At 38.1% G+C, this 72,089-nt stretch overlaps 1 protein-coding gene across 1 annotated transcript; it reads left to right on the plus strand.

Annotated features, from left to right (window-relative positions):
• The first annotated feature begins 1,212 nt into the window (after positions 1-1,212).
• COL3A1 (collagen type III alpha 1 chain) lies at positions 1,213-51,408 on the plus strand. The gene is made up of 51 exons (XM_015867839.1): positions 1,213-1,428; positions 16,707-16,915; positions 18,764-18,796; positions 19,365-19,481; positions 21,558-21,632; positions 24,798-24,863; positions 25,392-25,445; positions 25,660-25,713; positions 26,429-26,482; positions 26,641-26,694; positions 28,243-28,296; positions 28,813-28,857; positions 29,043-29,096; positions 29,534-29,578; positions 30,240-30,293; positions 30,750-30,848; positions 30,975-31,019; positions 31,141-31,239; positions 31,915-31,968; positions 32,256-32,363; positions 33,301-33,354; positions 33,527-33,625; positions 35,162-35,215; positions 35,552-35,650; positions 35,804-35,857; positions 35,978-36,031; positions 36,555-36,608; positions 36,955-37,008; positions 37,237-37,281; positions 37,373-37,471; positions 37,570-37,677; positions 38,252-38,305; positions 39,284-39,337; positions 39,442-39,495; positions 40,135-40,188; positions 40,503-40,610; positions 40,784-40,837; positions 41,244-41,297; positions 42,222-42,383; positions 42,491-42,598; positions 43,297-43,404; positions 43,842-43,895; positions 44,045-44,152; positions 44,777-44,830; positions 44,942-45,049; positions 46,254-46,307; positions 46,523-46,630; positions 46,878-47,160; positions 47,699-47,886; positions 48,061-48,303; positions 50,256-51,408. Exons 1-51 carry the CDS (start codon positions 1,350-1,352, stop codon positions 50,400-50,402), a joined length of 4,383 nt encoding a protein of 1,460 aa, XP_015723325.1. The 5' UTR covers positions 1,213-1,349; the 3' UTR covers positions 50,403-51,408.
• The last annotated feature ends 20,681 nt before the right edge of the window (positions 51,409-72,089 follow it).

Here is a 72,089-nt window from a genome sequence, read left to right on the forward strand (position 1 = left end):
CAGATTAAAAGATAACCTCAAGATTTTTTATTTAATTCTATTTATTTATTTTTTGCATGCAGAAACACGGATCCATTTTTGGAATTAGGTTTTTTGGGATCTCAGGGTGTAATGCAAAAATGCATTATTGACAAGAGACAGTTCCCTGGCTTATTGTAATCTTAGTGATACTCAAGAGTAAATGAGTGAGCGCTCTTGCAGTTAACGAGCTGGAGTAAATTAACTGAGAGCAGTAATTCATTTGATTCCTGGTTTATCAGAGCTGTGCTTTGATATAGCTTTCTGCCTTTACTGTGGAGTCCCCCAAACTTTTATTTAATTAAAGCTACATAGTGAACAAAACTGCATTAGTAATGGAGTCTGTTTAAAGCATGTGATTTGGAAAATAGCTTTCTACATGCCGATCTTTCTTGTTCTCAATGATGTGTTAAATGGAACAATAAAAGAAATGAGGCTAATGAAAAATAGAAGTCTCAAGATGGATTTTTAGCTGTGCCCTCCTGTTTGAGGAGCAGACAGTTAGGAGAAAGCTGGTATTTGTTCTGCATTCCTTCCAAATACAATAATCATATCATCATGCTGAATTATTTGAAAAGTATTAGTTTGTGAAATCAGTGCCTCTGAATAAGATCTATTGAGATTATTTATTATATTATGACATGTCTCCCTAGGTCACACTAAATTCTGATGTGAGAAAAGCGCTGTCACAGAAGGGTTGCAATTTGTTGCCACTGCCCTCCCTCCCCCCAGCCCCCCCTTCACTAACTGAGGTGGCTCCTCAGCAAAACTACCTAGGTATGCATAGCTGAGATTTCTCCCTTTGTGGGGTTACGTAAGACTCTCACCTTGTGTTTCAAATGGGAAACACTAAGAATTAAAACTTGTGTTTGGCTGTACCCAGAGGCTGCTGATTTGCGTGAAAAATACTTTGCCCCAGGGAGGTTATGGCTGGATTCCTTTTCTCACTTCCATACATCTCGCACACAGTGTGCACTAACTGCGCTTATGTAGGCTCAGCATGCACTTCAGGCACGCACAAAAGCTCCAGATGTGCTGTGTATCTTGTTTAGTTGACTTTATTCTTCTGTAAAGCCAAAAGAAATATTAATCATTCATTTAGTGTTAGGGGATGGGTCGTCTTCTCAAATTACAGTAAAGGGGGTGGAAAAGTAAAGTAAGCCAATTTTTTTCCTATTTAAGGCCAAAGCTGGGGAATGCTTGTGGCTGAGTTCTGTACATGGCCCGATGCTGGAAGGGCAGGGAACAACCAATGTCGCTAATTTGAATAGATTTTTCTTTCCCCCCCATTTTTCTTTTTGCACAGAGAGTCTCATGTCTAATATTTAGACATGATGAGCTTTGTGCAAAAGTTAAGTTTTCTCATTCTTGCCGTGTTTCAACCCTCAGTTATTTTGGCACAACAAGACGGTGAGTAATTCAAGCTTTTTATGATTTAATATTTTTATTTTTTATTTTCACCAATCCTTTTAATAGCTGGTAAGAAATGCGTACTCACAGATTTCACCAGAACATTTTTCCTTTGCTAACCCAGCAGTCAGGCAGGGAAGGCTGAAGCTGGAAGCTCCAGGAGGTGCTTTACTCTCCTAAGTTTGCTCTTTGCTTTGCTGTTTTTCTGTGGCTAAAGGAACTGCATGGCGCTCTCTGCCTGTGCTGCATTTCTTCTTGTTCTTACTTGTTTTCCTGTTACGGACATGGAAAAGTTTTGCGACTGTTTCCTTTAGCTCTTGGAATAGCATTTGAACTGCTGGCTGGGTGCTGTCTGTAAGCTATTTGTCAGAAAAAAGTCTTTGCTTCCAGTTTTGTATCTGCAGCTCTTCTTTGTACTTGCCTGTTTCTCCCACTGCAGCATGAGGCTTTGTTTAAGCTATTTTTTGCACAGAAAACAGCCTAAAAGCTCTCCTCGTTTGTGGTGAATTACTTTTTGTGGTGGTTTTTTGTTTTGTTTTTTTTTTTTTTTAGAGTGATACATGAAAAATATGTCAGGGCACAGGATTTTTTCTTGAACATAAAGCAGGGGAGTGAGAGAATTCCCCAGCTGCAATGGTTTCTGTTGCACATCTGCAGACTGCTTTGGTTCCTTTTGGGAGTGAACAGCGGCTGAGGGGGTTTAGGAGTGCGAGCGGGTGTGTGTGTGCCCACTGAGCAGCAATGAGCATGGAATTTGGAGGGAGGAAAGAAATACTTCATACTGGATTATTGAGCTTACTGCGGAGATAAGCGTGATATCGTTATTTAAGTTAAACAACTGACATTCCACAAGTGTATCTGACCTTTTTTGGATGTGTTCCGTTCCTACTTGCCAAGCAGTTTAGACCAGACCTTCCTTAAGATAAAACATTGATCTTTCTTGTAAATTTAAAATATGTGACTTATTTATTCCTGTATTAAGGCAATGAAAAACTACAAATCACTTGTTTAGTGGCAGCCAGATAAGCTATAGCAAAAGAAAGACAAATGCCTTTAAAACCACACCCTCCCCTGGTCTATGTGCTACAAATCATGGCAACTACTCAACCGTTCTATGGCAAACCTACCTGCCTTGTCCAGCCTAGAAATGGGGAGGATTCCAGAGACCAGCGGCCACCTGTGGCAGCCAGGTTGTATTGCCCACAGCAGCAGCAGCCCTCCTCACTGTGCTGTGAGGCAGCTGTGAAGAAAGCTGTCTTGTGGGCAAGAAATGGAGTGTACTGTACACTGATGCTTTTCCTGTTTCTCTAGTATATACTCTGCTTTCCATTAATCCTCAGTGATGACAATACTGTAAAATTTGGGCAATTGTTTGCATTGAATTATTTGTCTGCTTACACCAAAAGGTAGTATACATATATAATTTGTATTAAATATGTGTTATGTATTATCTTTCACTTCAGAAGGATAAGGAGTATCTAACACAAAAAGAACAAACATCAGTTTTATTTATTCTGATTAAGTGAGTCCACCTGAGTGTCAGGTCTCTTATTCTCACTCTGGTTGCATCCCTGGACAATTCTGAAGTGAAACACTTATTTGGTTTCAGAGACGATCTATCTGGGGTTCAAGAACAATATACAAATGAAGTGTGAGGGACTACTCTCATTTCCCTGCCACATTCCTATTTCATGGTGTAGTAACTGGGCTCATTTCCATACTACTTAGATGCAGTTACAGAGAGACCGATAAAATATGAGTTAGCCTTTAGTATGTCCAGTGCCGTCCCCTCTTTGGAATGCGCCTTTCCATGCTTCTCAGTTTGCTTGTCTTAGAAGGAAAGAGGTTGTAATTGTTGGTTATTGGCATTGTGAATCCACGTGCAAGGCAGTGATGGACTGAGAAACCAATTTTTCCACAGTTCAAAATAGACTTTCCAGACATGCGAAAATGCTCTCTCTTGTCAAGAAAAATGTTTATATGGTTAGTATCAAATGTAAGTCAATATGAAATTTTCCTTGGGAAAGCCTGCCAGCAGGCAAGACTTGGAAAGATATTAAGGAAACTGCTCAGTATACACTTAAGTTTAGGATTGTCAGATGTACCGCTGGGCTATATGTCTCTTTGTATTATTGTAAGAGATGGAATGGCAGTTTGAGTACAGCCTCAGACTGAACTTCTTCAAAAGCTTGGGATCTGGATATTGTGGAATATGAAATTATTTGCAGCTTTGAGGAAGAAAATTTATGTATCCTAGTAATCCATTTGAGCTTGTAAATGAAGTCAGTTTGAAAAGGTTCATGTTTTCTGATGTGTATTGTGTCTTGCAAAACTGAGTGTTTAGGCTGATATGTCTGCTGGTGTCATCATTTGGTGGCACCTTTACCTGCTGCACCTAAGACTATCAAATAGCATAAGAAGTCTAAAGCCTTCTTCAGGGAAGAAATCCAGCCCCTATCTAGCCCACGTGATTTGTGTAACATGTGCTAGTTTTAAGGCCTACATTTATTGTGTTTGACTTAGGCTTGCACTGTTAACACAGACAGTGACTTATAGAAGATGGTGTTAATTTTGGGGAACTGGCTGGATGAATTGGCAGATTACACTTGCTACAAATGAAGCACGTGTACACCCCCTCTCATGGTCCCAGAAGGGAGCTGAGGTGGATGTGGGCCTATCTTAGTTGTATCCAGGATGTGTAAATGCTGCCTGACTAACCTGTCACAAGACCCTTCCAAGCACACCTAGCAGTCTGTGAGGAACTCTGTTGAGGTCATTAAGAAAGCACATCTGTTCTAAAAGCAGGAGGAGACCAGAGCCAGAAACCCTTCATTGTTATTCCATCTAGTTTTTTTGCTGTAATGTAGTATAGTGTTTCATTGTGATGTATTATCTTGAACATCCGGTCAGGAAGTTCATTTCTGAGATAATGACTAAATTTTTAAATATCAGTGGGAAGACATATTCAAATTCCTTATTAGGTTGAGTTACAGCTTTAAAATAAAGTTTAACTGTTATATATATGCTTTAGGAGACAGCGTGCTAAGAACTCTTATTGCTAAGTCCCTATTTGAGATTAAAATACCCAGAAAGGAAGGGTGATATATTAGAAACACTTAAAAACAGGTTCTTGATGAATTATTTTGTGTGCTTTTACGAGAAAAGAATTAGATGAGTAGGTGGGTATGGCTTGGGTGCAGTATGAGTTCCAGTGTTTTTAACACTTACATATATGCAACCTTGCAATATTCATTCTTGGTTGATAAATTTACTACTAATAATGACAATTGAGACTGTCTTTTCTTAAAGACTGTGGTAGCATGTAGAAGTCCTCTTCTGGGTTGTTAAATAAATATGTAATTATCTGTTTGATGGATACATGCTCTTAAATTGTCTTGAAGACTGAAGGCACAAAAGGTCGTGGGGTTACTGCTCTTCTTCCATTTTTCCTGTCTGGTTATAGGAGCACGCTGCAGGCAAGGTTATGCTTAGGGAAGGTTCATACATCCCTTTGTATCTTGGATAAGTCCAGGTCAATGAAAGCCTGGGGAACACATCCCCTCCAAACATTATATATATATATATATTCTTGGAAATGTGTCAGATTTCATAAACACACTGTAGATCACACATCCCTGGAATATATTAAACTTAGCAAAATGAGACTATTAAATATCCCTTTCATTATTTTCCATATTTGTTTTTTATTTGAGGCCAAGTCTGTGCAGGCTGAGTTTTTAAAGGAGGATCTAGAATTGGAAATGTCTCTTGCTTTATTAAAGGGAGAGAAGGCAGAGGTGTTTGTCTTTGGCACCGATGTTACTAATGATGCCTCAGAGCCATTACATTTGCTCCCTTACTTATATCGCAGATTACACAGCGCTCATATTTCTTCACCCAGCTTAAGCCAGAGTTTTGAGATTTGTATTAGGCAATTGTCATTTGCAAAATCTTAGCTGATACCAGTCTTACACAACTGCTGGATGTTAGATGCTCTTCAGGACCAAGAAAGAAAGGAGTTATTATGACTTCTTTTGTTTCACAGACTAGCTGATCAATCAGGCTGTGGTGTACTAGTTCTTTTCACAGTTATGTGCTAATGATCATACCTTGTTTAAATCAGAATTGTATGTATCTGGCTTGATAATCAAGAAAGCATGCTGAAGATCAGTAACCACAGTGATGCAGTCACCTAGCACTGTGGATTAGAAATAGTCTCTTTAGGGTTGAAGCATTCAGCCTACCAGTACAGGAAGTAACAAAGAACGTTCCCCCAGGCTGGTGGTCAACCTGAGAGCTGCCTTGCTCCTGGTACTCTTACAGAGGGTTAGTTGTCTGGAGAAGAGCTCAAGCAACAGCTGCTCTTGCAGTTGCATGTTTTAGTTTGTTGATTTGAAGCAATAATTCCTCAGAGCCACCAGAAATGGAAATTAGTGAGATAGTATTGTCCTTTAAAAGTCCAAGTTGTTATGTTTTAGCTAAGCTTAAGAAACAAAACAGATGTCAGCTTAGAAAAGCAAAACTACTGGCAAAGGCAAATATATGTTGTTAGGAAGGTTTTTTTGTTGGACTTGAAGTAACTGAATTAATTTCAAATTAATGGCCTCATTCTCCTTGAGCTTGCTTGGTAAACTGTCATTACACAACCTTAAAGTGGTTTCAAGAGTAGCCTAATTGTATATCTACAGTTCTGCGACTTTGTGGTTTTGAGTTTTGTCAGCTAAGTAAATAACCTTCAACCCAAAGTGGATCTAAAATGGAAATATTTTAACAGCAATGTTTTACCTTTGAGTAGCTGCTACAGTGCTTTACCAAGTTGTCCATACATCAGTACATCCACAGTATATGTACTGTGCATAGGGAGCACTGGGCATGGATGTGATTCTGACTCCAGGAAGGATATGAGAAAAAGAGTTTTTTGCTTCTGTTCTGTCATGAGGGGCTGTTGAAAGAAGTGTAGATTGCTGCAGAAGGGCATGTGTGCCATAGCCCCAGCCCTCAGTCTGCAGCCCATTTCCAGCATGAGGCCCAGGGAAAAAAAGATATTTGAGGTCATGCTGCTTACAGTGCTGTTCTCTCTGTTGTAGGGCTGCCACAAGAAAACTCAATGCAGTTGTTTTCCCAAAAACTCATAGATGGGGTAGCTAGATATGGCTTAGTTACTGCTGCTGGACAGCCTGTACTTCAAGTAGTCTATTTCTTTCATTGAATCTTCTGATGCACAGAATTTTTGAAGCTTTGCTTTCTGTCTTGTTCTTGGCTTTTGTGGCAAAAGATGGTTTGTCCCTCTATAATTTAGAAGGGATTCCCACAGAATTTTCTGATTCTTCTCCATTCAGCCCAGTCAGACACGTCTGGGAAATAAAAGTTCTGGGAAAGTGTGCCCTTAATATTTCTCATGCTGCTTTGAAGTTGCATAGCAGCTTCAAAGATGATCCCATACTTTTCTCCTGATTATGGCTGCCAGAGTGATCACTGCCACAGCCATTTAAAAATTACCATATTTGTAACACATTACGGGAGTTAGAAAACTTCTTCTGTAAGTACAGTAGAGTTGTGCTTATTCTGTCTTCAATGCTAGAAGGATACAAGGAGCAATGAATTCCATCACTGACATAAGCAATATATCTTCAACACAGAGACACAGAAAATTGTACACTGCATTTATGTTTTCAAACAACTTTTACTTTTTCTCATTTTATACGGCATAGGAAAGGTTCTTCTCTTTTTGCTTGGGTAGGGGTACCTTAGTTCCAACCAACACATCTATTTATTTTCCCTTATTAACAATCTCCTTGTCTCTGAACGTGCAAAGTTGAAATCTCTGCCTGCTTCATGTCAAAATGACATTGGAAAACATGATATAACCCCCTCTAACAGCAATCGTTTGTTGGCTTTTGTTTGGATAAACTTCAATTCTGGGACTTCTGGCTTTGTTTAGTGAAAGGACAGCAGAAGAGATTCCTTTCAGATTAGCTGAGTGCTTCCATTTTTCCCTCATTTAAGTCCACCCCTTCACTTAAGCACAGGCGATCAGAAGGAGAACAGAGGCAGTACCTCCTTTAAACTTTAACTCCTCCGGTGTTGTCTTGCTTTACATCACACAAATAGTCCTTTAAGAGGTGGCTGCCAGGGGAGGTAACATATGCAGAGGACATCAAGTAGGAAGAATGTAAAGATAATGAGCACTTATATGTTTTTAACACTGAAAGCGTTGTGGTATTTTGACAGCTAATGGTGGAGTGAAGTTTGTTAATTTAAGAACATATCTGACTTAGTACCAGAATAGCCTGCAACATAATGCAGAACACAAGGCTGTCCAAACTCTTGTCTGCTACCACTTTTCTCCCAGTTATTCTTCATCTCACCCTGCAGGGTGGTGCAGGCACTTCTGCTTTCCTACAAGAATAGCCAAAAGTATGGTTCCATGTGAAAAACTTGTGTGGGCCACTGTGGCAGCTTCAGGCTGTGTTATTCCTAACCCCCGCACTACAAAGGACAGCAGAAGCCAGAAACAGACCATGCATGTTTACAGCAGTAGATATCAAAGGATGATGATCCATGTCTGAAATTTACATCCCACAGCAACCAAGCACTGGCAGCTCTTGGAAAATTTCTGGACGTAATTAGTTCCCACTGAAATTCACGCCCACTGACTGGATTTTGCAAACCATATGCAGTGAATATCTATTTTCCCCCTATTCTTTCTCATCTACTTTATGCCACTTCTTTTGCCCTCTCTTTTCTTTGTTTTCTTTTAGGGAAAAAAGTAAGAACAAAGTCGGAGCTGCTTTTTTTAAATGGACATACAAGAAACAATTGCTTGCTTGCTCACATAACAGCTAATGGAAAATATGGGTGGCATCACTGTATTTTTCTTTGATGTCAAGGGTAATAGCTACACTGAGGATCAAAGGAGAATGAACTTCATCTTCTGCATTCTCCTTCAGCTATAAGGACTGAAACAAAAGCCTTCATATTCTCTTGGAAAACACTTCTGTGTTCGCGAGAGGCTCTTTTGAAAATCTGTGGTTTTTTCTGGGCTTGTCTTTAAGTCTGCTGTATGGTGCTTGCTCTCTTCCCTGCAGAGCAGCAGTCATTCTGTGCCAGTTGTTTAAGAGAGGAATGTTCTAGTGAAAGCAAACAATAGGCTGTGCAGTGGGAATTGCAAGTCTTTGAAAAGAGCAATTGAAATATGCTCAGATGTTAGCAAGAGTCTTTGTGCAATGTTCTGAGCCTTTTGGTAGCTTCAGTGTTGCAGTGTGGTCCTCTTGTTAGAGCTTCTTATTTTGCATGGTCAGAATAGCGTGAATATGGAGAAGAAAAATAAGGAAAGCAGAGTACAGACCCAATTGATTCTTTTCTTGCTAGAGCAGCTGCACAGAGAAATAGTGTTGTAAACTTCTTTCAGTGAAAAAGAAAAAAGGGTAAAAAGATTGAGCCTGTTCATCTATCCGGTTTCCTCTTGCTCAAGCACTTTCTCTCATACCTGTTAAGAACTCCAGAAAATAAACGGTTTCATCTGGCTGCGCCTGCTCAAGATGCTGCAACCCTCCCCTTTTCTGAGGAGGTGCTTATCTTCGCTGAGCACAAAGCATGCAAGATGCTGGGCAAGCAGCAGAACCTTTGATAGGGACAAAAATGATCATTTAGATGATTCATTTTGGAAACTTTTAGGGCTTCATTTGGAAAATAGAGAAGCAGTCTTTTGTACCCTGAGAAAACCCTTGTAGTACTGACTTCAGTAGGCTCATCATGTTGCTACTAAGAATGTTGTGCCCAGTGTACAATAAGCCAATAAGTATCTGCTATAAGAATGAAATACTGCCATGTGTACTCAACAAACTGTCCAAACTGAATGTGAGGTGAATTAGTACAGACTGGAATAAAGAGTAAATGAATACAGATCATTTAGCAGATGAAACTAAGCTAATGATGCTCTAGGCATTCAGAGTTGCCTGATGGGTTTTCTTTTTCCCCTGACCTTGTGAATTACAAATACCCTTTAATTTATTGGCAGTCAAAGACATGATTGTTTTCTGTGGAATATATGCCAGAGTACTTTAATCCATCACTGGAATATTAAATACAAGAACCAAATCCTTCATTTACTTCCAACTTCTGAAATTACAGGGAAATCAATAAAACTGTGCAGGGAATAATGTGAGTTTAAAACTTGACCCCCTGCTGTTTTACTCATCTCTGATGGAAATCCTCCACAGCCATGGAGTTACGAGGGGGCTGACTTTGCCCAATATATCTGAAAATATAAATGCTGTTTCCATATGTAATACTCTGCACTGTAACATTTCCCATCTGTTGTAATCTCAAGAGAGGAGTATTGAACTAAGCCAATATCTTCCAAGACAAAGAACAGAAACTGCATTGCACAAAGTTGTTAGCTCTCTTACTGAGACACAGGGGAGGAGAAGGTCATGTCCCACTCAAAACTTGAATCTCTTTTTAAAAAAGAACTTTAATGCAGTATTTGGGAAATTTCCTTGTACAGAATGAATATCCAGGTTTAATTTAGGCCTAAAGCAAGAGTAGGACAACAAATTAGCCATGTAGAAGACAGTCTTGTGGTACACATTAAGATCATTTGGGGTTTTTCTTGTTGTTGTTGCTGTTTTTATTTTTGAAATTTCTGACAAAATGTTGTGCTGGATTTTTTTTCCACTTAATTAATCCCTGTATGTAGTTGTTGCTCCTTATTCAAAAATACGCTAGGCCAGTCTTTGAAGGGATAAAATTAACATTACCATTACACTTGAACTCTGACCATACACCCTTTCATCGACTGTCCAAGGAGTGGACAGGGTGTATGTTTAAGGAAACTAATACATCCATAAAATCATCAGTAATCAAATCCAACCGTAGATTTATGTCATTTTCCATCTGGTTGAGGATTTACACACAGGCCTTTGTGCCATTTGGCATTGTCTACTCTAAAAATGAGGAACACATTAAAATCAGATCAGCAGTAAGAATTTATACCAGCACTACTGATTGTGGCTTATTTCTTATTTTTAGAGTGGCACCAAATGGTACTAAAGGTGATATGTCAAAATATGTTGTAAGAACAGATGGAATGGAAAAGTCTCATAGGCACTTTACCAGTAATTGGAAGAGTGGTTGACAAATTATACAATGGGCCCTCTAAAAGTGTGCGCTGAATTGAGATGAAATATTTCTTCCTATGTGTCCTACTAAAGTTGTGAACAGTTGCCTTTATTAAAGTGTTGGATTTTGTAGGAGATTGAAGACCTTCAGTTCCCACCAGAATAATTAGATTAGAAACAAGGGAGTTTCTGAGTTTCTAATCAGCTGGTATTTACAGAATCACAAAATCATAGAATAGGAGGAAACAGTAGGGACCTCTAGAGATCATGAAGTTCAGCCCCCTCTTGCAAAGCAGAACCCCCACTATAGGCTACATAGGTAGGCATCCAGGCAGGTCTTGAGTATCTCTGGGGAAGGAGAATCCGCAGCCTCCCCTCACAGCCTGGTCCAGTGCTCTGTTGCACTTACTGTAAAGTTCCCCCTTAAGCTGAGAATGAATGATTGTAAGTAACTTTATATTTTATTTATTTTATTTTATTTTATTTTATTCCATTCTGTTAAAAATACTGTTTCTTAATTTAACCTTTTTTCAGATGACTTTGAAGAGCATATCCAAGGATAGCATTGCATTATATACAGTTGTTCAGGATTTATACTTTACAAACAAACAAAAATAAGCATTTAGGCTGTGATGGTTTTGAGAAATAGTTAATGATGAAAGGTGAATAAGCATCTCTTGCATCCATCAGGTGCCTTTCCCAGCATGACTTCTACAATTCCAAAAACAGGGAAAAAAAATCTTTGAGCAACCATCAGTAGGCAGCATTGTGCTGTACCCTGCCCCTCCTATGGCTACATCTTAAATGACAGTTCTGAAAAATATAAAGAAAAAATACCCACCCAACAACACAAACTAGACCAAAAAAGTTCTTCCCTTAGTTTTCTTATTAGCAGCTTTGAATAAAGAACTGTCTTTTGCCATTTTTCTCTACACCATCCAGTAACTGAAGGCAGTGAGGCTGTCGTGCAACAACATCCCTGATAGTTTGGCACTAGTCCCTGATTCAGAGCAATGCTTTTGTGGCAGGGTGACCTTTAGGAGTTGAATAAAGAATGCCATTCAAGGATGTCACTAGACTGAAAAGAGCGGTTTGTGAAACATGACTGTTGAAACAGAGCTGTGGCAACCCATATCACTTCAAACTTCAGAACAAACAAGGTGAGCAGCAGCCTTCTTAAGATACAAGAGAAAAATTGGAATCCTGAACATAAAAGAGGAATGTGCCTGGCACTGAAGCAGTGGACAATACTTAGAAGTTGGAAGGCTTCGCTTTCAGTCTAAAAGTCTTTTTGCTGTGAGACTTGGGAAATCTGGGAACCATTTAGTCACACTCCTTTCCATTGCACCTAGTTACATCACATCTTTCTGCAGATGGTGGAGAAAGAGAAACTTTTAAGATGATATGTCCGATATTTCTTGATGCTACTTGGTGTTTTACCAAGGAAGTTTTCACCCTGGATGCATCTGTTTGTCCATACACACAGTACAAGATTTGCAGCTGTTATAGAGCATTTCCAGCTGAGAACATGTCTGGGAGGCTCAGTTTAAAAAAGTCTTGTTAAACAACTTCTTTTCTTATATTTCCACTTTTTTTTTTTTTTTTTTTTTTTTTTTTTCTTAACTGCTGTAAAATGCAACCTACCTCAGGCTTTTTGAGTGCTCAGCACTTACCTCACTGGAGACTGCGTGAACTAAGCGGGACCAGCCAGCCAATTAGTTGGTGAGGAGAGTCCATTTGTTTCCATTACACATCACAGGATGGAATGAACATGTTTGATTTTCTTATAAACAGTGTTATAATGCCAGACAGTAAGTCCAAACTGCTTGCTTTGAGGTAGGCTCTGTAGCATTATTTTTCTGCCCTGCGGATGGAAAGCAGACGTCATTCAGGATTCCAGTGTCAGGGAAAATGGGGCTATTTCCACTGAAAGGGAACTTCATCGTCTATCTTTAGTCTTTTAATTAACCGGTATATACAGAACATTGCTGGATGCACGATAGTGGATAGCAGTTACTCTAGAAGAAATGTGTAACTAATTTCTGAAGTCATACAGGAAAACAAACAATTAGATCAGAGTAAGGAATTAGAAGCTTTCTATTGTTTCCTGACTCCAGCAAACTTTGGATGCAGTTAAAGGTAGGGGTAAGGCCTCCTTTGTTTCAGTCCCTGAGACTTGACATTAAATAATTGCAAAACTCTTGATTGGCTGGTGGTGGTGACCAGAATCTGGCAGATTAAACCTCCTCAGTTCTGTTGACCGCTGGGATGTGTGAGTTTGCATCTAATGTAATAGCTGGAAGTTTGCTTTGTCTGAAGTGGGAAAATCCTGTGGTTTTTGAGGATGCTATTAGAATATTTTTTCCTTGTGCCACATGAATGTGGTTAAATTGTGATCACAGTGCTTGCACAGGTACAAAGCCAAAAGCTACAAAGCCAGACTATAAAGAAGGCCAGCTTCTCAGGTCATGGTACTTACTAACATATTCTCATTCACCTTGATGGTATTGGAATTATGTCATCAATTTCCAGGCTTAAATTACCATATTTATTTCATCACGTACCTAGCTGAGCTCCTTTATTTTCCGCTCTTATAGGTCCTTCAAGACTGGATGGTGATTTTCCTTTTAGCTCTGCATGATTCATCTGCTTGTGCATGGCTGCTAGTCTGGTTGGTTAGAAAATAGGAAAACCAGTGAATGTCAAATATATATTGCGTTGCTTTTTTTTTTTTTTTTTTTTAGTTTGACCCAGAGAAATGTTACAGCAAAACACAGAAATACTTTAAAATGTGAATACTTAGCAAAAGGCATAAAAGCCAAGTTATTCAGAGTTAATGTTTAGTAAAACAATTCGGAGATTGGCACGACTACCAGCAGGCCAGTGCAATAACTGCCAAAGAAACAAAATTCTCCTTGGCCACTATATTCAGGTTTTGAGGGGCAGAATAAGATTCTGTGCTGCCTTAAGACAATGCTGATCAGTTCTAACATTTTTCTGAAACCTGAGGCTAGTGTATATGTTTAGGAATCCATCAGAAAATCTGGTTAAGGCAAATACACGGGTGTTTCACCACAAATCCAGAAGCAGGAAAGTCAGCTTTTTTTACAGCCTTATTTCCTATATATTGCTTGCCAGTGCTTTAGCACAAATCAGCTTTCCAAAGCATTTTGGAACTAATGTTTAATCTTTATGAGCGATGCAAAATGCATTATGTCATAATATGCTGACACACAGATCTACATCCGAGCTCAGAGGGGGTGTCTTGAACAGACTAAGTCTTCCCAGATGTAAGTTTCCTTTGGAAACCTATTTAATACTTTCATTGTGCCAAAGGCCACAAAGATTCTCATTGCAACTTTTCTAGCTTATTTCTTAATTCATTTAACAACGTCCAGAAAGTTAGAGGCAAATGTGAATGTCATTATATCCAGATTTTAACTTTTTTCCTCTGTCCTGTTGAATGATGCCGCCTACTGCAAAATAATTGAATGGCAGCCTCGCGACAATGGTAAAATTTGCTTTATTTCCATTCTCCTGTACAGTTAGGTTAGTGATTTAATTTGAGTGTTAAATGTACATGCTATAATGACTTTGTTTTTAGGTCTATCTAATGGCATTTTTATTTAACAGTGCTGTCCAAAACTTTATTTTACCCTAAACTAAACAAAAGAGATCTCTTCCCTTTCTTGTGGTGTTTGTAAATGAGAAGGACTTTTTAACCTGTAGAGCTAAGTGGTGTCTGCTGGGTGGATCCATATGCCTGCAGTTCCCTCCTTCCACAGGGTCAGCAAGCTCTAGGGTCCCCAGTAGCTTTGAATGTATCCTGTCTCATGAAATATAATGCCTTCTGTGTCTTCTTGAGTTCAGGAGCCTCTCGCTCATACACTGACTTACTCTGCTTCTGGTTCATTATAAATCATTTTTTTCAGGGGTTGTTAGGCCATAGAGAAGACTTCATTCATAATGCTACTCTTTTCATTTGTAAAGTACTTTTTAGCTTTCCTGTTTATCAGAAGGCATTTCTCCTTCATATTGTCAAGTTGATTTTTTACTAAACATCCAGAGGTAATTGGTGGTTTTATAGCAGAGGAAAATGTTTATTAGACAGACAGTGAGTGACTGATCAAGGAGATAATTGGTGTATTTTCATGAGACCCGCTGACGTGATTCTGTAGGGTGGCTGCTGGGAAACCAGGCAAATTTTTTTTAACTAAATCTAGCCTGAAAGACTAAAGATGTCAGGAATGTGGCATAATTGCTGTATTTATCAGGTGTAGTGTCTGCTAGGTAGTGTCTTCTGATGCTGTGACCCTGTGTGCTGGAATTCAGATGTGCGCCTCTCTGCCAGCCAAGAGGTCATGGTAGTTTTCTCCATTGCCTTCCTCTGCAAGCTCAGCAGAGGAAGAGGAGGAGGAGAACTGCACGGGAGACATAAGGGGGAAAGTCAGTTCAACAGGGACAAGAAAAAGAGCTGAGTCATATATGTGATCTGACTCAGAAAGTAATCTCAGTTCAATACAGGGCAGAAAAGTAAGCAAACTGTTCAGGGTAGTGACAGGAGGATGAAGGGCTGATCAGAAGGGAGGTTATGTATTATGGAACCGAGTAAATAAATTGGGGAAAAAAAGGGAAGTTAAAAAAGCATGAGAAAAGAGGAAGCACATAGAAGTGGGAACCTGCCACAGAGCATGGGTTTGGGTATTGAAACAGAGTCCAAGAAAGGCAAAAAGAAAAACAGAAGAGAAAATTGGATGAATGTGCTAAAGCGGTAGTGGAAAAATGAAAGGTGCTGTATGTGAGAAAAGAAAACGGAGCTGCATAACTAAATCTGGTGGGCTGCAGTATAGTTTTGGATTCAGTCTCATTCCATTACAACAGCGTCATGGCATTCAGAATTTTTCATGTGGAGCCAGAGGCAATTTTAATGTCAGAGTTCTGAATTATGTATTCTGGCATCTTTCTGTGGTTTTTTTGGGGTTGGTTTTTTTTTTTATTTTATTTTATTTTTTGGGGGGGGAATTATATGTAGTAAGACAAGTTTTTATAATACCACAGCTTTATGGATTGTGTACGTACACAAATAGCTATTGCTCCATCATTTTCTGTTTCCAAAGTTATTTTGAATCATTCGTGGGAAGAATTTCCATTTCTGAAAGCATTCACTGATACTTGTGTTTTCAACCTGAGACTTCTAATATTTCTACAGAGCTTATAGGGAACTTAGATAACTGTGTGATGTTGTTTTTATATTGCATTATTAAATGACGAGCCTTCCTGGATCTGGTTTCTTTAAGAACATACAAACCCAAAATTTAATGTTTAAAGCTGCTTTTCAACAGTCTCTTCAAATTCATTGCAACACATTTGATTAGTAGAATAGCTTTTGGAAGGAATTCCCAGTGACGTGAATATTACAGATGAACAGTTTCCCAGAAACGCAAAGACTTGTGGCATTTGAACAATCCAGATGACAAGTATATGGCAAACCATTTGGACGATTAATTAATGTGGGTATTCTTATAGGTCTATTGCATATGTCAGCTTTCAACAGCCATTTTGAAAAGGCTTGATGCTCTCTATTGATGCAAGATGCTAGCAGTGAAAGCTTATGCTAGACAGACCGCTTATTCTGCATCCCCGTGTAAGTGCTCATGTTGGCAGAGTGATGCCACTGATCACAGAATCACACAGAATCACAGAATTGTAGGGGTTGGAAGGGACCTCTAGAGATCATCGAGTCCAACCCCCCTGCCAAAGCAGGCTCCCTACACCATGTCACACTGATACACTCATCTGAGAGATTTGGCACATTTTCTTTTTATCTGCATCAGACAATTCAGTTGCTAATTATACTAGAATCCAATCTGACACAGAAATTACTTAAAAGATTATTACAGAGTTAATTAGGCTTTGGCTCAGCTCCAGGAGGTTTCTGTTGATGTCTATTCATAGATTTAGAAAAGACTCTACCATTAATGTAACAGATCCTCACAGTGCATTTAGAGAAGCTTTTAGCCTTTTACCATGCACAGATAAACTACATTGCTGCAGAAAGCAAAAGAGGCTATCTAAAAGCTTACATTTTATGCCTCTTTGATTTAGAAAACATGCCTGAAATAATACTGAACATGACTTTGTCTTTATTTCCAATAGCTTTAGGAGGATGTACCCATCTTGGGCAGGAATATGCTGACAGGGATGTCTGGAAACCAGAGCCATGCCAAATCTGTGTGTGCGACTCTGGATCTGTTCTCTGTGATGACATCATCTGTGATGACCAGGAGTTAGACTGTCCCAACCCAGAGATCCCCTTTGGAGAATGCTGTCCAGTTTGCCCACAGACAACACCACAGCCTACAAAAGTAAGTTCTCAATATGGTTACTTTGGTATTGCCAACTCTGATTTATTTAAATAAAAAGGGTATCGCTTCCTGGCCCTTAGAAAATACTTAGAGTGGACACATTTTACCAAAACATATAAAAAGCAGCCTGAACTTACACTGTTTTCTCCCTGTTTTGGCAAATTCGAGAATACTTCACTGCATTTATGTTCCAAAAGAGGATTAGTATCAGATAATAAAACACTCATTAGTCCCTTGGACCATACAGCTAAAAGCATGAAGTACTTAAGCCCAGTTTTACATCACCAATAGGCAGAGATAAAAAGAATAGGACAGAGGACGATGGTCAACTATTAAATGTTTCCTTTTATGGCAAAGCATAAGAATAAAGGTCATGGCTTGTTGACATCGTGCTCTAGGTATAACTATGAAATTAATGCCAACACACTTTTCACATGATACAAGTCTTCCTTTCTTACTTTCTTATCATCTCAATTCTGTATCATCATATAGTAAATTTACACAATTATTACTTGACTAAGTGCATTGTAATTACAGCATGCCAAATCTCCCACCTGAATTGTTAGCTTAAGCTAGCTGTATGGAGGTCTGCCATGTAGAAATACTCAGAGCTTGTCTGAACTTTTCATGCTTGTTTATGATCTATGAGATTTAAAAAAAAAAAAAAAAAAAAAAAAAAAGTTGAAGCATGTCTATTTCTACAGATTCATAAAGATTCTTACACGAGTATTTAATTGGGACAGACTTCTGAGATTTTCACTGCTTCCAAGTTTTGGCTGGATGGTCTGTCAGTATTGCAACTTTGAGCATGAATAGGAAATACAGGTCATTATACAGGGATTATCTGTGTCTGTGCATGGAAGAGGAGAGATATATGTGCTTGTAAGATAAAAAGAGGCTGAAAGAGTTGTGTAGGCAGAAGAGGGAGGCAGAAGATGCACTACTGCAGTGCTAAAAATAGTGTATCTTTTTAACATTAGATGCCACATACACACCTGTCACCTAGTGCTGCCTGCATTATGGTAGTGCCTTGTTACATCTTCCAGAATTCCCAGAGCTGCTTCACCGAGCAGGTTGCAGTGGTGCAAAGGAGTGGTCCATACAACTGTGATGGGCATTTGAACACAGCTTTCTCTCCCTTGAGTCTAGGAGCTGCTTTCTGGTCAGCATGTGGAACATGTGGGCTACCTTCTTCAGTTTTCAATGTACAACAGTTTGGTCAGCCAGGACCAAACAGGAAACTGTCCTGCTGACCTTGGGTAATGGATAACTCCACCTTGCAAATCCAAGGCAGTTCCAGCTGAATATCCTCTGCTATCTTTATCAGCTGAACTCATTAAAAAAAAAAAACAAAAAAACCCCACACTGTTCTGAAATATAAATTAAGTATCCAGATATTAATCTATAAATTAATAATTGAAAAAATACATAATCTTGGAAATTAGGTCTGAGAGAAAGTTAAAATTAACTACATCATTGCATTCGTTAACATGCTTTTTTAGTGGACTGAGAAGAATATAGAAAAACTGTCCCTTATAGACTTAGCGCGTTCAGTGGCAAAATTCTGCTGACTTCATTAGTGCCAGGTTTTTACCTAGAGCAGATGCGCACATTTTATGAATGCACCATAAAAATGTAGATGATAGGCTGACAAAAAAATCAACCACCCAAAAACCTCAGCTTCTATATATGCTGAACAACAGTAAATGAAATGTGTTTGATGAATCTGTATTCCAACATTTAAACGTATTTTCATCTTGTTTCATATTTATATATTAATTTTTCACTTTGATTTTGGTTTGCTTTCTTAATTTACTTAATTTCCTTTTTTTTAAATTTTTTTTCTAGCCTTCGTATGCACAAGGTCCCAAGGGAGACCCAGTAAGTAAAGGGCTTTTTTTTTTTTTTAATAATTTTCCTCAAGAAAACTAACAAAACTAAAAGCCACTTCTTACAATGCTGTATAACCCATTCTGACTGCTGAGATAGCCAGCTTTACATGATGTCTGCATTGTCTTTAAATCTGCCTTAAAGGTACATTGAAATAAACTCTTTAGCTTCAGTAACAGTAATTCAGATTGGAGGAAAAGAAAGATAGAACTGTATTACTTGCTATGGTGTTATTTCTTCCTAGTAAAAAAAAGATCTGGATTCCACTTGCAGTGCTAATTTCACATTCACGAATTGACTAGTGTAATATTCCTGATGTGCTTAATAAATTTAGGTTGCAGTAAGGCTCTACCTGCTAGTAGCTTTTTCATCATGTGAATTTTGCCTTCTGTCTGCCTCTTTCTTGAATGATTAGGTGTGCAAGTAGTTATGTTTCACAGAGGAAGCTTCCCCCCCAGTTGCATATACTTTGCTTTGAATTGAAATGTTCGTCACACAATACCCTTGCACATGGAGGGAAGCCTGGATGTCCATATCTGCTACGTTTGTGTCTTGGCAGGGCTCTCCTGGTTCTCCGGGCAGAACTGGTGCCCCTGGGCCTCCAGGACAACCAGGGAGCCCCGGAGCTCCTGGTCCCCCTGGTATCTGCCAGTCATGTCCCAGCATCAGTGGAGGTGTAAGTAATTACTGTAATCAGCTTCTACTTGGTTGCTCATAAGTATTACCTAACCTTTGCCAAAGCTACGCTGATTTCCAGAGGTGAATAAAGAGTGAGTGGGGTAGCAGTAAATCTTGGGTGTCTTTCAGCCTTTTACAGTCATCAGCAAACCATCAGGCAGGTAAATCAGAACGGTGTTACAAGGAGTCCCCTATGGAAATACAGCCTTGTCCTGGAGAAACTTCATACACAATATGATTAATAGCAACATTTCATTGGATGCTTCATTACACCCGGAAGGCTTGTGGTGAACTGGCAATTGGAGACATCCTGTAACATGTGAATCACAGTATTGTCCCATTGTTTTTGTTTTAAAAAACACATATCAGGGGGATTTTCAAAACAGTGAAGAACCTATTCATTGTACCTTCACACATATGATGCTTTCAGAGGCATCTGATTGCAATTTGTGCCTTTGAAAAACTCAGTTGAATAACAGTCAGGGTTTGGGTTTTTTGTTTATTTTTTTCCTGTGAGATTTGACTCAAGTGCAGTTAAATTTCAGTTTTATCGTATTTTATGAAACTTCTGGTGCCGTATCTGATGATGCTCTTAAATGACTAAGAAATAATCTGATCAGTGTGGTGGAGAAAGTATGTTCCCTCATGTTTAAATAAGAGGCATCTCTCACTTTCATTTTTCTCAGTGCATATTTAAAAAGAAAATATCCCCAGGCAACTAGACCAAAACTCAGGCCCTCTGTTTGCAGACAAGTGCCATTTTGGTTGCTATTTGTTGTTTTTCCTCTTTATTTCCAGCCGACCAAATCCCAAATTCTCTTTTCAACAGCAGACGCAGCTAAAGAGCTCCTCAGATCTTAGTGGAGTAATGGCCCCAAGCCTATGACCCCAATATAGCAGTGTTAGCTGAATAAAGAAGGCATTTTAGTATTGTTGATTCAGCTTTAGATATCTAAAAATCCATCTTCTTGGGAATTAGCCATTATTGTTAGGCACAAGTAGCCTTGTGAGCTATGCTCAGCAATGTATTTTAATTGAATTATACATTTTCTTCAACTTAGTTTTTTTCAGCATGTGGCAGTGTTCTTTGTTGTACTCTTAAGTGGTTTGTGCTGCATCATGGACATTTCAACCTTCAGATCCTTTGCAGCTGGATTTGTTGTTTATTCACAGTTAGCACTTAGTGAAGAGGTCTCATTGTCTCCCAAGCAATAGAACAAGGCCAGCTTTACAAGAAGCAAAGTGCAAAACTGTTACAAATTAATGATAAAACAGTTGTTTTATCTTAACTTAAAAAAGTTGTTCCTTTTGAGTATAGGCCATGGTTCTTAGCTTCCACATGTTCTTCCCATTCAGAGGTGAGCCAGAATCTAAAGAAAGATGAGGGGTGTTTTTGGTTTTGGTTTTTTTTCATAGAAGGTTAGCTAACCACCCTTAGTGGACATCACAATAATTCAACCAGACAGCTAGCACTTTGGGCCTGGCAGATGCAAGAAAGACTGAGCTGGTTTCCCATTCCAGTGGTGTTGAAACCAAGTACAGTGACTTGAAACCAAGTACAGTGACATCCTTCTTACACCTGGCCAGTGGAAATGCTCAGTCCAGGGTAGTTTGGATTAATGAACAGAACATTGCTTATATTCACTCTTTTCTGCTCAACCACTTACCTGCAGTAATGCCATATTATTCAACTAAGTTCCCCAACATATGAATAACAAAGTCAGTGTCAAATAAAAGGCTTACCTAGGCTTTTCTTTAAAAAAAAGTGATGGTGAGGGGAGTTGGAAGAGAGATAATAAAGAATGTAAAGAGGAGAACAATAACCGTTTTGGGGTTCAGATGATGCCCAGCTGTCAGGACAAGCAGTGGATACTCACAGCACAGCGGGATGATGTTTCCATGACCAAAAAAGGTACTAGCTGGGCTAGTCTTATGAATGATACTAAATGATATATATAAATAAGTTAATTCTATTCATTTGCCATACAAATGTATGAAAATGCTTGATTTGTAGCAAACATCTTTCTCTTTTTTTTTTTTTTTTCTTTTCTGTTTTTCTTTATTTCTTTTGCAGAGTTTCTCTCCACAGTATGACTCCTATGATGTGAAGGCTGGATCAGTTGGCATGGGTTATCCTCCCCAGCCCATTGTAAGATGATGAAACCTTTTCTCTGTCCTTTAATTAAAAAAAAAAAAAAATTAAATTTAAAAAAAAAAACTTTTGCTTGTAGATTATGCCTTGGATGTCTGTGTATCCTGAATATAATTTAACAAATTGAGTTTTAATTGTTGCTTGCAAGCGCAATGTGTGCAGTTGACTTGGCATTATCATTTTAGAAACTAGCTATAGATTATCTATTGTGGTTTTTCTTTGCCTTTTTTCTCCCTTTTTTCCTTGTCTCACCTTATGCTTTCTAACCTCTCTGTGATTCATCTTCTTATGCTAGCCAAGCATTTATCTCTTTTTCCTTTGCATATCCTCATCATCGTTTTTCTTCTTGGTATTCTTCTCCTAATAGCTTTCTTCCACCTCCGCTTACCTTTTCTTCTGTGCCAAATCTTCCTTTATTAATTCAACAGTGTCTTGTCTTTATTCAGTAAGACTTTCCATACTTGCTCACATTTTCAAAACTCACGTTCACCTGATAATGACTAAATAAAGCTCTGCAATAATCTTCTTTTCATCCCAGAAGTCAAAGCTCTTCACATTTTCATTTTATGACTTTTTTTTACCCACAGCTATTCAGACTGTGTACTGTACCTCCCTGCTAGGCCTGACCCAAGCCTTTCCAAGTTTTTTTTTAGTGAGCTAAAGCTTGGATTGCTTTGTTTGCAACATAAAGTAGTTGGTACTAGTTGAAACTCACAACTTTTCTTCTAGGCGCTAGGATTTTTAGATACTCACCACCACTGACCTGGAGCGTTCTTGCAGCAGTGATATACTGACATCTGAAAGTGTCTTTCTTGATTCAGACAACCTGTTATGTGACAGATGTAGTGAACTGCTATTCTTTGAAGTGAGCTGCTGCTTCATTTATGTGTAATCATGATTTCTAACCTTGTGGTGCATAGCCATGTTTGGGTACCGCATGTTGCATTGTGTCCAGACAGTCTCAAGCAAACTTGTTGTTTTTCAGGGTTGCGTCAGATCATCCCATGAAATAAATTTTGCTTAATTCTGGCAGCTGTTTATCCTGAACAGTAGTTCATTGTTTTCTTGTCTTTAATTTCACCTGTTTAATTCTAGCTCATTCATTTGCTAATGTGATCGTTCACGCATTGGTCTTATTAAGCCTTTCATTTTTGCATTTATTTGTTTGTTAATTGTTTTCAGGTCCTTACAGTTTCTCCTACAAGTTATATCATCTACATCTTTAAACTTTTGGTCTTTATATGGGATGTGCTGAACCAGGCTGATAACAGTTACCTTTCAGTTAACAAACACAGTTTCTGCTCTCTAAGTAGGCATTTTTCCTCTAGAAGCTTGTGCTTCGATGTCAATTTAATTAAAGTCATAAATGAAACTAAATAACGATTTAATTGGTCCCACTAGAATATTTTCAACCAGAATTGTATATGTTTATATACATATCTGTCACCTGTCCTTTTATATTGCATCATGCAGTATATATATGTGTCACCATCACATGAGGGTGACAGTGAAGGACCCTGGAATAGGCTGCCCAGAGAGGCTATAGATTCTCCTTCTCTGGAGATAATGAAAATTCACCTGTGTAACCTACTGTAGGAAACCTGTTTTAGCAGAGATTGGATTGTGTGATACCTAGTGGTCCCTTTCAACACCCACAGTTTTCTAATTTTACAATCATGCAATACATGACTGCAGATTAAGTAGCGGAGCAGTACTAGGCAGATGTGACTAAAGTCACTGAAGCTAAGTGACAGCTATCATTAACGTTACATAGATTCTTCCTGATATTTATAATAAATATCCAAACTAAAATAATAAAATTAAAAACATCAGCTGTAGTATTGACTTCTTTCAATGGGTTCTTACAGTGCCTGGCTTTTCCTCAGTCACACATCTCCATTCCTGTCTTTCCAGTGTCTCTCTACTGCATGTGGACTGATGTTGTATTGTATGCATTCATTTCTCTGTACTTGTTTGTATAACATCCACATATCAGTTTAGATCCTGTTACTTAGTATGCATGTCCTAACTAAAATGCAGTCATTTATTCACAGTCTGGAGACACTGATAGCGAGCAAATGCTATTCCTAACGATGAGTTTATCTCTCCAGTGTGCACCCTGAAAAAGAATAATATCTGTTTGTTTGTAGGCAGATATCTGACCAATGGAATGCAACAGTTGAGTTGATGATTCCAGTCTGTGTTGAATCGAGCCTTAGTTTGTGCCACTGTTGCAAGTTTTGCAACAGTTAACAGAGAGGGAGTGCCCATTGTACTCTTACATTGAAGGCAATCCAATCTACACTAACTGCTCTGCCACTTTGGTGCACTTTTGGATTTAGAAAGTAGCAGCTATTACAGTGATTTTCATCTTTAGACAAAATGCAATCAGTGAAAGAACACTGTCATCTATATCCAGTATAGTAATATACTCTATTGCATATACTGCTGTAGTAGAATTATACCATTAATCTGGTATTATGAAAATAAATTTCCTGTAACATCTGTATTACATGACCTTTTCTGACACAATGTAACAATTTCCTGCAAAACATGCTGTACCATATATTGCTGTACGGCAGCACAGTGTCTCACGCAACTCCTGTAATTCATTTTTTTTTGGCTGTACCAAATCCATGAGAAATTAAATTTAGCACAAGTGTTGTTTTTTTAAGAGCCATAAATAGCTGCAGTAAACTGCTGTGATAATTTTCCAGTGTTTAGTGTTTGCAGTATCAAATGCTTCTGCAGTTGTTATTGCTAAAGGTAGAAAAAGTAACATTTTTCCCAAATTTGGAATTTCCTTGCTTTTTTATTCATTTTACTCTATTTTCTATCCATTAAATACTGATTTGTTCTTTATGTATACAGAAATCTCATCCTCTGAGTCCTTTGATTAGTACAGGCAATATGTATGCTTTATGGCTTTGCGCTGTTATGTTCGGGAAAGAGATCACTGCAAAAAGTACATGCTTTGCTGACAAGCTGCAAGAAAGTGGCCTTAATTCGTTAAATCCTGGGGTCATAAACAGAGATCCCTTACTGCACCAAGTGCATGTCACTGTGGATTTTTCTTGGTACTAATAATTATTCGTATGTAAAAATTTAGCTTTCTATCTATATTACACTGATATAATGACTGTTTTTCAATCTGCAATACAGAGTGGCTTTCCGGGACCCCCTGGCCCCAGTGGCCCACCCGGTCCACCTGGTCACGCAGGTCCCCCTGTAAGTAATATTGATCTTTTCATAAATGTCTGACTTTTTTTTATCTGAGCCTGTCCTTTTCTCTGCCAGAAATACTAGATACTATTTTGACTGTTAAATCATGATACTAAGCTGAAGAATTTTATGGATAGATGTCACTTCTTATTTTGGGGGCTCTCCCATCTCAGTAGAAGAGTCAGTAGCTGAAGGCTTCATACTGTGCTGAAGTCCATCTGTGCCCTGGGTTCACTGCAATTTTGTGGGGTGTCGTCTAAGGCTAAATGTTGCCCTTAAATATATCACAGCTATGAGCCTTTGCAAATTTCCATGTTTGTTCACACAGAAATGTCATAGGAGATAAATGGAAATGGAAATCCTAGTATGCACTCAGTGAACACACAAAGGGGTTGAGGTTTTAGAGATGTAGTTTTAATTCTGTTTTCATAGAAGCATAGTCTGATTGGTTATGAGATCATTATGAAATACAGTTGCACTATAGCACACTGCATAGAATTGTTCATGTCTTAACTGCTTTTTGCTGTGTTATAGGGCTCTAATGGATACCAAGGTCCCCCTGGAGAACCAGGACAACCCGGCCCTTCTGTATGTATACATTGCTTATCAGGTTATTTGTCAAAGGCATTATCTTAAAGCATGCATCTCTTTGTCATTGCTGAAGTGGGTTGTGATCTGACAGTTCTTCCTATCTGTTTACTATTGCCTGTGTCAAATGTACAAACATTTTATGGCAACTAGTGCATTTTTAATTTGAAATTATAATATTACTTTATATTTAATATTCATTATTTTTCTCCAGGGTCCTCCAGGCCCTGCTGGAATGATAGGCCCAGCTGGTCCACCAGGAAAAGATGTAAGTTTGCTATTACTTATAATATTTGAAGGTTGAAAAATGGGAAAATCAAGAGTTCTTTAAATAGAAAAATAGAAGAGCTCACTGATAGAACTATATTTAAGAATTTTTAACTAACTGATTTTTAACTTGCCAGTTTCTTGGTTGGTTATCTTGACTGTGAGAAACCGTATTTGTCTTACTTTAGGTATTCATTCCAAAAAAAGTTTCAGTTTTAGCAGGCAATTTGATTGAGGAGAAAACAAACTGATACTCATAAAACCCTCTAACCAGGAAATTTGCATTTTTGATCTGGTTCAAAATAATTACATTAGCACTTAAAAAATGAGAGGATGATAAAGGTGTTACCTGCTCCCTGCAAATCTTGCTGTGAGAGTTAAGGTTTTTAAAACCATCTTTTGACTCTCAGCTGGGAGTCCTGGATAGGTATAGCACAAAGAGGGACGGTCAAGTAGTTAGTGTTCAAGTGTTTTGCCATGAAACTTACGTTGATCTGTGGTGATTCCACTTGTTTTTAAGGGATGGACTTAAATTTATTACTTGTTAATCAATATCTTCTTAAAAATTGAGTTAATAAATCCTGCCAATGTTTTTTCAAAAGACATTCACCGTGGTGTAATTTTCCCTACTGTCTCTGTCTGATCTACCAGGACCAGTTCTTTGTCAGTAACCGAAGCAATAGCAAAGAAGTAAAAAATTTACTTTCTTTCTATAGGGAGAACCAGGAAGACCAGGAAGGAATGGAGACCGTGGAATCCCTGGATTACCGGTATGAAAAAATCCACAGCAAGCAGTTATCTAATGACAGGATTTGTTTTCCCAGTTTATGTTACCAAAATGAGCATGACACGTAATGAGCAGGGGATTGTGCCGCCCTTTGTACAGTCAGCATGTAGCTTACTCATCTTTCTGTGTTTGTGTGTTTAGGGTCACAAGGGACACCCTGGAATGCCTGGTATGCCTGGAATGAAAGGTGCACGAGTAAGTACAGAATGTACTGAATATAATGAAGTCTATTGGTCTACATGAGCCATGGAGTCTGTTGCTCAGTCTGAGCTGCAGAATCGTAGAATTAACAAAAATAACCTTAAGTTATCAACTGCCATTGAAGAGGTTGGATTAAATGCTAATTTCTGGATAATGTAATCCGACTTTCCACAATACAGACTATTAATTTTTATCTCAGTTACCACAGTTTGTATAAATTTACGTCAATTTTATTACCCCATACAAAATAATGGATTAAAACTTGAATTCCATAAAAACATCTGCTCTTACCTAATGCAAATAGAAGTGTGGAGATATCCAAGCTTTCCTTCAGAAAATTTTCTGGTAGCTGATAGCACTCATTTTTTTAAAAAAAATCCTTTATAAAGAATCTTCTGTTATCTTGTGCTGATGCAACAGTGCCAGTGAAGTAATAAGATTCCACAGGTGGAAGTTGTTTCCTCCATCTGCACAGCACTTTGATCAAGATCCAAGTCTACCTGAATGTGTTTCAGTATTATACATGTATGTATATGACATAATAAGTCTAAGCGATTGTGCAGGTCTTAAAAAGAGTATGATTAAATAGAATTAAAATCTTTTGCAAAAAACAACAGTGTCTGACCAACAGTTGCAATATACGCTACACTATGAAAGTGGCTAGAAACCAATATGTGTCAGCCAACTAGTTAAATTATTGTGGTAACTGTTTTTTAATTATAAATTGTAGAAAGTGTAAGACAATATACAGTCTAAAAATAATTGTTATAAAAGCAATTGTAGTGCCAGAATAATTAAACATTATACTGTACAAACTATACTGATAAAGATGAAAGCTTGATTTAGGTTAATAGCTATTATATAAACAGCTGTCTGTTTTCTGATTCCACCCACAACACACTTCTTCAATTTTATGATGTTATAGCTTTAAATATGAAGGAAAATGGTGTAAATGTACATAAGGTTAACCAAAGGCAAAGCAGGCTCTTCTTTTTATCACTTCTACTTTTTATACTTCAAAAATCAAGCGGCACATTTTAGAAAGAATTGTTTCCTCTGACTGCTTTAAGAACTCAGCTTGCACCTGTTAAGCTAATGAAATACTAAATATTTGCTTTTAGCATTTATTCTATATATTTTACAATATGCAGTCAGTAAAATGTATTTGAACCTCTCTTTTAATATCAGTATCTGAGCTGTGTGATGGTAGGAAGACAAGCTGAAATGAGACTGAGAGCGAACTCTCAACAGTGTTAACTGGAGCCCTCAATTTATTCCATGCACACGGAGATACTCTGTCAATCTAGTTTTCCCATGTAGCATTTTCTTTATAAATAAACAAAAAATCACTATTTGCTACTGCAGTTCTAAAAGAATATGTAAAATATCTTCCTATTTTTCAAAAGCGGTTTCAATTCTTTTCTGATTTGAAATAATCTTAAGAAACGATGCACTTGAAGCTTGGTATTTGTCCAAAGGGAATCAAATTTTCTACCCCACAAGAGAAATACTATTCACAGATCTGATTTTCCTTTCCCACAGGGTTTTGATGGAAAAGATGGTGCTAGAGGTGAAAGTGGTGCTCCTGGTCCAAAGGTAAAATAACGAGTATAATCTTTATAATAGGTACAATACTGTTCCCCATTACATGTAGCTATGCTTTGCATGTTATGCTCTTACAGAAAGTATTGAAACTCATTGCATCTCTCCATGAAAAGAATGAGATCCATTCTGAAAAGTGTTGGACTTTCTGAACAGTATAATGCCCTGACTTTCTAACTGTGAAAGAGGCAAGATTAAAAAATGAGAGGATGTGCTCAGATCCTTTATTGACTTTATCTGCTGATCATTATATTGACTTTATTGTGTAATAATAAAATACCAGGTTTTCCCAATTTTTATTTTTTTTCTGTTCAGATATTTTGTTCTGGCACTTTTTTAGGCATCTCACCCCTCACAGACATCTGTTCATACTGTGGACGCTCAGCACTGTGTGAACAGGGGCAAAGAATTGGGTTGTCTTGATTCCATGTCTTTTCCTCTTCAATAAATCAGTCAATGTTCTCACCACGGTTAATTCTGTAATTGCTTGGTGTTTTCTTTACACCACAGGGTGAAACTGGTCAACCTGGAGCAAACGGATCACCAGGCCAACCAGTAAGTATTTATATCGTGCAGCATGCAAATGAAAGTGCCAATGGTATTTTTTCCTTAATATATAAACTCATTTTTCTTTTCATTACCCAACTAGACACATTGCCAATACTGAGCTTTGCAAATAAAAGGTGCACCCTATGTATTCAGGAAGCCATGTGGTAGACTAGTTTTTTCATGTTTTCTAGGGACCGAGAGGTCCGACTGGTGAAAGAGGAAGACCTGGAAATCCTGGTGGCCCTGTAAGTAGTTAATTGCAGCCGTTGTTCTTATCGATAAGCAGCATATTTTATTTGAGTATGTTGGGAATTCCCTGGTCATGGATTTACCTTAAAACAGCTGTATTGCAAGGGACTAGAAAACTACACAGCAACTGTAAAATCACATATGGAAACATATTAATCTCCAGCTGAAGGTGACAGTAAGCATGACACAATATTAATATACAACTTGTGGGCAGTTTTATTACTTCCTTTTAAAATGAATAGGTTAATTTTGTGGGGAAGCTTAGTGTTTCAACAAAAGCTTAGGTTCAGCCACTATGAACAAGGAGGCAGAGAGGAAATAATGATCCTTGGATCATTGGTATACTGAGTGGGGTAGTACAAATACAAAAAGATGCTTTGTGAGTGATGGGAGTAGAACCAAGCAAATGTTCTTACCTCTGTTCTTTCCATAGGGTGCCCATGGCAAGGATGGATCTCCAGGAGCAGCAGGCCCACCTGTAAGAAGTCTTATCACTATTTGAATTTAAATGCTTGCGTTGCTCAAGTGTTAGTCAATATACTTGAAGCCTACAGTGAAAATAGGAGGCTTAACACTGTAAATGAAAAGTGCATAACTCTGGTGACAGATTCTTCTCAGGGAACATACAGATGTATAGAAATGCATTTCTATATGCAGAAAAAAAAGTCTTAGCAAAGGCAATATTTAGCTGAAGTGTGCAGAAGGTTTTTTTCTTTTTCATCTTCATGATGAAATCTGAGCATGCCCATGTGTATGTATTCCACTTCCACAGGCTTGTTTTTCTCTTACATCTCTTAATACAAACTTTAATCTATTTTATAATTTAATCTCTTTCATGGTAAATTTATGTGGTTTTTTTGGTTTGTTTTTTTTTTTAATCTTATAACACATAAATTCACTGAACATGAACATGAAAGTCCGGGTAAGTGACATATAGGCGTGATATTTTAGGTCTAGCCAAGCTTCATCTTCTACAAGGTGATGTATTTTGGCTACTTTGACAGGTGTTTCTTTATTCAGAGAATAATATCATAATCAGACTTCTTTTTTTTTCTTTTTTTTTTTTTTAAACTTCAGGTTAATTCTATCCATATGGCTTTTTACTTCTTGTATTAATAGTATTTCTTTTGCTTTTTAAGGGTCCTCCAGGTCCCCCTGGAACTGCAGGATTTCCAGGCTCTCCAGGTTTTAAGGTAGTTAGCTAAATATATATGCTAACATTAGATTTTATCCTTTTTCCAGTTGGACGACTGTCACCATACATCTTCATTTTATGGGCACTCCTTTTTCTGGCTGCTGTTACAGTGTTCACATAGAACTGATGTGTTTTCATATGCAGCATGAGCTAATCTTCAAAAACACCCACCCTAAAATACAGTCCAGTGGTATATACGCTGCTTTTTGCAGCTTTATGGGAGAGTCTCAAGTGAACTTTCCTCAAAGGAGCCATGCAGCATGCATTTATTGGAATGTATTGGAACTATGTGCCTCAGCTTTGGGTAGCTGAAGTGATCTGGCTTTTGCGCTCAGGTGATGAGGTAGTGTTTTTCTTAAATCACACACAAAGGAGAGAAAGAAGCCATGAAGATGGTTTCCATGCAGTCATGGCTAAAATTCAGTCATTTTTCATTTCTGCTGTTTTTTCTTAGGGTGAAGCTGGTCCTCCTGGCCCTGCTGGTGCTAGTGGCAGTCCTGGTGAGAGAGGAGAACCTGGTCCTCAAGGTCATGCTGGGCCGCCTGGGCCTCAGGTATGGAAATATCGAAGGAGAACTAGGAGGTGTGGGGCCAGAATCTCTTCACAAAGCCCAAGGACTCCTTTGTTTTAAGGACACTAGGTTAGCAGCATCACTTATTTAGATACTTCTCTTCTCCAGGGTCCTCCTGGAAGAGCTGGAAGCCCCGGCAACAAGGGCGAAATGGTAGGTACTTCTCACATCAGTGTATTTTGCTGCACTGTGTTAATGAGGATCACTTTTAGACTGGGCAGAATCCAGCCATGCTGAACTCTGTTAATCCTGATCCTCTTTTGGCTCTCCACAGGGACCTTCTGGGATCCCCGGTGCTCCTGGTCTTCCAGGAGGCCGTGGTCTTCCTGGTCCTCCAGGAACAAGTGGAAACCCTGGAGCAAAAGGCAGTCCGGTGAGTTACTAGTATCCATTACAACAGTTGTACAAAATAATGTGGTGAACATAGTTCTGATACCATTAAAAAGATAACACATTGAATTATACTGTTCATTTGAGATGGACTTAATTATTTTATGATAACAACAGTAGTCATTTACTTTTTATAGCTATATTATTTAGCTTTCATGTATTGCTTTGTATATTGGTATAGAAAATGACTCAAAAAGCTGTGCTAAGCAAATCTGTCATTTTGAAATGCTGTTTTCACCTGCTTTAATTTTCATGGGCTTGAATCAACAGCCCAGCATACCCATTAAGTTGCACCTACTTTTACCCTGTTGTTTACTTCAATACATGCTCTCCTGGCAGCTTTACTCCACACGTTGTTCTTAGAGAAATGCTCAGTCATTTCAATGCCTACACTAGCTCAAAAACAGATCTAAAATTATTCTCAGTGGTGCTTTGGATTGCATCAGTTCCTTACTGGAGTTTTAAAGAGTCCTGTACATTCAACATTCAGGTCCAACTGATACACTAATTGTGTTGCAATAAGTTATTAGAATAATAAGAATTAGTCAGTATTTTGAAATATGTAATATGTTTCTCTTAGTGTTTTAGCATTTTATCATAGCTCCAGAATAAGAACGTGCTGCAGTCAGTAACTTTAATGAGATTTTCTTCTGTTCAGGGAGAACCTGGTAAGAATGGTGCAAAAGGAGATCCGGGCCCAAAAGGCGAGCGTGTAAGTGATTGTAAAATGCCTTCAGAGGCTTCTTACAAGGAAGTCTGAGCTCTGAATTGTTACACATGCACAACAAAAAACAACACAAAGTGGTTTGGTGGTTGTTTGGTTTGGTTTTTTTTTGGGGGGGGGGGGTTTTTTTTTTTGTTTTGGTTTGGTTTGGTTTTTTGTTTTTTTTTTTTTTTGTTTGGTTGGTTTTGGTTTTTTTGTTTGTTTTGTTTGTTTGTTTGTTTGTTTTTTGTTTTTTGGAGATGTCTAATTTTGATAGTGGCTTGTGTTGTTGCCAGGGTGAAAATGGCACCCCAGGTGCTCCTGGACCTCCTGGTGAGGAAGGCAAGAGAGGTGCAAATGGTGAACCTGGCCAGAATGGCGTCCCTGGAACACCCGGAGAGAGAGTAAGCCACTGTAGATGACCATGTGCACTGTGTATATTTTGTGTTTGTATGGTAGTAAACTTTGGGGTTAAAATGCTTGGAGGAAAAACTTCGCTCCTAATCAGTTCTCACCAAGTTCAACATGTGGAGTTGGGTACAGAACTTGGGACTTAATTGGGACTTAATTGAGGAAGTAATGTGGAAGATTGAATAAAAACTCACTTCATGGTGTGTCTTTATGCCATCATCTTTATTATCAGTGTGCCTTAAAAGTGGACAATGTCAACAACAGCACAATCACGATCTTATAATGTCTTCACTGCCAACAAATGTTTAGCTCTTTCATTCGGTAGCTTTCCAGGGAATGTTCTCTCAAAGGAATTCTTGGATTGAAAAAAAATGTAGCAACAACATTAATGACTTTTGTATTTTTGTTCCCACCAAAATCAAAGAAAATTACCATTTTATTTTTAACACCTAATTTAAGAATGTGGTGCTGTATTTGTTGAAGCTGTAAAGGACCTATGTGTGCATAGGAAAAAAATTACATTAAATATACATGCTGGGCTGCAAATGATATTTCATAGTTAAAATTTCTTGGAAGCAATAATAACACAATAGAGTAATTGTCAGAATAGAATTAGAAGAAAATAATTCTGCAAGTCTACATTGTGTTGTTTCATTTTTTATATGAATTCATTTAAAAAATTCTAATGAATAAAGAGACTAATACAGGTCCTGTAGATATGAGTGAAGGACTGCCTGTTAAATCAACAGGAGGGTTTTATCCAGGCAAAAATTGTTTTTCTCACCTTCTTATCACAAAAAAAATATGTATTTTCAATAAATTTCATCCATTGGTTTTCTGAAAGTCTAAAGGTAAATAGTTCTGAGAAGGCATTTTCCCCTGCTTCAGTCAAATTGTCTGAGATCCATTTTTTCTTCATTTATTTGACAGGGTTCTCCTGGATTCCGTGGCTTACCCGGTAGCAATGGACTTCCAGGTGAAAAGGTACATAGTCTTATATAGTATTCCTATAAATCCATCCCAAACCTTTGTGGAATCCATGTTAATTTGAATGGACATTTTCAGATTCAATAAATGAGTATCACATATCACATCAAGTTTAATAAAATGAGTATCAGCTCATTTTCTTGCCCTAAATTTTCATGTCTTTTTTTAGGGTCCTGCAGGTGAACGTGGCAGCCCGGGTCCCCCTGGTCCAAGTGGACCAGCAGGAGACCGTGGACAAGATGGAGGCCCAGGACTTCCAGGAATGAGGGTAAGACAGGATGTCTGCAGAAAATAAATTATATTAGAGGTGCTTCATCGAAGCTGATAAAGAAAGCACAACTAGAAAAGAACCCTAGTGATGTTATTCCGTCCTTTAAATTTAGTGCCTAGGTTAGATAAGCATATGATAACATGGAGCATCCAGAAACATTATGTGGTATGTGAAAGCATGCAGTTTATACAAAGCTCAGAATGCTCCACAGCTCTCCGAGCGCTGTGATCAGATATGGCTTTCATGTGAATATTGTCTTTTTATGTTTTAATAGATTTTTAAAATTTATTTTAAAATAAATTATGCTTTTAATATGTAATAGAAAATTAAATCGTTTATTAAATCAAAAATATTTATGAAGGTTGCTCCGAAAGTAATGCTTTATGTTTTATTATTTTGACCTGTGATGTCAGAAGCGGGTGTTGATGGCATGGCTATAGAGATTGAACCTTCCTGCCAGTACTCCAGGATGTTTTGTTGCTGTGCGATGGATGGCAGCAGATAGGCAGACTGACAACATATTATCTGTAGCAGAAACACACTGTCACAGCAGAAAAGATGTCACCTGCTATGGAGACCAACAGGGGGATGTGAGGGCAGTGATGTGATGGGTGGTGAATTTCAGCAGCAGTGACATTGGGCCACCTCTGCTGGTGCAGATATTTGCAAGCACGGCATGCAGGCTCTTGTTCACCCCTGGCAGGATGCACAGCCAGTGATCTTAACTGTGTTGAAAAACAGATGTCTGTAGCCAAGAACTTGCTCCATCAAACAGAATTATAGTGCTCTTTCTATCTGTTGTGTTTTCCATGTAAAAACATAGGACACATTACTTTCGGTGTGTCTTACATATATTCATTACTTAAGTAGAATTAATTTTGATTTTAAGCAATAGTTTATATTATAAATTATATTGACTATTTACATGTTCTTAAATATTTAATTCCTTATATATTGCTTAGGTGCAGTTAATGCAAACTAATGAAAATCTATTTGGTTGGATTTTCATAGTATGTATCAAGAGTTTATGTGCAGAATGTAATTACCTTGTGAGAGCTGTATTGAGAATTAGCAAATGTTGTCAAAAAATGATATTGAATGCAGGATCCTGAGAACTGAAGATTGTATTGGAAATTGATACAAATTATTTAAAATAGAGCATAATAAATTGCATTTAGAAGATAAAACATGAAGGTAAAATACTGTAGAAAATTTGGTGCTTTAAAGTACAAAATAGTGAAAATTGTTTCATTCTTAACTTCTCAGCTAATGGAAATACAGTTCTTGTGCGTTTTGTTTAATATCTGATGATTTGATCCCATGTAATGAAGCTAAGAGAATGATATTAAATCCTGGCAATATAATTTGCTAGCTTTCTTAAATTCTTCTCCTTAATTAAAGAATTTTAATAAAGAAGTTAAAACCAAGAAAATATTTTAAATATGTTGTTTTTAACAATATTTATTTTTATGTATTTTAACTCATTTTAAGCTGATGAATAATATATATTTATTTATTTTTCTTCATTTGCAGGGTTTGCCTGGGATTCCAGGTAGTCCTGGAAGTGATGGAAAGCCTGGCCCTCCGGTAAGTACACTGTGCATGGATTTTATGCTGGTATGCCCACGAGCCTTAACGTGATCTTACACTGTCTACTTGGTACATTGTTTTCATAGTCAGATTAAGCTTCTCTTCTTTGCTTCAGTTTACCAGAGCAGTTCAGGTGCTGCTTCTTTGTAAGAGCTTTTTGCAGTCTTATCTTTCAATAGTCCTTGAAGATCAGCATATATAAAGGCTCAGTTGAAATCTAAAATACGCCATAAATCTTGAAGTGTCTCTAGTCCACTCTTTAATGATTCATAGGTATGTATTTATTTTACTTAACTGATGTTATGTGTTTCATTTCTTTCCTGTCTATCCCAGGGTAATCAGGGTGAAACTGGCCGTTCTGGCCCCCCTGGCCCAGCAGGCCCACGTGGCCAGCCAGGCGTAATGGGTTTCCCTGGTCCGAAAGGAAATGAGGTGAGTGGGCTTTTTCTGCTTGTCCTTTGCTTATGCTTGAGCAGTCACGTGGTAAAATTATATTGCTTCATAGGAGATTTGATGCCGTAGTTGTTAAGTTATTGTATGTGGACTGGAACAGGTAATTTACACGTGGTCTTTCTCTTTTGTAAGGGTGCCCCAGGTAAGAATGGGGAAAGAGGCCCTGGTGGACCACCTGGAACACCTGTAAGTTTTATTCATAATTTCTTTTTAATAACATAGTAAAACTGTTAACTAATAGTAACTCAGTTGATATTATAGAAATTATATCAACCCATAACCTTAGCCAGTTTTGTCTTTGTACAGGGTCCTGCTGGGAAGAATGGTGATGTTGGCCTCCCTGGTCCTCCTGGACCTGCTGTAAGTGTGGGACTCCCATAAGAGTCATTTACTGACTGTTGCCATGGTGGACTGGTGCCATGGTAATTGTAGGGCAAAGAATACTTTCATGTTCTAAAGAAACCTGCTTTTGTGAAGACAAACATGAGAGCTCTTCCCCAGTTTTTTCATACGTTAATACCCAAAACTTTGTTAGAAGAAACCTGAGGTGGGTATACCCAGTGTAAGTAGACTAGAAAAGTCAGTTTACAGCTTTCAGTGGTGTAGCAGCTTTTCTACTTGAGACGCACTAGTACTCCCTTTGAAGTATACCAGATCTAGCAATTTTAGACTAATGTCAAGTATTCCTGTGGGATAAATATTTCTGCTGAATGAATCTTATGGTTAGAGTGAAAAGAGCAAATTGGAAGATATATTACCCTGGAAATTGCACATTTGCTTCTTCAGTTGATGATAAGAAGATGTAGGTTAGAGGTGCAGTGGGACTGTTTGAGAATATCTGCCTGTAAGCAATTTCCTTTTTTCCTCTTTTGTTTGATTCTAGGGTCCTGCTGGGGACAGAGGAGAACCAGGACCATCAGGTTCACCTGGCCTCCAGGTGCTGTGTGTTTGTTGTCAACTGCTTTCTAACAAAACAAGAGCAAAAAAAAAAAAAGAAAAAAAAGAGAGAAATCATCTAAACATTTTCACTGGGATTCATGTCACAAACAGATGAATTAATTGACAGAATGGATTGATCGGTGTTTCAGAATTGCAAAGCAGACAGTTGGCTGAGGGAATTGAGCTGTGTTAAACCTCAAGCTATCAAATCAGCTCCTCGTCCTTTGTAAGGGATTGGTATGGGTGGGGTGCACTTCTGTGTCCAGAGAAATTTGCTAGGGAGGACAATGCTTAATTTGCTTATGTAACATAGACTTACGTAGTGATATTGTTCCTTCTTTCAGGGTTTGCCTGGAGGACCGGGACCAGCTGGAGAAAATGGAAAGCCTGGAGAGCCAGTAAGTAGGAGTTTTTTTTTTTTTTCCATTTTTCCCAGGCACGCACAAAACGATTAAAAAAAAAAAAAAAAAAAAAAAACAAATTAAAAATTATGCAGCTATTGGCATTCTACAGAGCAGGGATGACTGCTTTTAGGAATCAAAGGTGGGAGAAGCAGCGTGTCAACCACAACATGGATTTATTAATTAAAGCTCATGGATAAGTTGCATTTATTTTCTCTTAAACAGGGGCCAAAAGGTGATATTGGAGGACCTGGATTCCCAGGCCCTAAGGTAAATCATACAGCTTCATTTCTATAATTACAGTAATGAATTAACAAAATATGAACCTGATGATGAAGAACAACATCTTTCTTTGTCACAGGGTGAAAATGGAATCCCAGGTGAACGAGGTGCACAAGGTCCTCCTGGACCTCCTGGAGCGAGAGGTGGGCCAGGTCCTGCTGGCTCTGAAGGTGCCAAGGTACCCACAGACTTCCTTGCTTTTCCCTTGCTGCGTGAAGCATTCAGATTGATGTTCTTCCTTGGGTTTTCTTCCTAACAATTTTTGTCACTTTCTAGGGTCCTCCTGGTCCCCCTGGTGCCCCCGGAGGCACAGGGCTGCCTGGTTTACAGGGAATGCCAGGAGAAAGAGGAGCTTCTGGAAGTCCTGGACCAAAAGGGGATAAGGTAACACATGCATCTTTAACATCCTGTGTGTTTAAAACTAACTCAGTGTTAACCTCCCACAAGGCACTGGATTTGTTCATGTGCTGACTTATGGACTGATTTCAGAAGTGTTAATGGTGTAGTACCTCTGCTTGTTGAATTAGCTGTGTTGTATAGGCCATATACATTTAACAAATACAGCATTTTACAACTAGCCTAGTATATGCTACATATGTAGCTCTCACTGGGGAAGAAGTAGAACAGAATGGGTCTAATGGAGCTAATACCAATGAGAGCAGTTCATGCCATGTTCTCTGCCCATTGTGGACTCCATTTTAAAGCAGTGTGGGTTTTTTGCATCAAATATTCAGTATCTGATGATGAATACTGGGCAGAATGTCATCCCATTTGATATTTATATGGCCACAATAGTAAAATCTACTTATTTGGATATGCTCAGTATGAGATACTGTGAAGGGTCATGTTTTAATTTGGGGGGAGGGGAGGTGGGCTTAATTTGATTATTATTATTATTATTATTTTCAACTTTTGTTTGCTTTTTCCTTACACTTCTTTCACTTATCTTTCTTTCTAGGGTGAACCTGGTGGTAAAGGTGCTGATGGCCTCCCTGGTGCAAGAGGAGAACGAGTGAGTGTTTAAGCTTTGGATTCTGAGTTAATTTCATATTGTCTACACATTAAATGCAAGTAGAGTTATGGTGAATAAACACTATCTAGGGAGAGAAAAAGTAGTAACCCCATTGCATAACATTCTGGCTGTATTATTATTCATGACTATTTCAGCCAAAATAACAGAATTTTTGCAAGTGGAAGATGATAATTAATAGAGGCCACACTTCAGAGTGAAAGTACCAATATAAAAGTAGTAAAAACGTTAATTTCCTGAATTGAGCCAACTGAAGAGAAATATTCTGGCTATAATGAAATATAGGAAGATGTTTTGATAGCAAGGGCTGCCATGCAGAATACTTGCACAGTTTACTATCTATTTCTTTATATGTAAATCCACAGCATGTTCAAAGTGAATTACGTACATGTGTCCAATAAATATGTACAAGCTGGACATACATCAAAATAATGAGAGGTGACAAATGAGTATATTACTGCAGATTATTTTAATTGAAGAAGTAGAAAAATGGATTTCAAAATGTAAGGTATGCATCAAATTCTCGGAAAAAATAACAACAGACACTGGAGAATTCTGAAGATCTATGGGCCAATTATTTATTGCCCTCAATTTCATATAGGTAACTTTCATTTTCCCACTGAGAGAGACAGATTGACTTCAGGTGCCTTTATTTCAGGTTCATTTGGGGGTGGGGTGGAAACGAGGTCTCACTTCACCAAATGGTTCAATCTCATGATGTCAGTCCAAAATGTATTGTGCAACAGCACACTGGCATTATAGAACCGCTTTCATTTAAATGCTGTTAACAACGTGTTTACACTGAAATATAAATGTTATTGATCAAATAGATAACAATGTCATTTTTTAATAAAAAATATAATATTTTCTGCTATGTGTGTATATATATATGTATGTATATGTATATATATATATATATAATATATATTATTTATTTATTATTTATCATTATTATTTTAGGGTAATGTAGGTCCCATTGGTCCTCCTGGTCCTGCTGGGCCCCCTGGAGATAAGGTAAAGCATCTTCCATGACACCGTGTGACACTGTAAGCAGCAACGTTGCTGTTTGGCTCCTGGGGAGAGGAAGAAATCCTGGTAACCATTCTTTTTCCTTACAGGGAGAGACTGGTCCAGCTGGTGCCCCTGGTCCTGTGGGTTCCCGTGGTGGTCCGGTAAGTGACAGCACTCCTCTTTCCAGCATAATTTTAGCATGGTTGAGGTGGAGACAGTTTGCAACACTGCTGTCCATCCAGAGCAAAAGCAGCTTGAGTCCATAATAATTAACTGAGTGCATTCAGCTCCTGTTGGACTCATGAGCTTTACTTCTGCTATGGATTTCAGAAAAATCCAATGCTTTTAAACAGAGTAAAGAGATTAGAGTGCTGCAGTGACAGATCAGGGAAGAGTCTGAACCAACTGTTGGTAGATAAAGCGGAGGGGTGTTTGTGTTTTGTATCCATCTTGCCATACAGTTAAATAAACATACTAAAATATAGTTTCTTATATCTTTGATAAAACAGCCATCAATTATATGTAGGGACTACCACGAATTGTGGTCAGGGTTTATATAGGCGTAACTGAAACTATTTATTTATTTATTTATTTATTTATTTATTTATTATGGTTTTCAGATAATTCTGAAGCAGTTCATTTTAGAGCTCAGGAGCAGCTGTTAGCTTTGGTTGTTTGCCTTTTCTCCCAAGACTGCTAAGACAAAGAAACTTCAGCTTTGTTTAGCAGTACTCTGTAACTTCTAATATGAAGCCTTTTTTTTATTAACAATTCCTATTGCTGACTTACTCTTTCTACAGGGAGAGCGAGGAGAACAAGGTCTTCCTGGACCTGCTGGCTTCCCTGGAGCTCCGGTAAGTATGAATATTTAAAGGCAATAGAATAGGATTTTGGACTTCTCATTTTTGGAAATGCACTTCCATCTCCAACATATTTGCTATAACTACTCTAACGCATACTTTGATTGCAGACGCTGATTTCCTTGCATGTTATTCTATACTCAGTCACACATATTGCAACATCTTTTTTTTTTTTTAATCTTTTCCATGCTGGTTGACCAATAAAACTCTTCCCTTTGGAAGACAATCCAGATAACGTTTCTCATCTTAGCATTATTTTCTGTGTTTTAATTATTCATTAATTTAGTTATGTTGCACCTTCTATACAGGGCCAGAATGGTGAACCTGGTGGGAAAGGAGAGCGAGGTCCACCTGGTCTGAGGGGAGAGGCTGGGCCCCCTGGAGCTGCAGGTCCACAGGGTGGCCCTGGTGCACCGGTAAGTCTGTGCTGCTTTTAAAACTGCAGACAGAGAGGCTTCTTTAGCCTTCACTCAGCCTCAGGGTGACTGGACCCAAGCACAAGCATTTGAACTGCTTGCTGCCTATTGATGCTACCTACACTTTGTATCTGTTTTTCAAATAATTTCAATATTGGTTTCCATCTACATAGGGTCCGCCTGGTCCCCAAGGAGTAAAAGGAGAACGTGGATCTCCTGGAGGCCCTGTAAGTACCTCTTCAATGCAAACTGAACCATTTCTCACTGACTGTTACAACAAATGTAATGTAGATTAATCACAAGTTATAATTAAGTCTAAGGCATTTGGTAATCTGGAGGAGGTACCAAAATAATTGTTGGGGCAAAACAGTACCTGCTAACTTCTTCAGAGACAACTGGTCTTCCTTCAGGAACATAAAGGTCATCTCCTTGGCAAAGGAAGTTGGAGAGTAGGGTGGAAAACAAATAATTATTTAAGAAACAACAACTTGATATTCATATGCAGGACCTTTAGTGAATTCAGATATTAAGCAAAACAAATCGGAAGAACTGAGAGTCAGCTTTTGTACAGAAATCAACTGTTTCACTTGTTTCTATTCTTCAGAAACAGATTTAAGTATTGGTTTCTTGCAGGGTGCTGCTGGTTTCCCTGGTGCTCGTGGTCTGCCCGGTCCCCCTGGCAACAATGTAAGTTGTTTTGTTCCTTTTCTCTTTTGTTCTTAGCTTGCAGGTATCTTTTTATAGACTTACTGTTATATTAAATTTTATTAAACAAAACGTATCTTGACATGAATAGTGAGCAGTCCGTGTTGTACTGAATATGATGATTTCACTTGCAAAAAAAAAAAAAAAAAGAAAAAGAAAAAAAAAGAAAAGAAAAGAAAAATAAAAAAAGAAGCATCCTTCAGGATTTTGACTAGGTATCTTTTTCAAAACTACATTCTGTAGTTCCTTGAGAAGTTTTTTTAGTTGCCTGTAAAGCAGAACAACATAAACTCAGTTAGTATGAGACAGAAGAGTATGGGAAGATTATTGTACCAAAGTTCTTTGTGTGACATTTGATTTTTGTTTTTTAAAGATGAAGAAAATACAAAGAATAAAATGCATTTATCAGTTATATAAAATAAAAAATACAGTCTATCCATCATTGTATTATAATTGGAATAAGTTATCAGAAAATGTCTTATGTTTGAGTAAACAGGTTTGTTGTGTAGTTACTGATAGATGTCCAAGGCATTATTAAAGATGTCTGGTTTGAGTAATTCCAGAAATCAGACTGGGCCATTACTGCTTCAAATTTTGGTGTCAGAGCTTTGGCTGAGGAATATGCTACAACCACCAGACATCCCAACGTGCAGGTGTTGCTTTATGGAAACCGTGTGTCCAGAGAGCGTGGAGGACAAAAGCATGAGCTGCAAGCAGCAGTAGACAAGGGGATAAATACTCTTTTTAAGATCAGATCAGATCTTGATGTACTGGGATTGTGCTCTCAGTCTATCTTGAAGCAGTTAAACCCATTTGATTGGCTTTCATGAGGAAAGATCAATAGCAGTAAGTACATTGTACTTTTTTAGATAATAGAGCTCATCTTCTTCTTTTTAAAACTCATAGGGTAGTCCAGGTCCTCCTGGTAATGCAGGGCCTGCAGGCAAGGATGGGCCTCCTGGACCACCTGGTAATGCCGGTCCTCCTGGCGGCTCAGGACCTCCTGGACTACGCGGTGAGCCTGGAGCACCAGGTGAAAAAGGGCCTCCAGGTGCACGGGGAGAGAGGGTAAGTACATGTTCAGCCAGGAGAGTTCAATGATAGGTAGGGGCTGAGTTTATCAACTATCAGAAGCCTGACACTTGGTGTTGACTGGCCTACCTTTCTTTAAATAGGGGACACCAGGTGACCCAGGACCCCAAGGCATCATTGGCAGCCGTGGCAGTACAGGTTTACCAGGTCCACGTGGCCTCCCCGGCCCAGCTGGCATGGCAGGTGGCAAGGTGAGTGTATGCACTGACGTGACGACCTCCTAGCTTTTCAGTCCAGTTAAATAACTTGCATCCCTAAGATCAGGCTTTTAAGCATCCAGTGGTTACTGGATGTCTCTGAGGTAGTCTTAAATCTCTATTCTTAAGACTCTTGGATCAGATTATTTGTAATTATACTACGTATATAACCACCCTCACCCCTTTGAGAGAAATCAACTATAAAAGCTCCTAGAGAGAGTTTAAATCCTAGTTTCAACTACCACCAGTTATCTTTGCTTAATTATCAGTGTTTCTTGTTCAAACATTAGGGCCCAAACAGCAAAATACTTCTAACTGCCTGAAGCAAAGAAGATTGGAGGCTTGTTGTGTTTTATCACCATAAGCTAGAATAGCCAGTCTTTTTTTTTTTAAATGCTTTGGCTATTTTTTTTGTGCAATTAAGAAGTAATATTCCTCCTTACTGTTTTCTAGTTGAGAAAACAGGAAAGTATGCTCCTCAGTTGCAAGTGTCTTCTACGAGTATTACTACTAAGGAAAAGAAAGTCTGATTAAGTTCTTCCTTTTCGTATTCCAAGTATTCACAATCACCAAAGTCTCAGTGCATTTTATCTGATATCCTTCATTACTGCCTACTTGGTTGAAGATGTATAATACAATGGCATTAAATAAGCACATGATCTGCAATTAAATCTTCTTCCCTTTTTTGTCAGGGTGAAGATGGTAAACCAGGCGTCAATGGCGTCCCAGGAGAGCGTGGTGCTCCTGGTCCACAAGGTCCTATGGGTCAGAGAGGCTTACCTGGAGAGCCTGGCAGAGATGTGAGTGGATGCATTAGACTGTTCTGCTAGCTTTTGAGTTAAATGCAGAAAAATCAGAAAGTAAGCATGTTTGAAGGTTAACAAAGGTTCCCTCAAGCACCTGGTGCACAGTCCTGTGCGGGTTACCTTTATATGAAGGAGGTGTAGCCTGCAATATCCGTTATGTTCTTTTCTACTTGGAGATCACATCTCTGTCTCACTTGAATGCAAGTGAGAGAATTTTCTACCTGTTCACTTACAAAATAGAATGTCTGATGGATCTTTTATGGACCCTTCCACCTTCAGGGACACTTCTCTAGTAAAAATACTTTGTTAGACCGATGAACACAATTTCATTTAACTGGAGAAAATGCTGCCTATCTATAATCAGGTTATTATTATTATTATTTAATTAAAATACTGTTTTCATTCCCCCCACCCACCTTTTTCCTTTCTAGGGTAACCCTGGCTCAGATGGCTCTCCTGGACGGGATGGATCCCCAGGTGGCAAAGTAAGGAATCACCAGTGTCTCTGAACTGCCATACCTGACAATACATCAATCTAGTTCTGTGCCACATAACTTGAATCTTTTAATACTCTTTATATGATAATTCTATAAAGCATTTGATTTCTTACTCTAATTCCTGTGACTGTCTGCAGGGTGACCGTGGTGAAAGTGGCCCTCCTGGTGTTCCAGGACCTCCTGGTCACCCAGGGCCTGCAGGTAACAACGGTGCCCCTGGAAAAGCCGGTGAAAGAGGATTTCAGGTAAAAACAAAACAAATTTACATTTATATTTTACATTTAAATGTTAAATTTACATTTATTTGCATTTACACATCCTTCCAGTGCACCGTCTGTTTTATGCAGTTGTAGGTGTGGAAGTTTAGAGTAGTGATGCTATAGTTACTTGCATTTGTTTCCCTAAGGTTTCTGGGCATTGAGGACCTCTTTTATAAGAACAGGAAAGTGGAAAGACATCACAATTTATATTGCTGATAACTGTAGGTTGACAACATTAAGATACTGAAAAGCACCATCATTTCACCATTAATTCCCATCCTGTGTGATGGTTGTGAAGAACAAGTAGTGTTATTTTCTCAAACTGAAGGGAGTAATCTTGTATATATTCAAGATATTTTTGTCAAGTGCTGACACTAACACTGTGAGCACTGAACACCTTGACAAATGAAGAAGGGGTCTCACGCTCAAGGTATAGCATTGGTGCATACAAGCATTGGTAAGACTTTGGTAGAGAAAAAGACTGGCCAAAATTCAGCTTATTCTGTGTACGGCACTACCTTGGGTCTTTGAGTGTACTGCTTAACAGCAAACAAAACAATCTAGTCTACTGCAGCTGTTCCACGCTATCTTGTTCTTATTGTGTCACAGGGTCCACCTGGACCTCCTGGCTCTGCTGGTCCTGCTGGAGCTCGTGGACCTGCTGTAAGTCATAATTTAAGTATTTATGATGTCATACATTCAGCGTTTCCTGAGCTTTTTGCATTTTTCTGATTTTTTTTACATACTCTTTGTACCACAAATCTAATCTTAAAGGGTCCTCAAGGTCCTCGTGGTGATAAAGGTGAAACCGGTGAACGAGGCAGCGCTGGCATCAAGGGTCATAGAGGATTTCCTGGAACACCAGGTCTCCCTGGTCCTCCTGTAAGTATCTTGCATTGGATGAGAAATTTAAGTGATGTCAATGTATGTGGTTTGGGTCCCAGGTAACTAGTTAGTTACTTAGCTACTTTGAAGAGGAAGATAAAAATTGCCATGAAGTAATTTGATTTTTCCGATGTGTTCAAGAGTTTGTGGTTCATTAATTAATCCCCAAAAAATGAATACATGAATAAAGAACCAGAAGAAGCTGCTAGGAGCCCAGTGTCTCTGACTAGCAAAAAAACACTTTGTGCATTAACTTATATAGGCTATTCATGATTACATTGGGAAGAGAAAAATTTTAGCACATAATTCTATCTAATAGGTACCTATGCTAAACAAGCATCTAAATCTATCAAATAAATGTTATTCAAAGTCCAACAATGTCTTTTCTGTCATGTATTTCATTCAGTAATAAATATCAGAGCATAACCAGCATGAAATAGAAAACTAATGAATTGTAAGCACGCATTACCATTTATAATGGTTACCGATGACTAAAACTGAAGGGTAGTAGACAGGCACACCCACGTATTTCTGACAAAAATTGAAAGAGCAGGTTATACTGGGAAAAAAACAAAACAAACCCATTAATAGCACTGATGATAGAATTGAGAACCAAGAAACCAATACTCATCCAGATAGAGTGCCAATTATGGCAGAAATTTAAGTTTTTAAGTTTTACTTATAAATGCCATCAATATTGAAATATTTAATGGGGCATGCAGTGTACGCTATTGAGTCACTTAGGAATAAAAAGAAGTTTGATTAATTCCCATTTAAACCATGAGTTGTTTTAAAACACACGATTTAGCTCTTAGTGATTCATGCAAAAATAAAAAAAGCTGTGTCTTAAAAAACACACTTAGACATGAATGTTTGTCCAGTTCCATGTAACCTCGCTGGTGATGTGTTTAAGTCTGCACTGTTTTGAGCCTTTACATTTGTGTTCTTATGGATACCTCACTCACTATTTGTTGGTGTCAGTTGGCTGCCTTGCAGTTTAGATGGTATCACTTTTTTAATCACGTCATAAAACATTTTCCAGTTATTATAATTGTTTATAGTCTTAACTGGTATAAGAGTGGCAACTATTCTTTCTCATACGTGACAGAGTCCTTCTATAAGCTTGAGTTTCAGATAATTACATAGATGTTTATAGTATGTTAAGATATATCTACCTTACTTAATTTCCTTTTCTTTTTAGGGTCCCCTAGGTCCACAGGGTGCAATTGGAAGTCCAGGAGCTTCAGGCGCAAGGGTAAGAAAGACTCTTTTCTTAAGATGATGGGAAAGGAGACTGAAAAAGTTGGCATTCATTTTTAGGAAGGCCATCTCAACAGGCAACTATTAAAGTAAAAGGCAGCATATGAGAAACTGTATAGCAATGTTAGTAGAAGTGTCTCAATTTTTTCTGAAATTGAAATTATCCAGTGACCTATTTTGATCAAAATGTGTGTGTTCACCTTGTTCTAGGGTCCCCCAGGACCAGCTGGGCCCCCTGGAAAAGATGGTACAAGTGGCTATCCGGGTCCAATCGGTCCTCCTGGCCCGCGGGGTAACAGAGGTGAAAGTGGCCCTGCAGTAAGTAAACTGTGCACACTCAATTAATCCTTTAGGGGCTATTCATTAAACAAAATACTCTCTCACATTTAAATATGTCTCTCAGCAAATTGTGGTAGGACACTATCTAGTCATTAAGGCTAATTTCAGATGGTTCAGATCATTTTTAGTTTGGTGTAATTTCTGATGCATTGGCTATTATGTTAGTCACAGATAATTACAGACTTAACCACTCCTTTTTTGCTTTTATTATATTGTTCCTTTGTAGGGTCCACCAGGCCAACCTGGTCTGCCTGGTCCTTCTGGCCCTCCTGGTCCATGCTGTGGTGGTGGCGTAGCTGCCCTGGGTGCTGGTGAAAAAGGTCCAGTGGGCTATGGCTACGAATATCGAGATGAGCCAAAAGAAAATGAGATCAACCTTGGTGAAATCATGTCTTCAATGAAATCAATTAACAACCAGATTGAAAATATTCTTAGTCCTGATGGATCACGAAAGAATCCAGCCCGCAACTGCAGAGATCTGAAGTTCTGCCATCCTGAGCTCCCTAGTGGTATGTCAAATTCGTACTGGCAGTAATGGTAGCAGATCTTGTTGTTTTTTTTTCCTAAATGCTATGGTCTTGAGTATTTTAATGCAGAGACTTGCTATAAAAACTATTTGGTTTTTTTAACAAATGATAAATACAGTAATCACTCACAAATTACAGTTTCTATGCTTTTACATGAATGTCTATAATGACTTCAATCCACTCCTCACTTCTTTTTCAAAGAAAATTTGTTTAAATCTTCTCCAGAAATATAAGAATTTTAAGTTTTGTGCTGACTTAATTCAAGTGTCAGATTACTGTTTATGATGTGCAATATTGACAGTAACACCACCAAGCCATGACACTCATAGACTCAGTATATTTTGATATCATCTGATTTTTGTTGTTGTTGTTGTTGTTTCTCTACTATCAAAACTTAATATGCTAATTTGGCAGGAGAACCTGGAATGGAAACAAGCCTGTTATCGTACGGTCAAATTCTTCTCCATCTACACATACTGAGCCCCTGACTAAACTTTTTTTTTTTTTTTCTCTTCTGCAGGAGAGTACTGGATCGATCCCAACCAAGGCTGCAAGATGGATGCTATTAAAGTATACTGTAATATGGAAACTGGTGAGACATGTCTTAGCGCTAACCCTGCCACAGTGCCAAGGAAAAACTGGTGGACCACTGAAAGCAGCACAAAGAAACACGTGTGGTTTGGAGAGTCTATGAAGGGTGGTTTCCAGGTAAGAAATCACCTCAGTTATTAGCCCAAAAAATTGTTAGTGTAACGTATTCAAAAGGTCTGGAGAAATACTTCCATCGATGAGCTAAACTTCTAATGTGTGAAAGACTGACTATACAAACAACCTATAGGGGTGACTAATTGAGAACTGTTGCTCACATGTTGCACTTTGCAGTTTAGCTATGGAGATCCTGACCTCCCTGAGGATGTCTCTGAAGTTCAGCTGGCATTCCTCCGCATCCTGTCCAGCCGTGCCTCTCAGAACATCACCTACCACTGCAAGAACAGCATTGCCTACATGGATCAATCCAATGGAAATGTTAAAAAAGCACTGAAGCTGATGAGCTCTGTGGAAACTGAGATCAAGGCTGAAGGAAACAGTAAATACACATATGCTGTTCTGGAAGATGGCTGTACTGTGAGTAGATCTTATCCTTTATCTTTCCTTTCTTCCTTCCATCTCTTCCCTTTCCCCTATGTGCGCCCTAACTGTCAGGAGCTAGTACACTTCGCTAGTATGCCGCTTTGCTAGTACGCTCTTACCCACGACATGAATACGTAACAAAAATTTACAAATATAGATATTGTTTATTTTTTTCATTTTTATATCTATATGTTAATTTCTTATCGTAACAAATGTTATTAATATTACCAATTAATAATAATCATTAATTATAATTATTAATATTAATCATTGAAAAGTTGTACAGAATCACAGAATTATCAAGGTTGGAAAAGACCTAGAAGATCATCTAGTCCAACCATTACCAATACTTCCCGGCTAAATCATATTCCTCAACACCACATCCAAACATTTCTTGAACACTGCCATGGTCAGTGACTCCACCACCTCCCTGGGCAGTGCATTGCAATGCCTGACTACCCTTTCCAAGAAGTAATACTTCCTAATGTCCAGCCTGAATCTCCCCTGGCACAGCTTAAAACCATTCCCTCTAGTTCTATCTCTGATTACACGAGAGAAGAGGCCAACCCCCAGCTCACTACAACCTCCCTTCAGGAAGTTATAAAGAGCTATAAGATCTCCCCTGAGCCTCCTCTTTTCCAAGCTGAACAATCCTAGTTCCCTCAGCAGCTCCTCGTAAGGTTTGTGCTCCAGACCCCTCACTACCTTCGTAGCTGAAGACGTTCCAGAACCGCAAGGTTTTCTTGCAGGGAGGGGCCCAAAACTGAACACAGTACTCGAGGTGCGGCCGCACCAGTGCTTAGTACAGGGGGACAATTACCTCCCTGTTCCTGATAGTAACACTGTTTTTGATGCAAGCCAGGATGCCGTTGGCCTTCTTGGCCACCCGGGCACACTGCTGGCTCATGTTCAGCCGAGCATCAATCAGTACCACCAGATCCATTTCCTCAACACTGTCCTCCAGCCACTCCTCCCCAAGCCTATAGCACTGCCTGGGGTTGTTGTGGCCAAAGTGCAGAACCTGGCATTTAGTCTTGTTGAATCTCATCCCGTTGGCTTCAGCCCAGTTCTCCAGCCTATCCAGATCCCTTTGCAGGGCCTCTCTACCCTCAGGCATATCGACACTCCCTGCCAATTTGGTGTCATCCGCAAACTTACTGAGGGTGCACTCAATGCCCTCATCCAAGTCATCAATAATGATGTTGAAGAGGACAGGTCCCAGCACCGACCCCTGGGGAACACCACTCATGACTGGTCTCCAACTGGATTTAACTCCATTTACCACCACTCTCTGGGCCCAGCCCTCCAGCCAGCTCCTTACCCAGCCAAGAGTGTACTCATCCAAGCCACGGGCTGCCAGCTTTTGTAGGAGAACAGCATGGGAGACAGTGTCAAAGGCTTTGCTGAGGTCTAAGTAGACCACATCAACAGCCTTTCCTTCATCTATTAGACGGGTCACAGGATCGTAGAAGGAGATCAGATTGGTCAAGCAGGGTGATCATTTCATGGTCACTCTGTCCAAGGCAGCCCCCAACCTCCACATCTCCCACCAGACCTTTCCTGTTTGCAAACAGCAGGTCTAGCGGGGCATTTCCTCTTGTGGGCTCTCTGACCAGCTGCATCAGGAAGGCATCCTCTATGCACTCCAGAAACCTCCTAGACTGCTTCTTCTGTGCCGTGCTATACTCCCAGCATATGTCAGGGAAGTTGAAGTCCCCAGTGAGGACAAGGGCTGATGACCGTGCAGCTCGTGCCAGCTGCTTGTAGAATATCTCATCTGTCTCTTCATCCTGGTTTGGCAGTCTATAACAGACGCCCACTAGGATGATAACAGACAACAACCAGGATGACAGACTCCCACCAGGATACCAAGTACACTAAAACATAGGATAACTTCCATGTTGCCTACTGCTTTCTGTAATGTTTCTGTTGTTTGTCTTTCACAGAAACACACCGGTGAATGGGGTAGAACTGTCTTTGAATACAGAACACGCAAAACAATGAGATTACCTGTGGTTGATATTGCACCCATCGATATCGGTGGTCCCGATCAGGAATTTGGTGTGGACGTTGGCCCGGTCTGCTTCTTATAAATCCAGATCCTGCTCTTTCTGAAACCGCAGCAAACAGAATCACACTCCAACTGTTCTCCTTTGTTTTAACCCTATCAGCTACTGCAGACGATCATCTGTATCCCAGTTATTTATTAACAAAATTTCTGGGGGGACATCAATTTGCTATCAAGGGTTAACTGTTTTTTGCTCTAACACAAAGTACAGTAAAAATGCTTTTTGCTTTTTTTAAAACCAAATTCCATTTTCAGAACACATCTTTGTGGTGCTATAATGAAACTTCAACACTTAATAAAACAACACTGTGTTCTATTAGTTGAATGTCAGCCAATTTCCAAAGCACTGATCGCTCCCAATAAAAACGTTTACTCTTCTTTCTAAGAAAAAGCTAGAAAGGCTTCCCTGTTTCAACTACCTCAACATGGCCAGAAACAGGGCTGTCTAAGTCACACAAAATTGATCAAATCGGTCAAAATGCATTGAATCCGTTGGTCAACTCAGCAGAATGGTGTCACGCAAATTTCCCCTTTTCTGTACTGATCAGCTGTGAAAAAGTACAGTCTACTTTAATGAGTTTGAAACTTACTGGCAGTAGTCACCACCGTTTTATTGTTGGATTGTATTCTGTTACCAAAGGTGCTTCTCTACTTTCCTGTCATTGCTGGTCAAGACCACTAAAATTAGGGAAGTATAAAAGACTAATATGATGGTGCTAAATGTGTTGTTCACTCCTAACTCTGCAAGTCGGGGTTACTGACTTGCTTGGAAAACCAAAATAAAGGATTAAAAGTAATTGCAAATGTCTCCTGTCAAACATTGCCATTGGCATGTCAGAGCTGAGAACTTTCTTCCTTCACCCTGTAAAAGTCACTAAAGATGCAAACTTGTGAACTTCCTTTGTCACATTAACACATTTATAGTGTTGAAGGTTAACCATCTTTGTAAGCTTTTATACGGTTGTTCCTCTATTCCTTACAGAGACACATAATAAAATACCTTAATAAAACTCCTTGTTTCATAAAACTGACTTGCCAATTTATTGTTTGTAAATATTTTATTGTTTCCTCACACACATTAATAAGAAAGGACATGACTTGGACACCACTTTAAAGATAACTCTGTAATCCTAACAGATGCAACTTAAGGCATAATACAGTAAAATGTTTTTGACATTTCCATTCCTCTCCTTTCAGAAGCTCGCGTTTCAGAGCGTGGTGAGCTTCTCTGGCAATCAGCATGGATTCAGCTCTGACAGCAAGATCCAAAACAGCATCCATGCACAGATGCATGTCCTGGGAGGACATACATATTAGCGCTCGATCCTTCTTCACTCACCAACTCTCTGTCTAAATAAGCAGGCACTTGCAGTCTTGCAAGATGGCTGCTTAAATTAGCAGCCCTAGGGCTGCTATTTGAAAAAGCTCACCATTTAAGCATCTTTATGCTGTCTAAAGCTGTTTAAGATGTACAACTTGCTCATCTCTCACATCTGCTAGCTGATGGAAAAATGCATCAGAAAAACTTTTCTTCAACCGAATCGCAGAAAAAAAACAGCTTTGGTGATTTCTAGTACTACTGCGGCTGAGAATACGGCAGATAATGTTTATTCAACCTTAACACTGAGATTGAGGGCATTGTTGTGTTTTATTCAAGTCATCAGGTCTCTGATTACTGGTTTCTAGCTGACATCATCACAAAATAATATCCTTGATTCAAATGCTTCCTTTTTTTGTTAATTTTTTTTTTTTTTTCTTCCAGAGGGTCACTTAGTAGGCTGACATGATTCTTTCCTATTTTTATAGAAACATCTTTCAGATAATAGAAATATAGGATAAAGCTGGTTAATAAGGAGGAATGAGCTTACCAAGTCAGGCTGGCCTTTGGAAGATTTAAATAAATTCTATACTTGTTTCTTTCTCACTGATTTTATCACCCTGCAAAATGCTCCAACTGTTCTGTTATTCCAGTATTTCTCACCTAAAATAGACCTTATCTGACACTAACAGAGTAGCAGCAGCATCACACACCGTTATTGGCAGCTCATCAAGTTCACAGGCTACTGTCATCGTGGGAATGGCACCTTTTTGCACACGCATCCAGTAGAGATTTGTCAAGGATGGACAGAACCACCAACGTCTGCTTTCAAGCTCTAGGTTAATTTTATACTTACTCAGGAGCATCTTCCTTTGGCATGTAAATTTAACATCATATGAGAAAACAGAGTCAGCAAAACAGAACATACTGCTTATTATGGATAACACCCATTTCCAACAAGACAGAAACCTTACCGGCTCTCCACCCCACAGTTCTTTCAGCATGTCGATTTAGGGTATTGAACGGCTGATTTTATTTTATCTTTGGTCTTGCATTTTTTTTCTTGGTTATAATACCATCATTTCTATTATCATCGTTTTTATCTCTTTTTCTGAACAGTTTTTGCCTGCATGGTAGGGAATCCTTTTTTCTCTTCGTTATTTCTTTTATTTCTTTTTATTTTTTAATGATTAACATTTCACTCTGCTGTTCCTTCCACACAGATTTTCCTCTCCTAGTCCTGTTCTTTTTATAAATATGGCCTCTCTCCTGGAGTCCCGCTGCCTAGCAAGTATCAAGACTCGAGCTCAGCCTTCATTTCCTGACCAAAAAATTCACGTGTAGATGGAATGATGACCTCAGTGATTAGATAAAGTATTTTCACCGCTATTTTAAAACCTAGCAGATTTCTGAGGCAAAAAGAAATCTGCTGAAGGCCACCTCTGTACAGTAACACGTTTCCCAGGCAGGAGAATCCTAATAACTTTGCTTAAAGTTCAGGTAAGACAATGTAATTAGTGATTTCTTAGTTTTAGACTAGAAATTCTCTCTGGAATCCTATCTGAGATTCCAAGAGTAAAATATCCAAGAGATATTTTACTAAGTATCTTTATTGCTTACTCAGCACTAGTGAGACCACACCTGGAATGCTGTGTCCAGTTCTGGGCTCCACAGTACAGATGGACATAATGGAATGAGCCCAGCATAGGACCCCAGCAGTCAATACGTATTAACTACCTGAGGGACAGAAAGCAGGCAAAGGACCCAAACTCTTCTAAGGTGGTGCCCACTGACAGGGCAATAGGCACAAACTGAAGCATGTAGGATTACATCTGAACACAACTATAAGGGTGTTCCAACACTCATACAGGTTGTCCAGAGAGGCTGCTCAACACCTGACCTATCTATCCAAGTTTCAACAACTTTCTTATTTCTCATGTGTACATCATTCTCCATATGTGCCGGTGTGCAATAGTCTTCCCACATTTACCAGTCTGATAACTGCTCCGCCAAATTCCAGGCAACCACAGGACAAAGAAAACCTAGAGTCCCTAGAGTTTTTGAGAAAGGGAAGAAAATAACCCAAATCCTTCTAAAAGCTGGTTCTGCCATAAGGCAAATCAAGGCACTTGCACAGGAGATCCAGTTTTCAGGAATCAAATTGGAAGATGGACCTTGTCAGATCCCCACAGGTGTGATCAACAAAACAACCACTATTTCTCTGCCAGCTAACAAAAAGGTCAGAGAAGAGCACAAATGCAGCCCTGCAACCCTCGCCAATCCATCCTGAATTTACCCCGATCCCTGTGACAAGCTCCACGTTGGGCACCACATTAAGTTGACTTCTGCAGCTTAATCTGCCACGTGGCTCAGTGCCACAGTCATTGATTGACTCCCTCTTCCCAGCGGGATGAGGGAGAGAACTGGGGGAAAATGGAAAAAATCATAGGCTGAGATAAAACTATTTACCAAGAGAGACAAGGATAAGGATAATAATTATGACTATTTATGAACATATTTTTCTCCCAAAGAAAAAATTCTTTTCAAGATATAAAATGTAAGCAATCTGGAAGTAAAATACACCATAAGAAGTCATCAGCGTTCCGAGTCATTGCATAAGTAAAGAAATACAAGACGAAGGCTAAGTATAAAATCAAAGCTATGACTGTGAAAAATTAAGGAATTATAACTCTAGAGTTTATACTTGGCTGCTTCTTTGTTGTCAGGGAGATCTTAGGAAGGACGGGATGCTGTTGCGCTGATAGGGCCTCTCACAGGAGCTGCATAATTACACACAAAGTCCAATATTTTATGTGAATAGTTCAGTGACACAGGGATAGATACCAACTTAAGAACAATCCAGATGCATCAGTTAAAATCTTTTTAACATCTAAATACAGCTTACCCTCAACAACGAAGCTAAACTACATCATAATCAACCCCACCATTATCACTGTTCACTGAAGTGCCAAATTACCAGCAGTGAACAATGGGATTTTACCTTCTAGATGAGAAGTTAGTGGCTGTTGCACAGCTGCATTTGAGAGGTGCCAGCTACTACCGGGAGCCCTGTGGTTCATCACTTACTCAGGCCAGCGTTCTACAGGACAGTTGCTTAGGAAAAGCAATACCTACCTCTTCTAACTATGAAGTTGACTGTGATCCAGCCTTTGACATTTCATTATCTGTCCTGAACTGTTCTGAAGTGCCTTTTCTACTATTTCTGAGGCATCTGCAACAAAGACAGGAGAGACGCACTAACTGTCCTAATAAGCCGGTATTTATTTAGTGCTACTTTATAAGCTAATTAACAACTTCCAAATCATCAGACAATTCATCTATGTTCTTGGAATTAAGCATGATATATATAATATATATGATATATAAGCTAATTAACAACTTCCAAATCATCAGATAATTCATCTATGTTCTTGGAATTAAGCATTTACCTGAGACTGTGCCACGCAGCCAGGTGACAAGAAAAGCCATGGTTCTCCCACCCACTGTTCCACCCACACCTCCTCTTATTATTATTTAATTTACTATAAAAGCTCTTTAGTTAACTTGATAGGAGGGCTTGGCCTTAGTGATCCTCCCATGATTTCTTGTACAGAAAAGCACCTTGGGGTGCCTTGCAGCTAAAGCTCTCTTACACTACTGGAGGCTCATACCTGTGGAAACAGTGCATGCTTTGTATGGAGGCAGAGGTGCGATGAGAATGACTTCAAAAGGAAAATAATAGGTACTCATATAATTAAATATACTTTCTCAACATCTTAACAGAAATATTTATAATAAATACAGATTATGATGCTTTACTGACAACATATAAGAAATATAAAATAATTTCTAATATTACCCACACAACAAATGTTTTTATGTCGTGTATCTGACTGATGCTTAGAGGCGTGATCAAGGCCACTGTATAATGCATTTACATGAATGTGTTAGGGAAAGGCAATGTTCCTCAGACTACTTCCTGCAGTTAATATCATCTTATTTCTTATTAATTCTTATTAAGGATCCAATGCAATATGCCAACTCCTGAGTCACATATTAATAGTAACCATTTCACACTAGTGAAATGAGAAAAACTCTTCCTGACAGGGAAATGAAAGGAAACAGATTATGGCAATGTGCATCTTACAGTTCTGTGTTCCTAGTCCCAATGGATGTGTGTACAGATAATCTGGAAACTTCCTAAGCTCCTACATTTTCAGAAGAAAGAAAGGAACATAAAATCTTGCCTACCTTGATACAATGCAGCACTAGGTCTTGTCCAAAAGCTGATATCTGTCAGAGATAACTCACATTGACACGTAGAATTAGGTAAGTCATGCATGACTCAGTCTTAAAGAAAACAATCTCTACCTCTGGAGTCTGGAGAACAATACTAGTTTGCCAGCCTTGCTAGCACTTCTGGTGATGGCTCCATGCAAACTGACAACTACCCTGTGAAAATTGTCACAAAATAAGGCGTTATTCAACATACCTCCATTTCCCTACATGTGAAATATTTAAGGCAAACACACAGCAAACAAGTTACTCAGATGAATGAGTAAAAGTGCTATATAAAGAGGAATTGTTTGAGTTGTACTGAAGAAATTCAGTTTGAATGTTAGGAAACATTACTGCCCTAAGAATGGTCAGGTGGTGGAGTCACTGTTGCTGGAGGTGTTCAAGAAATGTTGTTTTACTGAGACATGTGGTTCAGTAGGAAATGTTGGTGATAGGTATACAATTGGACTGAATAATCTAAAAGGTCTTTTCCAACCTCGGTGATTCTGTGATTCAGTATTGGACTATCTAGGGAAAATTAATTCCTATTTTCGCATGCTGCTTGTATTTAGTGGGGCCCAGAACTCTTCATGCATGTTCATAAGCTATATTATACCATAGGTTGTGTGGTATTTCAAAATCAACTTGTCAGTTGTTTTTTCTTTTATGTATGTTAAAATCTGTGAAATGGGTTGTTTGAAGTACATGAAGTTAGCACAGGCTTGCATTATGTTGGTGTCACTCAGAAACTGAGCCTGGAACAGGTGGCTCTTGTTAGCTTTTTAGGGATGGGGGGCTAATGTAGAAGTGTCTGCAGCTGCATCTGCAAGCAGGTGGCAGAGAGGAGGTGGTAACAGCTTGATTTGTGATGGCCATTTTGAGAAGTGAAGATATGAAGAAAATATATTATTTAGAGTTTTAACTTTTATTTCTTCTAAAAAAAAAACAACTGGGCTTCCAGGAGGTAGAATGAGGAAAAATAAACCAAGAGAAAAAGTTTGCAAGTCAGTAACAGTAATTTTTGAATGTGGAGTTAGAGGGGTGGCCAAGAATGCCTGTTAAAGGTGATGGAAAGATTAGCTCTGTTGTTTTAATGTGGAGCTTTCAGAACAAAGCTATTTAAAAATGAGTTTGTTTCAAGTAAATTTATAGTAGACTTATGGAGCAGGCTCTAATGTGACTACAATTCTTTCAGTTTAAATTTAGTAGTGAGAAGATGTTACATTTACTGTTAACTACTATAAAATGTGTTAGCAGACAATGAAGATCTAATGCCTTAAAATTAAAATCTTTTCAAGCGAAAGGACACTTAGAAGGTAAGCTGGAAATAAGATGTCTGAAAACTTAATCAAGGGGTTTAATTTATATCCAAGTGCTTTAAATTGCACTAGTGATCAGTTTTCAATAAATATATTTTTGCTTTAGCATAAATAGGGCAATGTCTTAATCTTGCAGCCATACAAGTAAAGCAGATGAGCAAAAGTATTCTTTTGAGATTTGTAATTAATGATTATGCTGAAAGATAATATACTAGAGGATACAGGCTCCTGCTAATTCCAGGTGTGATAAATGAAAGCTCAATGGGGAATTGAGCTTTAAAGTGTTATATATAAAAATGCTGTAACATTTCCCTATGCATAAAAAAGTAAATATGGTTAGGCATATCCTTGTTTCAAAATACAGGGCTGTGATTCTAGAAAGATTTTATGCATGTTTTGTGCTCCAACTGCACATTTAACTTGAAGATTTTATGCCTATTAATGTAAATGTGAGATGTAGTTTTTAAATCAAGTGGTCCCAATTTATTTTGTGTTAGTAGCTGTGTGGGTTTGTGCTGCTGAAATGTTGAGTCTGAGGGACTGATCTCTGAAAGGCTTTGAGGTGTCCTTTAATCATATGGGTTAACTGGGTAAACTGGGTGAATTTTGGGGGCATTTTCTCCAAATGCTCCTCAAGTTGTTTAATTCACATGAAGAGAATGCGGAAAGCAGTAGATTGAAGATGCTTTTAGGTGGGGACAGAAAAGCCAGGTAAAGAGCAATGGTGAAGGTAGTATCAGATGTTTCTCTTTTAATGAATAAGCCAGCTCACAGTAAAGGAGTTGATGTTGTAGAGTCTGTTAACAGGCTGTTATTTTCAGAGAAAAATCAAATAATAAGAAAATGAGCACAGAAGAATGATTATACTAAAAATCTTTATTTAAAATCTGAGTAATAATGTAGTGCAAATGCTCAGTCACAGCTTGAACCATTGATTGACCACCTGCTGGGAAGGCAGGGCCAACCCAGGGGAGCTCAGGTGCATGCAATCTGAGTGATTGGAAGGGCTGAGGCCAGGATCTCTGCTAGACTTTATTTAAGGGCTGGCAGTGGAGGTGAGGGGATCTTGCTGGGGAACTCCGTGTGCTTGAGGTCTTCTAAGGGTAAGCAGTTTCTTTTGTTTCTGTGTCTTTGGCTTCTGCATTTGAATAAATCCTTGCTCTGCAGCCTAGATCTCTGCTACTACACTATTGTTTCTGTGTTTTCTATTGCTTTATATTGTTCCAAACATCTTTCCACAGGCAGGTATTCTCAGAAGCCTATATATAGAACTTAAATAGTTTTCCACATCTTCTTTCAGGTATACTTGAACAGTTTCTTTTCCCATACCTGTTATGCAGTAGAGGAATGAGACATAAAATAGATTTTTTCACTTTTTCAACAGATTTTCTTGCATATTTTATCCCTACTCTTCGATGTTTAGAAGTTCGGAATGAGTTCTGTTTAGGATATGGAAATTAATTCTAAGGATAATGTCCATCTTTATGTGGACAGCTGTGGTACTGGCAATCTCAGATGTTTATAAGATTTACTTGAGATGATTTTGATTATCTTAAAGATACTGTTGTGATTCCTTTTCAACAATTGTTTTGGCTTTCAACCAGAATTTTTTTTATATATGTTAGACTACAGCTACAAGAATACAGCAGACATTTTCTGCCTGTTCCTTGCCTTTGAGCTTCCTGGTTAGGACAGTTCAAATGGTACGCTGGGTTTCATTTACATTGAAGAGTTTAGCTTACGGTGGTAGGAGATGGAGTGCAATTCATAAAAACTTCAGCTATTATTGTCAAGAGAATTCCCTGTAGCTGAACAGCTCTTGTGCTTGTTTACTTGTGAAATATGGTTTTGTTCACCAAGAGTTAAGAACTCTATGGGAACTTCAATATAGGACTTGGCATAAGCAGTTTGTCTTGTTCTTTCTGACCTTGTTTGAGAAAGGGGAAGGGAAGGTTTCTGGCACTCGTTTTTTTTTTCTTAGTAGTAGACTTGGCACATTGTTTATTTGCTTTTAGCTGTTGTTTGAAAGGTTTCCTTTGTAGAATGTCTGGAAGCTTTTCTTTTCCCTTCAAAGCTTAGACTTGGTGAATGTTAATGATTCTCAAGTGTGAGAAGGGACTGTTTTGTCTTGTCCCTTCTCCATTCTAGTCTGCTTGTGAGGAAGTAAACCTCTTAATGAGCTTTGAGCTTTCTTCCTGAGGTTTTGCTTGACAGTGTTTTAGCCTTATTTCTGGCTTGGTTAGCTGTATTAAGCATAGCTGTTACTTTTTTTTTTAAAGCTTCCTTGGGTTAGCTGCAAAGAATACAAATGGCGCATAATGGAGAAGGTGTTTTCCTTAAAGCTACCTTATGTTAAAAATCGAGGAATTCCCTATTTTTAGCTGAATTATTGCACTGATTGACATGAATTCTTCTTAAGGCTTTGTGTGATCAAAGCTAATATAATGAATTTAGCACTTCTGAAGTGCATAAAAAGAAACAAAGGTCTGAAAAAGTGAAAGTTGAGGAGGAGGAGTAGAATTTGACTGCCATCCCAACATTTTATTTTCTGAATGCATTTGAATAATATTCATGTAATAAACGTGTTAAGCAATTTTCATTAATTTTTCCACCCAACTTACAAAATTAGGCAATTTATCTTAAGTATTGCATATATTTGATAAAGCTCTGCAGATACTGTGAATAATAAGATCAAAATAACTCATTACAAGTAAACACAATGGAGAATGTTCTCAAGTTGGTGCTTAATGGGTTTTTTTCTGAATGAGATTTCAAACAATACCATGCTAAATATGGGTGAAAACTAAAACAAAAATGGAGGGTTGGGAGGTTTGTAAACAAATGTATTTAAGAATGTTTTAAGAATTAAGTTTTAACATTAATTTTTTTAAGTGACCTCTGCCTGGTTTTACATTCCTAGGACCAGGTGTCCAAAATGTTTGTAAAGCTTCCTGACAGAACTTAAGTATTTATTTAAGGTGCTTCCATCTATTAACACTGCGGTTGTACAGTGATCAGATTACTGCATTTCAATTATTTGCTTAAATAAGGAGTGTAAGGTAGAGTCTACGATTTTTAGTGTGGCTAAACGTGGTCAACATAGTCAACTAGTAAAACCAATTCCTAGTACTTTTCATCTTGTTATGAAATCAGTTTGAAAAATGAAATATCCTGGAATGGGTTGGGTTGAACTGGACCTTTAAGATAATCTTGCTGCAACTCCTCTGCCAGGTGCACATTTGCCAGCCCACTGCAACAGGCTGATGAGGATGTGATTGAACCCAGCTGTGAAGGACTCGAGACACCATTCAGAATGAGTCTGGGCAGCTTGTGCCAGGGTCATGCTAGTATGAGTATAGAATTTCTTCCCAACACCTATCCTAACTCCTCCTCCTTTTAGTGTAGGGCTGTTCCTTCTCATCACAATCAGATGGTGCAAAAATGTTATTCTCCCTACATCTTAAACCTTCCTTCTTCTACTGGAAGGTTGTAGTGAAGTTTCTCTGCAGTCTTCTTCCAGCTGAAAGAGCATAACTTCCTCAACCTTCTATCACTGAAGAGGTGCTTGGCACCTTTGATAATGTTCATGGCCCTCCTTTAGATCTGATATTTAATAATGAGAATACAAAAAGTAATGAGAGCCTAGCTGAGCTGAAAATGTAACTCAGTCTCTGGCTGTGGTTTTGCTTATTGCTTTGGGTTATTCAGTGTGGAATGCACTTCTAAGTAACAGTTTGGTTTTTTTCAAGTCATTTCAAAAGCAAGAGAGCAGTGCTTATCTTCAACTATTTTGTCTTGCTTAGTAGTATTTTAAGTGGTAGTACTAATTTCATGGTGCCTAACTTGAGAAACTAGAATAATGCCTTGAAAGGGCTCAAGCTTAATTGTACTGCCCTGCGTGCTACTTTTCAATGTTGACTTCTTTTGCAGCTTGTGTAACGGCACTGAGGATAGTTTTATTCTCTGCCATGGCATCAGTGCCTCTGGACTGGTCACCTCCTGTCTGATAGGTAGAAGCCTAATACCTTCCCATCTGTTATCAAAAATAAAACATACTTGTGCTGAACTCATCATGTGACAAATAAAAGGTACATGCAAAATAAAATTGCTGTATCAGCACAGTAATTCAGTGAGCACTTGTCAAGTGGTTTCCTGACCAAAAATTTGAATACTAAACTCTCAAACAGTAGAAAGCAACTAGTTCTGAGAGGTTAGTGGAATGATGAGTAATATCTCAATTAAGTGTTAATAAACTAGAAGTGGCAATTAAGGAATACTGAAAGCATGAAGTAAGGGTGAAACCTGGAATAGGGGTTGTTGGTTCAGAGTCATGGATATATTTTCTTTTCTTCATAATGCTTTATGTAACCATATATCCTGAGAGTGGGCTTATGTGATACAGAAAATAGTGATCAGCTCTGTTGGAGGGGTGTGCTGCTATAGTATTATAGGTTGCTGTTTTCAGTTTCCTGGTGATAAAAGATGGGTAGTGTTTAGATTAGAACCATTTTGTTCTGATTGATGCAGGAAAAGCATCTGACTGAATGCTTCATTTGCCCAGTTATACTATAGTTAAGCAACTGTTATTTAACAGATTGTTTGACTTGCACTCCTTTTCATAGTGCACGGTGAATATTGACTCATGAGGTAGTAATGTTTCTATGAATGGCTCTTAAGTATGTTTTTCTATGTAGGTTATTTTAAAGTGTTAAAAATGGAGGTAAGAATATTTCAATAGCATATACCAATCAGTTGATATTAACCCTGGAAAATGCAGAAGATGTAGCACAAATAAGATGGAGTCTCTTTCCTTGATTAAAATCCTTCACTCTCTGAAGTAGAATGTAAGTACTTGAAGCAAAAAATGGTGATCTTCCATAAGGACTGCAAAACATATTTGGGAATACAGTAGTCTCTTCTGTTTCCTTCATGCTGCACTTAAAATCATTAGTTTCAGTAACTTTTGTTCTTCAAGTTGTGACCTATTCCTAAGATGAATATGCAGCATAACGAAATGGAATTGGTTTTGTTTTTCCTAGTTTTATCAATCCACAGAAGAAAACTTGATGAGCAAAAAGTTTTTTGCTGTTGATTTTAAACTTGATTTTTTTTTCTATCTATACCCCAGTTCTATATCTTCTTCAGCAGCTAATAGAATAGTGTTGTGATACCTCAATTCAGGAGAATGTTGTTTCTGTTTTGAACTTCTAAAGTCAGTACTTGTATTAGGCTTGCAATGCAATTGCTTTCTTAATAATGAATTTGAGTGTTTTATGTTGATTTGCACATACTCATCAGTGTTTGCTATGAGGTGAGTTTCTGGTCAAATGAATTGGGTTTGGAATTCACCTTTAACTTAGGATGTAATTTAGCAACTGCAGAAATACTTATCTGAATTTGTTTGATTTGCCTTGGTATTGCAAGGCATGTTTTAAGTCTGCTAAGCTGCTTCAGAAGGAATAATGATTGTGTTAGAAAGAGGTAGCTGCTATGTTTATGTTGTTTTTTCTCCATTGTGACTTTCTGCTGTGAAATGTTTAGAATGTTGTTGTTTTCTTCTGTGTTTATTTTTTTTTTTTAAACAGTAGTCACTGAATACTTTTGGCAGGGGAAATAAACTGTTATCTCGTGTTTTCTGCAATAACAAACTGTTGTACTTTTCCAACTCTATTAGATTTCTTCCTAGGGGTTAATAAAATAACCCTAACTTATAGTTAATTTCGATCTTAAGCTATTAAGCTGTTCATTTTTACCTTGTTCCTTCTGATGTTATCATTACACTGTGATGCATTCAAGGTCAGTTTATAGTATATATAAGTTAACTCTATTTGATTGTTTATTTGATAATTAGGGTTTTCTCTTCAGTTTTAATTACCATATGAGAGAAGTGAAGATGTAGATTTCCAGTTTCCTGTTGCTCAGCATTATGTCATGGTCTGGGAAGAACGTGCTTATCATTTCATTATTATTTTCACAAACGTGTCAATTTATGGATGTGGTAGAACAGAAATGTAATGATACCTGGAAGTGCCCCTTAGGGAATAGCTTTTCTGCATCTCTGCATAGCTTGTGTGCATTTATTGACCATATGCATACAAGTTTTGCAAGAAAGTTTGTGTATTATGGAATCCAAATTTGACTAAATACTGTACCTTAGTCTCAACCTGTATGTAGATCAAAACTAACCTGATAATCAAGAATTTAAAGTAGAGTTATCTAAAACAGTTCATTTGTTTGTGTTTTTTGGCAAGTCTTCTTGGGCTTTGCCCAAGTTATATGAAATGTTTAATTGCTGGCTCAGCTCTTTGTCCTTGCAATTCCTTGCAATTCAGGAAACTTAATTCTCGTAATGACATAGTCTGACAGTATTACTTAAATCACTGTTACTTTCAAAATAAACATTTATCTTCATGCAAAAAGACACTTGATTTTTCTTTTTTATTTTTTTTTTTGTACTAGATGGCCTGTGAGTTCAAAATTTTTTCTCTAGAATGAAGAACTTGTGATACAGACCAAGCCTTCTGAATGACTATGAGGTGATGGGAACTCTATAAGCCTCTCCATATTATGATTTACCTGTCAAGCAGTGAGATATCCAGCAGCCTGGGCAGGCAGCCTTCTTTGGCGTAACACTTTGCTTAATGACAGTTGTTAAGTAACCATAAAAATGAATTTCAGGATTTCTGTTTCAGCATCTTGTAAAATCAAGAGTTTAAATTACTGAACTGCATTTCTGAAAATATAGCCAGGCACAGCTTGGTATGCAGCTTCAGGCTTATAACCTTGAATAGAAGTCTTAAAAGTGACTCATTCTGTTAAATTGTACAATTGCCTATATGAATCTTGATATGTAGTTCACAATTAGGTATCATAGGATCTTTTTTGAACAGAGAACTGAGTGGACAGGTAAAACTAGTGAAATAACTGTCTGGTTGCTGGAAATGATGAGAAGACAGTCAATGCTAATTGAAAATTGAAAGCTAATATGTAGTTCATGTGCTATTGCCAGCATTTATAACTCACTGGGTAGTAATGACAGTAATGCACCTGTTGCTTCCTGTTTTGAAATATAAAGTAGAATACATCTGTAGAATAATGTTTAAAGTCATACTGTATGTTTGGGCAGCTTGTACTCAAAATGCTGATGCAGTAAGTCTTTCATTTCCTTTCTGTGACATGAATTTTATTTTTTTTTTCAGCTAACCAGAGCATGTAGGTTTTCACTACTTGAAGTAAATTTAGGAAAAGCACTATGATAGCAAGTCTTTTGATTTTAGGTTTTCAGCGCTTAAGAGTGTAAACAGTCTACTGTTTCTTCCTTTGTTTATAGTTGAGGCATGTTTTGAGGGAACTGGTTTGTATTCACAGAGGAAGCTTGTTACTATTGAACATCAAAGAACAAGTTTATTTTAGTGTGCCCTTGTCAAATACATGTTTATTTTAAAAGATTCCTGCACGGTAGTAGCTCTACAAATAATGATTCTGGAAACAAATCAAGCAATTGTGTATTTGAGAGGCATTGCTGAATTACGGAGGAAAATTGTAGTGAATGTGACCTGGAGTTCTTTTTCATAGAGGTTACTGATCACCTAACATTTTCTATTGTATAGAAATGACTAAAAGTTTGAGATACTTAAAATACAGCCTGATTTTAGGTGTTAGAAAAACTATGTTAATTGTCAGCTTTGCCTCATTAAAAAAAAAAACAAACAACCAAACACTACACGAATCTCAAACATTAATACATTAATTATTATAAAGTAAACCATTTAGGAAACCCTCTATGTTGATGCTTCCGCCTTGATCCTCTAGTGATAAGGATGACAAGAGCATTTTGGCATATGCCTTGTCAGCAATTCCTTTGATGTGTGCCAAGTTTTAAATTGGAAGGATATTTTGTGTTTTAGGCCAGACCATTATAGCTTTACCTGTTCTTAAGGATTTCTTGTCCCAGCTTTGACATAAGCATAAGAAATAACTTGTGTACTTTCATCTTTGTTGTTTCTTATTTCATTGTCTTAAGATAAGTAAAAATAATGCAGTAGAAATGAAAATATTTACTTCAGTGTTCTTTGGGTATTTTATGCTGCATTGAGAGTTGTTTGTGGCTTCCCAAGTTAGGTTACTGGTAATGTTGTTTGAGGGCAGTGAAGAAAATATTAAATTCTATAGTAGCAATCCTGTGGTATATGTAGGTCTAAGTATTAAAAGACCAGATGGATGTTCAATAAAAACATAATCGCAAGCAATGTGAGTTATTTTCAATATCCACATGCAATGTGAGCATGTGGATAGTTATGGAGTTTCTAGCTTGTTTATTAAATCATTTTAAAAAGTAGTTATTTATTCAGTCTGCATTCAAATTGCTTACTGCAAGTTGATGCCTTGGAGGTAATGAACAAGGTCTGACTAATTTCTAGCAATTTGGAGTAAGAGTTCTGTCCCGGAGGGCTGAAATGCTCTGATGAAAACGTTGGTTTTAATCAGCCTGTCCACTGCTTGATGTTGCAATTACAGCAAAAGCCTTGGGCTTAACACTCTTAGTCCTGTCAGACTTCATCTGTATGGTTTGTTTTTTTTTTTTTATAAAGTAGCCAACCATTTCTAGACCTGGCCACTAAAAGAAAATATTCTGCTAGTCTTCATACAGACACAGTGAATGAACTAATTAAGTAGTTAAATTTGCTGTTAAATTTTGTTTGTGTGGAAAATAAATGGCCTGTTGGCTTTAGTCACTGAGAGCTGGAACCGACACACTACTTAAACTTATGCGTGTGTTGCATATTTTATCAGTTATTCACGTAGCCTGAGTTATCTAATGGAAATGCCTGTGAAGTAAATTTTCTAAGTTTGTGTTTTTTTCAGTTGTATTATGTATATAATTGAACAAAATTTTATTTTCTCAGCTGTAGAGAGTGTTATTCTATGACTAGGTTGGATATTAGGAGGAACTATTTCTCACAGGGGCTTCTGATGCACTCTAACATGTTGCCCAAGGGGGTTATAGATGCCCCTTACTTGGAGTGCCAGGCTGGACAAAGCTCGGGGCAGCCTGATCTATTGGCTGGTGACCTTGCAAATAGCAGGGGAGTAAGAAACTACATGATTTTTGTTGCCCTTTCCAACCTGTGATGGATTTCAGTTTCTTTACCTCAGATAATTTTTAACTTGAATTTTGAAAACTTTTATTATACTCCTGTTAGTTTTTTGCTTAGTTGGTCATTTTGTGTGACTGCTTTAGTGCTCTTTGAAGATATGTCTGTCTAGATATATTCTAGGTTTAAGTAAATCTAATTCTAGTAATACTGCTTAAAAATCTGAAGAAGCCAGTGAAAGCAACACAGTTATCCAGGGAAAAGCCAAACTTTGTCAAATATTAGTAAAAAATAACTGTAGGCATCAGTGAAAATGCACTGATACTTAGTGTTATAGCTGTAATTATGTTGTGAGTGTATTAAAAACTGAAGTGCAGATCAAGGTGTGAACAAACCAATGGAAGCTTTCTTTTTTCTCAAAGGAATAAGTGAGCTAATAAGTCATTAATGCATAATGGTGGTACTTGACAATTTACAGGTATAAATTTTTCCCCACAGATGGCTCTCAAAATTGTTAGTACTAGTGTACAGATGACTTGCTGAATGTTCCAAAAGAAATCTGGTAGTAGGATCGTTTTCTATTCTTATGCCCTCAGTTTATTTTTCTCTGTCAGCTGAAATGTTTGTGTTAATCCATTATATTATGCAAACTCCACAAAAGTTAGACCAATCCTTTTCAGTCAGCATCCAGGAAGGAAAATGAGGAGTCCGAGTGGGCTTGCCACTTGAATGGGCATCCCTTTCTGTTATGGTTACACTGTACTTTATGCTCTATTCTATAGTCATACTGACCCAGCCCTGCTAAATAGTGCTAATGTCAGGTCTGTTGTCTAAACATTAGATTCAGTGCAATAATATTTGCTGGCTTTTTGACAACTTAGTGAAGTTGGTCATTGAGTTTGGAAAAGTCTCTGAACAGGCTGCTTATTTTTAGAGTACTTGAAAACGGTATTTCCAACTGTTTTGCTGTACGTACTGTGTGTTTTTGATCCTGAGAGGATTTTGTTGTTGTTTTTTTAATTGTTCTTGAGCATGTGCAGAAGTTGGCATAGCAGTAGTTTTAAGGGCATAAGTGTCATGGTAGATACCATGCTTCTTTGTTTCACCTAAAGTTAAAACATTTCTTAACATGAATGATGACAAAATGCATTGAAATATTGATGTTCTGGCAAGGTAGCAGTGAGGCAGTAGAATGAGGGTAATGACTCCTATTACCATATTAAAATTTTACTGACAACCCTCTAATTCTAGTTATTGTTGCCTTGAATCAGTAGATGCAGGCTTACATTTATTTATGTAAATCAGTGTTACAAGACTTAAAATATTGTAGCTTGTTGTTTTTCTTGTGAGTTAAATCCATCTTATAACTAAATTTAGATTAAAATTGCTTAGCTTTCTCTTGTCTTTACACCTCTTGCTTGAAACCAATTCTTTCAATTCTTTAACACTTAGAAAAATCTGAATTCACTATAGACAGGCAATATGCCAAAGAAATCCTTTGTGTAAACTGCCCTTAATTACTAGCTTACATTAATTAAAGTAAAGGCAATTACAAGGGCATGCTGACATTGTTGAAGCTAATGACCCGAGATATTACTACCAAAAGCACTTCTGAAGTTCATTCAAGGGAGATTTTAAAGTGCAGGACTTAAATTGAGGAATGCAATAATATGGCTGTTATGTTCACTGTGGAATGGCCCTGATAGATTTCAAGTCATCTTGCATTTATTATCTCAATTTTCCCAGTGCAGTTAGTTTTGACTAAAGCTGCCTTTTCCATGAATATCTATATGGATTTGTAAACTGCTTACATAGGTGTTCAGTCAAAATTTCAAGTCAAGCTGAAGTCATGCTGAAGAACCCTTTGTGTTAGGTGATGCTTCAATTTTGGAAGCAATTCTTAATGTGTACTGTCACTGCAAAGTTCAAGAAAAATTGTGTGAACTAACAGCTGAGACATAGGAGAGATTGTGAAATCCCTTTGTATTGAGATAAGCGGAATCAAAGCTAGCAAACTCTGCTTTTTTTTTTTTTTTTTTAAGGCTTGGTAATTGTACCAATTGTACCAATTGGTAAAAATCCAGAGATTTTTACCAATCTCTGGATACCATTTTAGGATACAGAGAGCTACAGTCTGTGTATCTGTTTTGACACAATCATTTGGAAGAGTGTATTTTTATGAGGGAAACTGGCAAGACTGTCTCTAGTTTGCATTTGATAATGTTAATTTATAATTTGCACTGGTGTTTTTCAGCGGTGTCTGCACAGACAGCTTTTTGAGCAGCATCTACAGGGATAATTAAGTATTTTTAATGCCTTGCACTAATGATAAGGCTGAACTTAGGAGAGGATATGCTTTGTCATGAGTTGTAATAAAATTTTTAGTGCCTCTCTTCTTCACTTTTAACACTCTGCTTCTGCCAGTCTTGAACAAGTTTCAATAGCTGTGCAGCTTAAAAACAAGTCCTAATTAACTCTAATTTGTGCTCTGTGCCCTTATAGCCATAGACAATTTAATTCATAAAGCATCTTTTAAAAATGCTGCTAAGTGATAGTTATGAAATGTTAACTTATGACATGTGGGGACAAAAGTAAATTGCATGTTTGATTTGAGTGAGTGCTGAAAAGGCTGAAATCACGTGTGGTCCTCTTTCCAGGACCAAATAAGTTTTGTTCATGTCAGGATTGTTCTCCAAGTAGTGTCTGAAGTGGGTCTGCAGAAAGTTGTGTTAAGCTAGTTGCTGAAACAAAATATTTCAAAGGGCTGTTCAAGTTTCATGTGTTCCCTTCATGCAGGTGTATGATGGTTTGGTGAAATGTTTATTTTAGGAAATAAAGAGCAAATGCACGCTTGTACTTAGTGAGGATTTATAGTATAAAATATATGGATTATAGAATGTAATTGGGGTGCAAATTTATAGATCAAAGCAGCTTCTTCTGTAGTAAGAGCCATTGTGCCCAAATCTTAAACATGAGGTTAATATTGTTTTGTTTGTGTATTGTGATAATTACTAACAAGCATGGGCATAACTTAATGTGTACTATGCAACCGAAATCCTGGTTAGATGTGGCTTTAAATCAAGAAGTCTCTTTGCTTTTTTTGCTGCTTTTGTTGAAGGCATCCTGTTCTCAGCACATGAATGTGAATTACCCTCACCTTCATGTTTCAGATCGTTTCCCCTTGTCAGTGAAGTGCACTGAACCTGAACTTTATTAATAAAACAATCTTGAGAAACTCTCTGCAATTTCTTTTTTTTACTTACTGTTAAAATTAGGTCACTGAGCGAGAGGAAGAGGCTATGCTTATGAAGGTGCGTGGTTAAGTCTATTCATTGCTGCAGAGTTCTAGAAATTATCCTTGTAGCAAAGAGAGTGTCACTGCAAATGTTTCTGTGATGAACAGAGAATTAAACCACTGTATTACATCAGACTGGTCGTGCAAAGCTGTATCATTCCACAACGTTGTGGGGGCTGAATATCAAAAGTGAAGTGTCGGATTTTGTTCTTTGTTAATGAATGATGAGGGATGAGAAATGAGGTCTACAGCAAGGAACTTCAACAGGAAAAGTAGTGAGCAGAACCTTTAATGAACTGCTTGGCTTGCCCTAGAAAATACATGTGATGTTCTTCCCTTCTGCAGCACCACATCTGAAGTCCTGAATTGCCCAGTGCTATAGGAACGTGACAGTAACATCTGGAGTGGGAGACTCCTGTTTGTACTGGCTCAACACTGCTGTTGAAGCTTTTAACATCGCCATTTTCCCCAGAATTACTGCCCCACAATTCATCTGGACTTTTATTTTACTTAGTTTAGGCTGTAGTTCTTCTAAGGCTGCTATTCTCTTCAAATTCTCCATTTAGTTTCCAACTGTCTATCTTGGATTCCCTTTTTTTCTTCAGGTTCAAATATTTATCAGAGAGCTGAACCACTCAAAGTGACACTGTAGCCCAAAGCACTCTGCAGAAATTCATGAGTGATTATATGTGTCTTGAAACTTCTTCAGGAGGCGATGAGGAAAATGAGTCCTCACTGAGGGCACATTGCTCAGGCTGACTGCCAGCAAATGATAAATCTTGGAAGCGTATATCACATAAAACACTAATGAAATGACAGCAACCTTATTAACTGTGCTGTTGTAAATAGCTACCCCATTTGAGCTGCTTGAGGGAGAAGTCACGAGAAATGCCAGGAAACAGTGATTTGTTGCAGAAGTAGAGGATGTGTGAATAGTGATGAAAAGAAATGAAGGCATTTCCTAGCACGAAAATGGGATGAATCGTTGTGAAGTGTTCAGGACAGTTTAACTGTAGACCTGTGAACTGTATCATGTTCAGAGTGGGATTGATTTAAGAGTTTGTTGTCCAGACAACAAACCATAGCACCTGCAAGACAGAAATTGTTTTAAATATGAGAGGGTTTTTTTTTTTTTTTTCTTGCTGACAACTATGCACAAAAGGAATAATTTGCTGGTTATCCACATACTGAGAAAGGAGTTTTTCACTGCTGGTGTCTGGGATCAAAAGACTCTTCCTTTGAGCTCTGGTTTTTGAAGAGGCAAATCTAAAAGAACTTCATCATTTTCCAGTCCCCCTGCTGTTTTCCATGTGGAGTTAGGCTAGTGTGACCAGTGCATTCTTAATTGCTTTGGTTTTGTTATTGAAACTCAGGTAACATCAAATGCATTTAACTAATAGTTAAATTACTTGTAATTGTAGGGATGCTCCTTTTCCTCTTGTGCTTGTAAGGCTAGCATGTGTTTGCCTAGCATATAGGACCGTGGATCTCTGGTTTTTGGGACTGCTTTTTTTTTTTTTTCTGAGATCTATACTGATCTTTTCATGCAAATGGTCAAATTCTTGTGCATGTGGAATACAGTTGTGTACTGAATCCTTGATGATCTTAACTAAGTGGTGTTTCCCATAAAGCAAACTTTTTAGGTGTACTGTGTGTATTCCCTGCATGTCTGCTTACTTCTTAGTGTGGTGGTTATTACAGTGGAGCTGTATTTCTTAGAATGATGGAACAGCTTAATTGTGAAATAACAGCCTTCCCTGTGTCTCTCTCCTTCCTATGTTCCAGTCATCTTCTTCATAACTAGTAATTACATGTTGCTGAAGGAGTTGATGCAATGCACTGAGCACAACCTGCCCTGTGCGTTCAGCTCTGTTTCTTGTTGGCTGTTCCTCTTATTTTCCAGTGTCCTTGTGTGTAAATAATAGGAAGGTCCTGGCTGAGAAGGAATGTAACTAAGAGCTATTTTCATGTTTAATCAAAGCATGGCTCCTTTTACTTCTGTCTGCAGCCCTTCACTTGGAGAGATTCCAGAGACAATATGAAAGCTCCATGTAGCTTGTTGAAAGCAGTATGACTGATGAAACTGTCCAGAGGCATTAAACAGTAATGCTGAAGAATTGGCACAGGCTTCTTGAAGTATGTGAAAGTTAAGCAATTCAGTTCCACCATTAAAAATACCTTTCTGCTCTCCTCCTTTCTATGTTGAATGTTTTCTTTCTTATTCCTAATTACATCCTGGATTTCTAGCAGTAAAAATTGATTTCATTTATTTCCCTCTGATAATGTTTCTGTGCCAGTTAAATAGAAAGGAATGATAAAAATAGCACAAAACAAAAACTGGTTAGGAAATTGCAGGGCACATTAGAAAATCATATTAGGGTAATGTTTAATTATATATGTTTTACCT

This window comes from Coturnix japonica, chromosome 7 (assembly GCF_001577835.2).
Source record: "Coturnix japonica isolate 7356 chromosome 7, Coturnix japonica 2.1, whole genome shotgun sequence".
Classification (NCBI taxonomy): Eukaryota; Metazoa; Chordata; class Aves; order Galliformes; family Phasianidae; genus Coturnix; species Coturnix japonica.

Coding starts and splice junctions, on each gene's coding strand:
- COL3A1 (XM_015867839.1), top strand. CDS start 1,350: ATGATGAGCTTTGTGCAAAAGTTAAGTTTTCTCATTCTTGCCGTGTTT. Junction 24,864..25,391: donor CTGGTCACGCAGGTCCCCCT/GTAAGTAATATT, acceptor GCTGTGTTATAG/GGCTCTAATGGATACCAAGG. Junction 41,298..42,221: donor CCGGTCCCCCTGGCAACAAT/GTAAGTTGTTTT, acceptor TAAAACTCATAG/GGTAGTCCAGGTCCTCCTGG.